Source organism: Embiotoca jacksoni, unplaced genomic scaffold (assembly GCF_022577435.1).
Source record: "Embiotoca jacksoni isolate LCO1_2020_lvr unplaced genomic scaffold, fEmbJac1.0.p SCAF_22, whole genome shotgun sequence".
In the NCBI taxonomy this organism is placed as follows: domain Eukaryota; kingdom Metazoa; phylum Chordata; class Actinopteri; family Embiotocidae; genus Embiotoca; species Embiotoca jacksoni.
The window spans coordinates 6,993,430-7,064,079 of NW_027185363.1; the positions used below are offsets into that span (position 1 = coordinate 6,993,430).

The 70,650-nt window shown below is 37.9% G+C and overlaps 2 protein-coding genes across 4 annotated transcripts; one reads left to right on the plus strand and one right to left on the minus strand.

Annotated features, from left to right (window-relative positions):
* The first annotated feature begins 3,670 nt into the window (after nucleotides 1-3,670).
* On the plus strand, nucleotides 3,671-6,865 carry myl13 (myosin, light chain 13). 3 transcript variants are annotated; one of them, XM_069157614.1, is made up of 7 exons: nucleotides 3,763-3,854; nucleotides 5,112-5,285; nucleotides 5,411-5,438; nucleotides 5,846-5,995; nucleotides 6,186-6,359; nucleotides 6,447-6,557; nucleotides 6,654-6,865. In XM_069157614.1, the coding sequence occupies exons 2-6, from the start codon at nucleotides 5,229-5,231 to the stop codon at nucleotides 6,551-6,553; spliced, it is 516 nt and encodes a 171-aa protein (XP_069013715.1). In that variant the 5' UTR covers nucleotides 3,763-3,854; nucleotides 5,112-5,228; the 3' UTR covers nucleotides 6,554-6,557; nucleotides 6,654-6,865. The 3 variants fall into 3 exon arrangements, with proteins under 3 accessions (XP_069013713.1, XP_069013714.1, XP_069013715.1); XM_069157612.1 differs by lacking the exon at nucleotides 5,112-5,285 and having other exon boundaries at nucleotides 3,671-3,854; XM_069157613.1 differs by lacking the exon at nucleotides 5,112-5,285 and having other exon boundaries at nucleotides 3,671-3,854; nucleotides 6,783-6,865.
* A 3,754-nt stretch (nucleotides 6,866-10,619) lies between these two features.
* Nucleotides 10,620-43,110, minus strand: LOC138203062 (corticotropin-releasing factor receptor 2). Its single transcript, XM_069157615.1, has 12 exons — nucleotides 42,854-43,110; nucleotides 42,618-42,737; nucleotides 24,323-24,408; nucleotides 23,216-23,322; nucleotides 21,962-22,079; nucleotides 21,687-21,840; nucleotides 18,114-18,174; nucleotides 17,940-18,012; nucleotides 17,326-17,411; nucleotides 15,689-15,824; nucleotides 14,485-14,526; nucleotides 10,620-13,386 (listed from the first exon to the last, which is right to left on the minus strand). The coding sequence occupies exons 1-12, from the start codon at nucleotides 42,972-42,974 to the stop codon at nucleotides 13,246-13,248; spliced, it is 1,245 nt and encodes a 414-aa protein (XP_069013716.1). The 5' UTR covers nucleotides 42,975-43,110; the 3' UTR covers nucleotides 10,620-13,245.
* Between the last annotated feature and the right edge of the window lie 27,540 nt (nucleotides 43,111-70,650).

A 70,650-nucleotide genomic window follows, 5' to 3' on the forward strand; every position in this document is an offset into this window, starting at 1 on the left:
TTAATGGTTCGGATTCCACCTTGGTCTGTTGATGGTGATTCAACTTTTAGTGTAGTTGAAACTTTTGGAGAAATTGAAAAAAGTTTTGCATACACTACACATTACAGGAAGATATTTAATATCACTGCAGACCCCTTTGAAAACACGTATATCTACTATCCAAAGAATGTCTGCTGCAATTTTGGTCGCATTTGAATGAATGTTTGTGGACAGTGGAGTTATAGGTTGCAGTGAGCCAAAGATTTGTCACAACGCTGTCTAACTCCTGGGAAGATTGGTGATGCAGTTGCTAGTGCTGCTGCCTCACAGCTAGAAGGTTAGGGGTTCAATTCCCCCTTTGTCATTACTTTTAAAGAAATCATAAGTCGGTTTTGACTTTGAAAATGCTGGTAATTTTTTTAACAACATGCCATAGCATGACTCTGGGTCACTTTTTGGCTGCCACGCAATGGGCACACCGATTGATGAAAACAAATTATTTTGATAACTTTTAATTCCAAACATGTTCAGAGTGCACAGACTAAATTTCAAGTCGGTCCAACAAAATCTGAAGGAGGAGCTTGTTAAAGTACAACATGTGTGAATCGCCAAAAATGGCAACTAAATTAAAAATGGCGGACTTCCTGTTGAGTTGACGTAATGGTGCAATGTAACTTTTTTGTACATCTCGGTGTGATACACATGTCCACCGAATTTCATGCATGTAGGTAAATGGAGCTGCCGGGGCATCTGTTTAGGGGGCGCTAGCGAGCCATTTGGCCACGCCCACTCACGTCTCCACTAAAATAAAAAAAAATTCGCTAGGAGAGATGGGTGTACCAACTTTCAGGAGTTTTTGAATATGATAAAGATTACATTGACAAGGATCTAATTTTACAAACCTGTAGTTATCCTTGCATTAAACATGCTGAAAAATATAAACACCTAATATCGTTTTTGTCTGAACAATGGAAGCATTGGAGTTAAATCAACATTTTCCATATATATGTATATAATAATGATTTTAGGTTGTGTTTTTTGTGTCAGTAGATTCTCTGCTAAAATTAACATTATTATTGTTTAAGTGACACATCTGAATTGCAATCATGCTTTTGGGTGATTATATGACAGCCTTTCTTTTGTCCAGGGTACCATACAGCTGCACTGAAGGTCGTCCGATGGGTCCAAGTAACAATTGGCATTGTGCTTGGATTGGACCCTTTCCAGGGTACATACCAGTGAGACAACAGACGAACTCCAAAATAGCAAACTGCACAGGTCTTGGGTGTTTTTATAGCCTGACTGTATGCGGTTGGTCATGTTGAGAATTGTTGCTGCAGCCTGTCAATGGCAATCAGGGCTCTGATGGGGGGCTGGGAGGTTGGCAATGAGTTCTGCAGGGCTGGATCCAACTACTCGGACTGACATACACTGTTTCCATCTGTGTCCCTATGTAGGTTAGTTTAAGCCAGACACTGACAACTTTAGTCAGTGTAGTCTGAAAATAATGAGGAACAAACTGCAGCCATGGTTTATTATCTCTTGAGCATACACTAAACTGGTGATTATTTTATGATTTCATGCCCCATCTCTTTCAGACAAGGCCACAGTGAGGGAGAACAAGTGAAGCACAACAGGCCTAATTATATTTGTGCGCTTGTCATAATTTTATTTATATTCTCTTGATTGTAGATTAGGGTTTAGTGTCTTCTCTTTGCAATGATATGTCAAAAGGTCTGTCAGTAACAAAATATTTGCTGTCATGCTACATTGACATGAGCTTCCATCTTGATCCATATTGTCTCTGACATCATCCCCCAAAAAGTTATTTTGAGCTTCAGTTAGTTCAAGATTCTTATGTCATCAATACAATGAAATTACGCCATTCCAAAAACTGGTTATTTTTTCCAAACTGTCGTCGTAGACCAAAGGAGATCTCTCCTTTCATTACAATTAAATTGTATTTATATATTGCCAAATAAACACATTATTTCATGACACTTAACATAGTGAAGTCCTTATAACAGAACGTTAAAACATTAAAGAAAGGAAGGCAACAATTCAACAATTCCTGTGTGAGCGACAGCTGGGAGGAAAAATCTCCTCTTTAATAGGAAGAAGAACATCCTTTAAACAGGAATAAACCTCCGACAGAACCGGGCTCGGACGTGGGTGGCCATCTGCCTAGGCTGCCAAATGAAGGACTCAGACTTTATGATTATGATAATAATAATTATTTATAACTCCAGTCTTTTCTGCTGTCATGTAATTTAAATGAGTTCCAGCTGTGAACCAAAGAAATGGGTCTCTTTTTATTTATTTTTTATTAATGTGGAACAAATTTACTGTTATATTTTTTAGACTCTTTTAGAGCCATAATACACAAACAAAATGTTATTTCTGTCATTGCAAAATAAGTTCAATTTTATTTTTTACAATCTCATACAGGAGTAGAGTACTTTACAGAGTGAAGAAATTACAACATAAAGCTGTAGATGCTGTAAATACAAAATGATAACACGTGTAATGACACCAAAAAAGAGGAACAAATCTATGTTAGATCTAAATTAAACAAAAGTGTCTTATCATATGTAGCTATAACCCTCAAAGGACAAATATTCTATGATTTATGAGCATAAAATTAAGACCTGGCCATGGAAGCATGTCAGATACAGAACTTGCTTTTAAACAATATGTTTACAGTGTTATAGCTGGATACACAGGTTACAGGGTGGTTGCAGTGTAGCAAACATTATTAGAAAGAAAAAAAATAGAAGATTTGTTAAATCTTTTAATCATGAACTATACCGTAAATATACAAATCTAAAGAATAACCTTTGGAAGACATGCTGACATTTACAGAATCTGATCTTTATTTCATAGCAATGTGAGCACCAAAAACATCACCCTGGCTGCCACTCCCGCCAAAGAGTCTGTCTCCATTCAAGTGTGAGTGGCAGCTTAACAACGTGGCACTTATTGTCATCCCAGATTACTCTGCAGACTCGTATGTTTTTGCCAGCCACCTTAAAGAGAGGCTTATTCACATGTAACTACACTCAAACATCTGAGATCAGCCAGAATAGCTTCTGTGTGGTGGGGATTTGACTTTAATGTCCTACAAATCCCCCTGATCACAGTAGATAAAACGCACATATTATAAAGGCTTTTATCGGCACGTCATGTGCACGGTGAATAATGGCGTCTCACTGGTTGTGATTTTGAATAATAATCAAGGATAATTGCTGTTCCTCACACAGCATTGTGCCATTACAGTTTAAACAACCTCTCCTCTTGTTCAGCAATCATCATTTCCGCCATCTCCTCCTCCCTAATAACCACCACACTTCACTGATCAAGGTCAACAGTTTACAATTGGTCAGGTTGCATGAGGTCGCACTTGTGTTGATGGAAATAGCCTGATTAAAAGACGGTTACACGGCTGGGATTTCAGCTAATACAGTTCTCCATCTTTCACATCCTGATGGTGTACACACACACACACACACATACACACACACACACACACACACACACACACACACACACACACACACACACACACACACACACTTTGTCTTAAATAGAAGCACAAAGGCATATCCTTTTATAGTCATCCCCTATTGTTGGCAGTGTGGTTGGGCATGCACGGGGGGTGGAGGTGACACCTGTGGACAGTGGATAAAGGGGCTCTAACCTCCGCCCGCAGTGCCCAGGATCCATCTGCTGTGTTAGTCCTTGCCTTTATCTCTTGAGTTCTTCTATCAATGGCCCCTAAGAAGAAGGAAGAGCCAAAACCGGCTGCACCTGTGGCCCCTAAACCCCCAGAGCCAGAGCGCCCCAAGACCCCGGAGTTTGACCCCGCTTCAGTGACAGTAAGACATCAACAGCCACATTTCCCAATATAGACAGACTTCATGTTAACTTTAACTTAAGTAGAGTTAAACTGGTAAATTTTAAACTGTTTGAATCTTTTTTTAACCACTGACTAATGATTAAAATTACTATTAGATTACACTAATATGGAGATTTCATAGAAATTCTTTTTAATTCTTAATAGTTATTTGCCACGCATGTGTTTGAAGAGCATCAGAGACCCCATGTGACCTAAACTTGGCACTGCAAGCCAGACAGGACAGCTCAGCTATTTGAAAGGGTTTTGTTATAGCTTTATTTCACAGCTTTACAGAATGTATGTTAAACTGCAAACATGCAACAACGTTAAAGAAGCTTAAAGAGGCGAGGTACAGGAGCCAACTAATTGATACATCAGACATCATGGAAAGATTATCTTCTGCTGACTTGGCCCCTTCTCAATGGATAAATATTTTCCTGGTTGAGTGAGCTGCCATGTTACAATGGAGCGCGGTTAAAGCCACAAAGTATGATTTTCATTATGTCCGTGAATAGCAGACCACCCGCACCATTCCTCTGAGGGCATAAGGGTGGAAAAACCGTGAGGAAGAAAAATATAAATAATTATAGCCATCTCCATCCATCTTCAAACATGCTTAGATAGGTTTTGGATAATATTTTCACAAAGCTTCTTGGAGGGGCTGGGGTTTGTAGATATCCAGACCTCAAACAGAAACTGAGGGCACGATCTGACAGGAGGCCAAAATATACATGAAGTATGAAAAGTCCAAATTTGTTGTGGGTATTAAGAACACCAATTTATTTTTAGACTTAGAATAACAGATCAAGTGGAAAGCAGATTTTAATAATGAATTGCCCTATTCTTAGTTTAAAATTCACATCTTTAAATTACAAAACTGCTGAGTAATTTGACCCTTTTATTTAAAAAAAAAAAAAAAACAGTTTTCCTACAGCTATATGCCTGATATTTACTTGCAATAATTTGAGTTGTTGACATGAATCGACATTTACGCACATAAAATAAACAGAACAAAATTTAACTAAATGAAATTGTAAAAAATGTAGGGAAGAAACGCCTTTTAAGATTTTGAACCACTTGTTTCACTCTACAAGTGCAAGATGAATTAGGAGTATATGCTCTGATATAATGCTTTTGAAAAATTCTAAATATAAATGGAAATGTGCAGAATTGTGCTGAATATACTAAATTCGTTTTTGTGTTTTGTGTTTTTGTGTTGTCCCTACATGTAACACAGTACCGAAACCTTTTTGCCACATATTGCATCTAAAAATAAACTCTAATGAAGCTGACGGTAGTAGACAGGCTACACCCAGTGATAAGAAGCGGGTAGGCCCAAGGTCACTGAAAAACAATGCACTGTGGAACAGATGATGACTGTAACTCAATCTGTTGGAATGGGGCGATGGAGGTAGAGATCATCGTGTGCAACAGTTTGAACTCTATTGTGTAAAATGAATTTCCTCTGCTGATCTGTACTAACCCCTGAATGATCAGAAGCCTCTAACTGCTTTGTTTGCTTTTGTCTGTTTTCAGCTGGAGTTTACCCCTGAACAAATTGAGGGTAAGGCTCTGTCAGTTGTCATTTGCGTTGCATGCACTGTCAGTTATTTATAGAGGGAATAAATGGTTTGTGTGATCATGCCCTCCATCAGTGAGTGTGAGAAATGTCCAGCAACAGCTGTTCATACACTAGATCGGGCATATGCTATTATTCTAAAACAAACTCACCCAAGTGTTAAGTCGCTAAATCAATCCCTTTAAAAAGACTTGAATGTGCATGTCAGTCAAGGTAAAGAACACCTGGGGGTTTGTTTCTGTCTGACATCATTAGCAGGGGACTCTTTTATGTGAGGGATGCCACCTCCACAGGCAGCATCTTCAAGGCCTCGCCTTAAAGATTCTGCATGTGTTCTTGGATTGCAGTGAAATTAATTAAAATCAGAAAAGCTGTTTTCTTTTTGATCGCAGACTTCAAAGATGCTTTCCAGCTGTTTGACAGAACACCAGCCAACGAGATGAAGATCACTTACGCCCAATGTGGAGACCTGATTCGGGCTTTGGGCCAGAATCCCACCAATGCAGAGATCATGCATGTCCTTGGAAAACCCAAACCTGATGGTTGGTTGCATGTCCAGCTTAGTATCTATGCTGAGTCAGTGTCCTGTATTTGTGCAGTCAGGTTGGTGTTAATAGTCAAAGACAGCGTCTGAGGAAGGTTTGATTAAAGGTCAACATCGGCCATAACAAACCTGTCCAGCTTTTATTTATTTATTTTTGGTAAAATCATAACTTTGATTATTTTCCACAGATATGCAGACCAAGATGCTTGACTTTGATCAGTTTCTGCCCATACACCAACACATCTGCAAGGCTAAAGAGTGTGGAACATTCGAGGACTTTGTGGAGGGTCTGAGGGTGTTTGACAAGGAGGGGAACGGCACAGTCATGGGTGCTGAGCTCAGACACGTCCTGGCAGCACTGGGTGAGTTAAACACTCTTAATGCAAGGAGATTATATGAAACTGCAGTTATTAGGGTATGTACTGACAATTCTTCTTGACGGACCACAGGTGAGAAGATGAGGGAGGATGAGGTGGAGCAGCTAATGCAAAACCAAGAGGATGCCAATGGCTGCATAAATTATGAAGCCTTTGTAAAACACATTATGACATCCTAAAAAGGTATGTTTCAGTGTCACTGTAATTCTGGTGCTACATCACAGTACATTATGAAATCAGTATGAGTGAGTGATTATTTTATCTCTTCTTCACTGAAAGAACAAGATTGTGAATTCTTAACCACAGAAGATCTTTACATTTCTGTCATCTACCAACTTGTATATTTTTCATTACCATTCATCTTTGATTGATCGATAACTCATCAGTGATTCACCTTGTTTTTCATAGGACCCTATGTTGATGCTGTGCACATATTGCACTTTGCCCCTGCTCATTTTGTTGATTATGGTTAATAAATGAATTCATTTTGATGGTGTTTTGTTTTTTGAAACAATGCTCCATAGCTGCACTAAAACTCAGACTACTGCTCTATCATATAATAAATTGAACATGGAATTAAACACAAAAAAAACCTCACCCAACAACACACACACACACACACACACACACACGCAAAATGTTGAGAAAGTCCTGTTTCATTAATTCATCAAATTTGTGTTTCAACAAACTGTATACAAATTCCACAAATCCCACACACTGTTGAACATATTAACTACCAAATCTTAATGAAAATAAGTTAAAGGTCAGATTTTAATCATTTGTCATTCCAACTATAGAAAATGCAGCTATAAACAATGACATATTATTTATCTCAGAATAATAATATTAAAAAGTGTTTAAAAAAAAACATAAAAAACAAAACATTAAAGTCGATGGGGGCATCCAAAAATGAATTAAAGTGCAAGACATCAAACAATACTTGAATTTGTTTGGGTCAATTGATAATTATTGCCATCTGAATGAAATTTGTAGAGTCGTAGTATTTCCTCTCTTTAGCCAAGAGAGGGAGCTGTTGCTCTAATAATATTTTTTCTTTATTCTGGATCTTCTGTAAACAGTGTTGGAGGGGGGGCGGGCAACTTGTCATTCGTTTGATGAAGAGTCCTGAAAGCTTTCTTGTGTTTTTTGACTCCTTCAATGCAAATACAAAGCTCCAGTTCAAATGAGACTATGATAAACCTTGACCCCTTGACCCGTGCATCCATCCTTTGAGTGCCACATAATTGACTGTCAATTAAATTCAAATTTCTATTTCATTCAACCAATGCAAGCTTACTCACCTCCCTTTGGGTAGCTGCTCGCTAAGAGGTTGCCGGGTGGCTTTGCTTGCTGTAGTAAAACAAAAGGAAGTTTGTTTATGTTAACAGAGGTGCCAGTTCTTATAACTCTGTTACGAATATTTAGCTCTCCCATGTTCCTCCTTTGTTTGTCCCAAGTCGATTTAAGCTTGTAGAAATAATCACATTCCACCAACGGTATCATTTGTAGCTTTTATCAACTCTTACCTGAATCTATATAAATAATAAATGGTCTGCATTTATGTAGAGATTTATCACCTTTGTGGTCACAAAGTGCTTTCCACTGTCTCCCATTGGTGCAGAGCTGCCATGCAAGGTGCTCACCTGACATCAGAAGCAGTTCGGGGTTCAGTGTCTTGCCCAAGGACACTTCAGCATGTGGACATCTAAGCCACAGACTCATCTACATTATATGTTGTTTACATTGTCCAAACATAAAATAAGAGGAGAATATTCAAACCAATATTTTTATGGCTGCATTTTTTAATCAAATGAAAGTCTTATTCATATATTTATACCTGCTGGGTCTCTCCAGTCATGAGCGACTGGAAAAGTACTCAGTTGATATGTTTGTTTGTTTACATATTACAAATTATAGCTTCCTTTTACTTTTTTGATATTTGTCTGTATCTACATTTTCAAATAACCATGCTGAAACCTGTTACTTGCTTGTATCTTACAATACAGAATTTATTCATATAATTTTCTGAAGTCTATTTGAGACTCCAGTAAAATGAAAACAGCAGCAAAGATCCCAGAAGGTTTTACACATATTCCTCAAATTAATACATTTTTGGTGTCTTTTGGGTTTGAACAACATTGGCTGCACAGCATGTGTTTGTAGCCCACTGACCTGTTCAGGTAATAACTAATTTGGAGACAAACCCACCCAAACTATTTTAATTCCATTTTAATATTAATATGAGCCGTACCTTCACCACAAATAACGTTTTAAGGGACCTCTCCCTGTCTGTTCTGCTGACCTTCATCACACCAGATCATCTTTCGCAGTTAGTTCTCCTTTCAGTCTCATCAGACAATATATTTAACCACTATTATTTTGTGCACAGCCACTTTTCCACTGAGGCACAGTGCTGTTCTTGTCCAAGTGCACTTTAATTGTATTCAATCTCAGGTTCCAAAAGCAACGGTAGGGAAAATATAATGCTGAATTAAAAGATTCTCATTTGACATTTTTTGGTTTTAATCGATTAAATGAATTAATTAGTCACATATAATCTGCGGTCACTCTGCATATTTGTTTGTCAAAAGTTTGAGAAACAGCATATTTTTCTATTAGTATTCCGCTGACCTAAAGCACCAGAGTCACCGACTTAAAATAAGCCCCAAAGCTCCTATTGGCTCTGGTGAGGTGTCAATAAAACGATCAAAGTGCAGACGCCATTTTGATTCAGGTTTACATGCTAATTCAAGTCATGACTGTAGACTGTAGAGTACCTGGAAACTTATGAACGCCTGCTGGGAAATTTCAAATTATGCAACAGCAGATTGTGTGTATTATGGATGTAATGTGTTTTGGATTAAATACCTTTCTGGAATGGATTTACTGGACTTTACTGACTTAACAGACTGCTTTTGTCAGATATTATAGATCGTTGTTGAATTTATGGAGCTTTATTGATGAGTTTGTTTGTTTGGTGGTTGTCTATCAAGGTGTTTATTGTATGTGTTCTACTGATTGTATCTTGAAATTGTTTATTTCAATCAAATCGCTCATGTCACATCAGCACATGTTTGGTGTAGCACTGCAGACGTTAAAACTGGCGACGTTAAAACTCCAACAGGCCGCGAGCGGGATTACTGAGGTTTCAAAGTCTGTTCTTTACATGCCCTGAAGGTACAATAAGCTTACGTCTTCTCTCGGTCGCGAAGATATGAAGTAGCTTACTGCAAATTGTTGCAGGAGTTTTCGCTTCTTCGCTCACCTTCTTTCTCTTTCAACGGCATAAATCGTTGGTCTCGTGTCCAACAATTAAGAAACCCACGACAAAATGCACTCAACAAATGAGCTGTCTCAGGGGTAAATGCTTTCTGGAAAGCCCAGAGAAGTGTTTGGTTCTTTTAAAGGATCACACTAAAGGTCTGTGTTTTGAATGAGGTCAAACTTTGTGTTTTCCGTAAATGCTCTGAGATAGTTCAGTAAGAAATTTGAGATTAGGAATACTATAGGCTATATTACATATATTTCTTTTTTCAAATTGATATTGTACTTTAGGTGCAGTAGCCCACTTATGTTGTGATGCCAGCCCTTTGTTTTTAGCTGAGGTAATGACTGGTGAAATCCAGTTTAATAAAAATACATGGAAGCACGCAGCAAATAATCCACAACAAAATGCAAATGTGCCTCTGGCATAACTGTCTGCCTTTCATACTGCTGTCAACCATCAAAAGCATTAATTGTCACAACAAGCCTTTATTAGGCTGCATCAGAGTCCCAGCTGATTGTTTGGGGATGTGTATCTCATCAGTCCTGAGGCTTCTGGGCACAGGCAGTAGTTTCTGCTCCATTTCACTGCAGCCCAGCCTGAAATGTATGAAACTGTATCTTTCCCTCTCAGGGCTTCTTCCCTCACATTACTGAAAAAAAAACCTATATTTACAAATCAGATAATTACATGCCACAGTGAGAATGAATCTGCAGCTGTCCACTCTATCATCTGAATGTTTATTCTATTGAGTCATTACAAGACATATGTATGTATTTCACTCAGTGCCCCGAGTGAAAAGAGACAAATGGCAAATTAATCAACTAAATAGATCCTATTTGTGCAATCTGCGGCCAATGTTAGATTGCCCTGCATAGCTGAAGAGACATAATGCATCATGTACTCTGTCAACAATAATCACTGTTGTTAACACCTTCCTCTAAAATTTCCCTTTAGTATGAAGAGCCAAAAAGAAGAAATAAGAGTATAATTTTAATTCAAATTTCCTTCACATATACATGTACAAGTGTATATCAGTAACACAATGATACATAATTTAAACAGACAATAGCTTCCTCTTTACAAAAAAAAAATGCATTTCCTTTTGTTTGTAAGGCAACATGGGTGGTTCAACAAAGAGTTTTCCATAAAATCATTAGGTGTCACATCAAACTGTGTTGAATACACTTCATGTACAGTAAATGATGTACAAAATAAAGTCAACATTTGGTCTACAAAATTCTGTGACAAGAATATAAATAGGTAGACAATAAAAAAATCTGTATGTTGGTAAACATGGTTCGTCTCTTTGGTGAGTTTGAATAAATTATTTCCTTTTAAATTCCGGTATGAAAATATTTCACGACTACAATGTAATGCAGTCCTTTATGTGTTTATGTAACATGACGAGGTCATGGGAAGGGTTTGCGATTTTACAGCTGCTCGAGTGGCAAGGCTGCAGAAATGCAAGTAAAATATTTACACCTAAATTGCTTTGGGTGATTTAATAATTAATTCACTGGCTAACATCAGTCCAGTCAAGATGCACACTGACAAAAAGTATCTGCTGTAATGTAACAAAAGTTTACAAAATACAAATATGAAATATACACTTCACATCAAGAAGTGATGAGATATTTGATGTTCTGTACAACACGTTAAGTTTAAAAGAAATTCTGTATATTTTCTTTAATATTTTTAAATACAAACTCTGATAAAAAAAAATATATAAATAAATAAATGATTCATAAATCAATACAAAAACTAATACAGACCAACATTATTCATTTCAAATAATGTTTTATATTTTGGGAAATGTGCAGATTTAGCACACAAGCAGAGATGGGGGTAAACAGACAGTCGACCTGCTTACTGACACCTCCAGGGCTCACTTAACATGTCAAAGTTACAGAACGTAGTTTATATTTTGTTTACTCCACACAAAACATAAAGTACTGTGGATTTATAATTAACAAACAGAAATGAGAGTGGTGATGATTTTCTCATCCATCTCTCTGCAAGAAAGAGAATTTCCGTATTTCCCAAAATGTCAGACAGTCTTTTTTTTTTTTAACATTCCTAATTATACCACCTGATAGACAATGATACTCCTCGGATGTTATGTAGAAAATATATGGAAACACAAGCTTACAATGTTATTCAGACTTTTTGGTTGTTTGTGATCCTTTTCAAAACAAACATTTCCTCTCCTGTCTTTATCTTTTAGGGTAAAAACAAAAGTACCTTGGTGGGGGGAGGGGGGGGGGGCTTTGCCAAAGCAGATACATGGTTGTTTCCATTATTATTGTGTTAGCTGCCCTAAGTGCTGGCGTTGCAGGCAGGCAGTAATGTTGACCTGACCTGCAAGTGTTTAGAGACATGATTGGTTCTCACTTCATTAAGCCTCTCTTCTTTTGAACCAGAAGCTTAGTTGTGACACCGATTAAGAGAAAGCCACAAGGATTCCATGAAGCCAAACAAATTTAATCTGCCTCCACTGTGCCTCCATGATAAATCCATGCTTGGCATTTAACACATGTATACATAAAATAAATGACTACGAATGACTTTCACTCCATAAAATATTATAGAATTTGAATCTTCAGTCATCTGGAAGAGGGCTTTAACTTGGGACTGCTCATCTATCCACCTCAGGGAATTCAAACACATTACACATTAAATGGCTGTTTATGTCGAGACCCTCCTTCTCAGAGAAGAAAAAAAGAAGTCTAAAAAGGGGAAGTAAAAGAGCAGTGGTGGAAACAAATAGCCGGTACAGACAGGAAACTTGTGAACCATTTTTGTTTAACAATGTTTACAACAGTACAGCACAAGACTAAGACAATTCTGCATTATATAAAAGTACACAGCCTTAAAGAAAAAATGACTCTGAGGACACATTAAAGGCTACTTTATAATGGCTTGTTTGTATGAAATAGCCTCAGCTCACATTGACCAAAATGTGTATAGATCGTGTTTTGGTGAATACCAGTTGTTGAACCTTTTCACCACAGAAGGCAGTGACTGAATATTTCAAATACATTTTTTTGATATTAAATTCAGGTGAATCTTCTTCCTCCTGAAAGCTTTTTTTTACTGTCTGTAAAAATAAGCTCTTGATGCCAAAAAACATTTAACTCAAAGAGCATTTGTTTGGCATTTTGATTATGCTAAATACAAATGGGTGTTTTGGCAACATGAATCGTGGTCAATCAAATTTCAAAGATTTCTCGTTCCCCTCCATTGAAGTCACAATGGGAGCCTACATGCCACTGAGCAGAAAGATGACAGCAATAAGACCACTGTAAGATTATATGGTAAAACTTGCTGTGACGCGATGATGATGCCATTTTTATGTCTTTAAATACTCCAATCTTCGGGAAAAACCCAAACCCTGTACCTCTTGTACATTATAACAAAATTAATCCTCCAAACACCTTTTTTTTTTTTTTACTTCATGTACAGTTAAAATGTACTTTAGTCAACAGGTAAAATAAATTGCTTGACTCTTCAGTCTGTCAGAGGAGTCAGACTGTTTTGGAAATCACTGTTTATGGTCTCTTCTGGACAAAAAGATTAGTGGGTATTATGTGCTTGTTCCTCTGGTCACACAGCTGTTGTCTGTTTGATGCTGTGGAAGCTGATCCTAGTCGGGGACGTGGGGATGGACATGGCTCGTGCCACTCGCACTCGAAGGGCGTGGTTGTCCTGCCAGCGGTGCCACCGTTTCCTTACTGCAGACCGTACCTGAAATGTAGAGGATAAATAGTGGTGGTACTTATTATTGCAAGTGCATGTATTGGAGAACCCTAACCAAGTGGTTTTTGAGCCTAAACCTAACCAGGGGCGTTGATTTATGTATTGCACCTGTGGTTTGTATTGTAACTTTTGGCCAGAAGGCAAATACGTTTTTCCCAACCCGTCAAAATATTCTGTTAGTGTTGAATTCTATATAGAGTACCCAACAGAACAGAAATGCCTAAATAACCATAACTGTTATATTATAGACAAAAGGAAAGAAAGAAGAAGTATTTTATTTTTCAAATGGATAGAAAGGCATTTAGTGGAATACTCCCCCCAAAAGTAGTTAACCACCTTTTTATTTTTACTTTTTAAATTATCATCATTGGAGGAGGAGAGGCAAATTTACTGCATCAATAAAAGTGAGTACTAAAATAAAGATTTTCAAAATGCAAACATATTTCTTAATGCCACACAATCCCTTTTACTAATGGCAGTCTCAAATTGTATTAAATACTTTTTTACAAGAGGGGTGATTTAAATTCTTCTCAGTACCTCAAAAAAATTACCAAACTCTCCAACCTGAGTTTCAATTATTTGATGGTTGGGAAAGAGCACCAAGGGGGTCCTTCATTTTTCACAATTACTGCCAAACGTGTCATTCTTATAATGGCTTTAACGACTTTCAAACAGCTGGAATTCTGGTCCTTTTATTTTATTTTATTTTATTTTATTTTATTTTATTTTATTTTATTTTATTTTATTTTATTTTATTTTATTTTATTTTATTTTATTTTATTTTAATCAGTTAATAATGTTAGAGATGAGTGAAGTTTTTTTTTTTTTTTTTTTTTAATATAATTGAAGACAGTCATCAAAAGACAGAACAGAGAATCTTTTTGAATTGTTTTAAATTAATGCTAACTGATCCTGCCCCTGGTTGAACTTTGTCAAATTGATAACTTGGAGGTAAGTTAGAAAAACACCATTAAGTTAATTAAGGAAATCAATTTAGAGTTTCATCAAGAAAATTGTTTAGAAAAAAACACGTTGACAATTTGATTGAAATCATAAATACCTACAGTCTAAACTCCAGTGACTCACCTCTCCATTTAGAAAGCAGTAAAACACTGACACAAAGAACCCCTGCAAAAAAAGACACATTAGTATTAGAAGCAGAAAATTAAGCTCTATTGTGCTTTGGAACCTTAATTAGAAATCAAATAATTCATAAGAAAAGGCTAGATAAATGTGAGCACAATTTTGAAAGTTTTGCTTCTATAACATCTTTCAGACCAGTAGAAGGAAAACATCCAAAATACACATTTAGATGTTTATCTAAAACTCTTCGTCTATTTACAGCCGTACATTTCTTCTGAATTCACCAAAATATATTGTATACAAATTGATAAATTGTTTCAAAATGAGTTTTTAACACACTCTGAACCACCACTAAAGTGGAAATCTCCACGACAGTACCACTTATATTTACGCCAATCTTTCCAGTTTTAGTCCCATCTAGATTCTGAATGTTTTCACCAAATGTTTTCGTCATATATTATTCATAGCTTGATTTATATCACATTTTATGACAACAAACATGGTGAAGATTTATTCTTGTGTGGCTGTTACCAGTATTTTATGATTTATGGAGTGATAAAAAGAGATATCCAAAATCCCCTCAGTAAAACTTTGACTACCTTTATCCATTGTTCAGATTTCTGCTGTGGAAATTTATACAAATCAGCACATATTTAATTAGCCTATATAATGCCTCATTTGTATTTAAAGAAAACTTGTGATACAATGAAATAATGTCCTACTGTAAGTAATCAAAAGGGGAAGATTTATGGTTACATCCAGTATATTTCGACCCCACTCATCTGTCGTGTCTTGCCTTAAGTTTTAAGAGCAAACCTTGTCATGGCCAATAGAATTTTTGACTGTAAATAATCTCTGTTTGAAATCCCCTTTTTCCTCCCACTCAGTCTTACATTAAAGCACAGAAGATAGAACGATTTTTGAAAACTAGCCACAAAGCCGAAATCATGCCCACATGGCCCCGATGATCTTGACAGCTGAGAGCACTGAACATGAGGCAGGAGGGCCATATTGTGGGTAAGCACAGCCCAGATGCTACTTCAAATCATCTTCCCACTAGAAGCCTACCAACCTGAAAAGTTGTTCTCAAAGAAATGATTCAACTCTGATAAAACGCATTAAGAAATCACTGCTGCACATTGTTGACTTTGTAGATAATGTGTCTGGCTTTTCAAGGGTTGGCCACTGCTATTGTTCTTATTCTCACCTGAAAAGACTGTAAAAAGGAGTTGAAATAGATGAAAACGATTTGTGAAATGTCATCCTCCCCCGGATTCACAAAGAAGAGCATGTAGGTGATGCCCAGCAGAGGTAGCAATACGAGCGTTGCTTTCACAGCTTTTCTGTGAAAACAGGAATGAAACATTTGCAGCCTCATTTATAAAATAACAAAAATAGGAGATTGAATTTCATCCAAGTTGATTCCGAAAAATGCATGATTCAGTGTAAGTGAGAGACTGAAACATAAAAAATAAAAAAACACCCAGCACTTTGTTGTCATAATATATAATATGAAAACCTAATTTATTGCTAAGAAGATTTAGCTAGTGTAATGCAAGCAACACAAACCAAAATGGACATTTTTATAATGTTAGACCCTGGTCCACTGCCAGTTTATCTTTTACCCAAATCAAAAAATAGGTTAAAACAAAAACATAAAGTTTTTAATTTTTAAATGACCAAACACAATGTTCAGCCTCTGCACTGAGAAAAAACACATTGCACATTATACCCTGGTCCACTGCCAGTTTATCTTTTACCCAAATCAAAAAATAGGTTAAAACAAAAACATAAAGTTTAAAATTTTCAAATGACCGAACACAATGTTCAGCCTCTGCACTGCGAAAAAACACATTGAATGAACAATAGCATTGTTTACTTAAGACCTTCATGTGAGTTGCAACAGGCTGGCAATATGAAGATAATAGAAAATACTTCCTTGTCCAGCCTCCTGTTCATGCAAATCTAGTAAAACCAGAAGCATTTTAAATTAATATTTTTACAACTAGGCTTGAACCCACGGTCCTCCACTCACTTTAATCTGCATGGCTCACAACCATAAATCTGACTCCACCCTGAAAAGCCTGAACTGAAATTGTCTGAGCTGTGACACTGCAAACACTGCTTGAAGTAATCCCCACAGGAGAAAAACACTTGTTAGAACACTTGACATATACAGCAGGTGAGAAAACAAGCTCACCATTTTAACAATCAAATGCACAACAAGACAAGATTAAGATGGACTACACAAAACTCCCGCCTCTGAGGCACAAACCAAACCTCATCAAGTCTTGTCACACACGAGGGATTTTCTACTTATAACAAGTAGAACTGAATGAAACAACCTTTTGCATGAAGCGCTGTAGGAAACATTGCAACAAACTGAAAAAAAAACAACACATCTGACTATTAGGACTTGTCAGTAATTTCTTGATTGAAAACATCATTTACTGGCTTAGAGTATCAGACGTTTACTGAGACACATCAAATAAATCTGTTTAGGGGTGTTAATGTGATTTATTGTTTTTAATTTACCTCAATAATTGGAATACTTTGCCTGAAAGTGACGTGGAAAAAGCCATATGAATGATAATTGATCTCCAATCCTACTGTACTTGGCCCTGATTTGATTTCGTTGTCATTACCACTGGATCCTTTGATCGTAAAATATCTTCTCACTGATATTCAAGCTCACAGATTTGTGTGAAATTAAGTGTGACACAAATTCTTAAGGCTGGAATGATGGTTTCATGGTAAAAATGCATTTCCTCGAAGGCTAAAACAAACCTAAAGAAGCAAACAGATGGAGGAAGAGTGCCATACATATGCACATTAGCCACTTACCTGTATTGTATAGTTTCAGATGTGGTTGAAGCTCTTAGTTTGGTCATAAGAATCCTTACAATGTTGAAGAGGAAAACAAAGTTTATCTGGAAAAACGAGACAAGTGATAATTAGTTTTAAACCCTGTGCTAATGACTTACAAAGAGAACAATTATCTGCTTTGAACGGACTGCTCAGTAAATGCGGCGGTAGAGAATAGGATAACACAAGTCCAAGCACAACTCCTCTCTTAACAAGACTTTTACAGGGACACACACATCATAAGTGCTCACCGTCTTACTACAGGTTGGTGAGAGCTTGTACATACCAATTAGCTAATACATTTCTATGAATACAATTTCTCATTTTCAGGAGTCTTGTGTCTGAATTTGCCTTAACACAACATGATTAAAAGATTAATCCCACCTTTCCAAAAGCATGATACTGCATGGAAATGGCTTTCATTAAAAAACAATTTTGCAGCAGATTTTCTTTCATCAGTTTACACCTATAAGCAGGTATTAGTTCTTAGTTAGTTAGCAGCATTTTAGTGTAACATATATGCTATAGTCTTACAAATAATGTGAAGATAGACACAGACGTACAGTGCAATGACTCGCTTTGTTGTTGCTTACCAGAAGCACGAGAATTACTGGTCCCTGATAAATGTAATCCATATATTTTCCAGGTTCTTTACCAAACCAACATCTGTTTACAGAAAAAGGAAAGAAGGTGCTGTTGAATTGAGGGAATCATTAAAAAAAATACATTTAAAGGATATGGCCTTGAATTTTAGGTAGGATACTGACTGTTCATTTTCATAAAATAGCTTTCCAATGGCCCAGGCCACAATAATCGGACATGGGATACCTGAATTAAAAGAAAAGGAGTCATGGAAGTGAGATATAATGTCAAAGCATACAGTATAAGGGCATAGACAACCTGGTATCACGCCAAAGTGTGTAATACATGGTTTGGGTTAAATGTGGCGCAGTTGCGATTCAGTTAGGTTTAGGCCAAAAAAACACTACTTAGTTAGGGTGAGGAAAACTTTGAGTTCTTAATTTGAAAAGGTAATTTTATGTCGCCCGTAGGCGAGGCAAAATGTGACATTGATACGGTCTCCTCTAGTGGACAAACAGGTGTATTACATGCTTTGGCGTAATTCTGGGTTGGTAGAGAATATTCCTTTAAAAAAGACTTTAAATAGAAAAAATAACATAAACATTCGGTAACCTAAACTGAAAGCATTTTGTTTTACAATTGCAAACGCTCAGATTAGTGAATGACTGAATGAATTGTTTTTGTTTTGCAGAGATATATGCACAGTCCACAGGAAAAATGACAACACTACAAGCTCCCACCACCAAGTATAAACTTCAAAAAGTAAGAAACATGTTTCCATCTTTCCTCCTCTGAAAGGGCTCCAGGAACTTAATTTTAAGCCTAAAGAGGCTTCAGAGTCATACGATAGATCACTTAGGAACCACACTCAGAGATCCAGTAGACAAATAATGGATTAATATCGTGGTCAATACTTCCATCACGTCCTAATGAATACTAATTAAAAAGCTCTTAAGACTAATATCAGTGGCACAATGAGGGATCCAATCTCTTTACTAATGGTTTTCAAAATGTACCTCCAGTAAAAAAGAGACTATGACAGTTTCCAAATATTTTTATATTTCTTCTTTACTTTATAAGATATTGTGTCCGCTGAAAATACATTATGCATGGTTTGTGGCGAACAGTGATTTTATATTTAAACAGACACATTTAATCTACACCTGTCGTTGTTCTACTCATATCTGAGCATTCGTGACCTTTTTGATGAAGTTTCTCCATTCGTAGCGGTTTTGAGCTTTGATGTAGCAGCTATAAATTGATATCTTTGTGAGAGTTGTAATTCCATCTATCCAGCTGAGTTTCTGTCTTCCTCTGCTTCTTTTCCCTTCCACTTTAAAAATTCCTATTCTGCGTTTTTCTGAGATGACCCTCTGCTGAACAAAGACCATACTTCATGTGTAATCTTTTCAGTTAGCACGACTTGTCTGCTGTATGCTCAACAAAAATAAAGTGCAAGGCTTGGAAAAGAAAGACAGAGAGGGCTTGAGTTATCTTAAATAAAACCATTTGAGTTTAGCTGTCGTCTCTTGAAAACAGGTAAGATTTTATTGGGAGTTTGTATGCAATAGAAATTAATTCTTCACTCTATTTTACGTTGTAAAACATTTTGTAATTAAACATTTCACACTTGGACAGTTGCATTAACTATCAGTATACAGTCCCTTATTTGTTTTAATGTAAATGTGATCTTCATTCAGAGCATATAATTTATAAAATGTTTTGTCCAGCATCAAAGGATGTTTTGCTTCTTCTTGCTGCATGTTAAAATAAAAGTAAAAAAGTAAATGCCCAAAATCACCCGGGACCACAGTTTGGGCAAAGTCTGCTCCTTTTTAACAAGCAGTTGATTCTTCACTTTTTCACCCTAGCAGTCATCCAACAACCTAATTGAACAAAATATCTTCCAGCTATTTTAGCTATTGCATGAATCAGATGTGTTAAAAACATAGTGACAGATTAGGTTTTGTAACAACCTCAACAAACAGGATCAGATGTTTGTAAATCTGAGATGATCAGAGGATCAACCTTTAATTGACCTGAAAGAATACACGTCTAAACCTATTTTGATCCTGGCTAACATCAGGCCTCTGGTATAGAGGACAGATTTAATATGCCCTACTTCCATCACGTCCTAATGAATACTAATTAAAAAGCTCTTAAGACTAATATCAGTGGCACAATGAGGGATCCAATCTCTTTACTAATAGTTTTCAAAATGTACCTCCAGTAAAAAAGAGACTATGACAGTTTCCAAATATTTTTATATTTCTTCTTCACTTTATAAGATATTGTGTCCGCTGAAAATACATTATGCATGGTTTGTGGCGAACAGTGATTTTATATTTAAACAGACACCATATTTAATCTACACCTGTGGAGCGTGTGGAATGTGACCTACAAAATGAAACTATTCAGATAATCTAAACTTTATAAGAAAAGCTGCCTGTACTTTAAATTGTAATCACATTAGGGCATAAAAAACCAGATTGATAAGTATGATATCTTCTGTCGATAGTTTCTATTTTAAAACGAGTATGAGCTTCTCAATTATGTCATCCATCTGCTGTTATCATGTCATCTACTCTGCTGGAATCTATTTATTTTTTAATCATGTGTTCATAAAGCTCTGTTGGGTCATTTTAAAGTGACCTACATTCAGTAAATTATCTTATTTTTTTTCCTAACTGCGGAGCACACCATGCCCATTATATAAACAGAGAAAGAAAATGTCAGACAGTCTTAGAGAGGTGGACAAGCATGCTCCTGTGTGCATTTTGCTGTATGAAGATGAAATATTCTGACACTCATGCGGCCTTGCTCCATTGTACAAAAGGCCTCTTTTATCGGTCGAGGTGAGCATAAATAATTTATACGGTCACGACAGGGCATTTGCTACTTATTCAAAACTCCTCTATCACTGAAAATCAAGCATAAAAAAAAAGACATTTTCCACATTTGATTGTGCCCTTTTCTCTTATTAAACTGAAGCCTTATCTTGAGTCTGAAGCACTAAAAGGGCTTCCCTCCTCTTCACTTGCTGACCAGACATCAATTCTTGCGGTGCTTATACTCTCAAACAAACGTCCACACAAATGACAATTATAAAATCAATTAATATGACTGAAAGTTTGAGAACAGCCAAGGATTGTCCATCGATTTTAAATACCTTGAGGCAGATTTCCAAACTCCCTGATTTGTATCCTCTAAAAGTCCTTCATCAACTCATCAGTCTGGTTTTTAGAAAACAGTGGAGTACAGTAACTGCAGCTGTAAAGGTGGTGAATGGTTTTATTAATTCGGCGCAGATAATAAAACAATGTTGCTATGCATTTATCCAAGGCTCAAAGTGTACAATCTATTAGTTTGAATGTTTTCTTCCATACTTCCACAGTGTGTGAAAGCAAATGGTGCTCTGAAATTGAAACTTCAAACTTCTCAATTACATTTAAATCTCTAAGAAAACTATTGTACTTTTTTCTTCTATCAAAACAGGCGGAAAAGATTTAACCTGATCTGCGAGTAGAAGATTTTACTTAGTATCTTTACTGGTTTCATGACAATTTAGTTAATGATTTTGTCAAACTAGTTACCCTCTTCTTTCTTATGTTTTAATGTATTATGTAAAACACTTGTGGTTGTCCCTGTGCATGAAATGTGCTATACAAACAGACTTTCTTCATGTTGCCAGCATCGCTGTAGATACAAACCATATGAGTGTGGCATTACTAATGTACTGTCAGCATGAACATACTTACACCAACCGATGAAGAGGAAGACCCATTTTCTCAGTTTATCAGTGGAATAAGTCATTACAATGGCTGTGTGAAGGTAGCATCCTTCAACAAACATCCAGAAAAAGTTTGTCACCACAAAGTAGTTGTATATCGTCGTGATAAATCGACACCACGGCTGAAAAATAAAAAGAGACCCAAATTCATTATACAGACAAAAAAAATGTTTTAGTTACTTTCTATATTCTTACTTTTAGAAATAATACATGATAACACATTAACAATTATATATCTGTTACCTCATTGCTCTCATGGATATTGTGGTCTATCAGCTGAAGCAAAAACCACATAACATTCCTCAGTATGAAAGTAGTGATCAAATTCCAGTGGATGATATTTCGAAGACATCGTATGCTCCTAAACCATAAGCAGAATGGAGATGTGTTATTACAATGCTTTTTAAAATTACAGCAACGTTTACTGATAGTAACATGAGATTCTGGGTTGGAAAATTGCCAGAATTGTGTTTTACATGCGTTTAGACTGCTGTAATAGATTGGTAGCTCCCTCTCTGTTTTACTGTTCATTTATTTTTGGGCAGTCTTTGCAGACAGAAGCTCGAGTAGTTCAAGCAAACACTGTGAAACTTCACATAGAGTCTTTTAAGCCAAATACATTTTTATTTTACCAATATTAAGGGTATGCCAAATTGGCTATTAGCAGTTCCTGTTTGCACACCACCCATGGTGGTGCAGACAGTTATCACCAGATTACTTCAATGCAAATGAAAATGTAATAATGAAAGGATAACAGAAATTGATATCCATGTACCATGTGTAAGTTGCTCTAAAACTAAAAAGTGTGTTTCATGTCCATGTTTTCAGACTCAGTTATCACTCAGAGAATGATCATTTTCATGTAAATTGGGGTTGCACTTCTTAAAACTGTAGATATAGTGGGGCTTTGTGCTTTAAAGATACACTAGAAGTTAAATAATTATCTTTGTAAAGATTTTAACATTTAGTTTACAGTAAAAAATGCTTTCCCCAGACAATACTGTCAATACTACCAAAAATAATCTTCTATTGGGAAAAAGGCTAAGAAGATTTGTTTTTGAAATCCTGACAGATTTAATCTCAGAGCAGAATATCAACTATTTTGGTCTTTAACCTGAAAAAAAATCAATAGTTGTTTTCAGAAGCCCACATTGATCAAACCTTAGTACACAGAACAGCTGAGGCTTTTTGATGCTAGCCTGTTCTGTCACAGCAGATGTAGTTGTGTGCTTGTGTGTGTTTGTGTGTCTCTGTGTGTGTATTTATTTAAACCGGGACATGAAAAAAGGGTATGACTGCTTAGAAGAAAGACATGTTATGAAATACACATTAGAGCCTCTCTTAGCTGAGTGCTCCAGCTGAGCAGAGCTGTATTCATTTGACATAAGCGAGTTAATGATAAGCAGTCTGAGGATACGAGGGGAATTTCACTGATTGTCTTCTATGAGGTCTCAAGCATACAGGACACATTTAGATGGGCACTATTTTTGTACTTGCCTTAAGCACAAGAAGAGAATGAAGGCCACGACTAGAGCTCCCACAGAGATACAGTGGCCTAGGTAGTTGATGATCAGCGCTATTTTATAATGCATTGGATATTTTCTCTGGAAAGACAACATGTGAATTACTCCTTTAACGTTACAGCTGGATAACAGGACAAAGAGAAATGTTAGAAATGCATAAATACATTAAAAAGACCTAGTGAGTGTATGGGCTTTTAGAAATTCAGCTACATTTCAATACATATCTTTTTATGCTAATACATGTTCAATGTACTAATGGACCATTAAAAGTAATTGCATACAACAATCAAGAGGCAGAGCTGAGCTTTTACTTTACCGATGCATATAATCGCACGTCTGCAATGATGCAATCAGTTCGTAACATATTCTATGTTTGTTATTTTTTTTTTTGTATTTGGCTCCATTTTCAAAGATTTCTGGATGACCCAATGACTGACCGAAAGTATATATTTTTTTAGTTGCAGTTACAAAGTTTAAAAGACTTTTGACTTACTTTGAATTATCTGAAAGCTTTTGATGGTTTTGTACCACAGCGATTAAGAGTGTAACTCTATTCGGGACACGGAAATGGTGTGAGCATGATAACAATGTTCGTATGATTGTGCTGCTTCTACATCTGTATGCCCGCTTTCTTATCCCTGTTCTGTGTCTATGTAAGCTTCATTGTTCTGATGTTTGACTAAAATGAGAGAAAGCATATGTCATTGACACACTTCAGATGTCTTGGGCTAAACTTATTTGAGAAAATAGAGCAAGACCTAGAAATACACAGAATCAAGGGACATAATGTGGAGTAATCAGGCCAAAACTCATTACTGTACATCACTCTTACATTTTGCCCTCAGGCTTTCGTTACAGGGATACAGACAAAATTGCATTTATGTATTTGTCGTCAGGAAAACAAAATGCTTAGTGTTTAACTCCACTGCACCATAAAAGAAACTGCAGCTCAATAAGCGTTAAGCAATCAGAACATTTTCTGTGCCGTATCTGTTAGCAATTGTGCTGTGCGCCATTAGTGTGATGATGAGCATTTATCTAAGATGGTGCAGCAGGATTGCTCCTCTGTCACCACACCAACCTTCTCTTCCAAAATGGGTTCACAATTGGAGTAATTGCTCTTCAACGCCCATGTCCCATTATCCATGCATTCCCTATAAGCGCTCCCTGCAAGAAAAGAGTTAGGAACACAATTTAGAAAACAACAAAGCTGCAGCACTGTGCAAAGATTGTTTAAAAATACTTGTTGAGCTTTGAATAAAGGTCATTTTAAAGATTACAGATATTCACCATCAGGCACTGCATTCAGCTGAGTCAGTGCTTGGTATTTGTTGTGGCAAGGGTATCATAAAGTGTCTGCTATGTAGGTAAGCTACAACATCCTTGTAATTTCCTCAGAGCTCAGTTAAAAGTTTAGCGCTACTATCTGTCTGACTCGTGGACAGAATACCAATTTAGCAATACACATTTTTATTCATTGGAGGGAAACGCAAAGCCTCTTACACCGTCAGTTTATTTGCATATCTTTTAAAACCCACTTCTCATAATCAACTTTAAACAGAATTTTTCATTTTGAAGTTTTTCAGTTCATATTCCGCCGGCCTCTTTATCTGAACACCGGAAAATGTATAAAGAGTTGGGCGGACACACTGCAGCAGTAAATGTATAAAGGTTATTTTCCTCTATTTTATCAATGGGCCACTTAAAGTAATCATTTTAACCACTCTACTGTCAAAATGCATGTCATTTATTTAGTTTTTCTTTTTTTCTTTTATATTGTGAGTAAAAACATCTGCCACTGAGAGGCCACTGCTTTTTTACTTTCAGTGTTGTATAACCCCTTTTGTGCAATATAAATCCAGTTATCATTATTGGTTAAATTATATTTACTGTGACAAAATGAGTCCCCAAGCCAAGGTGATACTTCCCCTAAATACAATTGTACATGAATGGATGAATAGATAGATATGTTTATCTCAATGTTGAGAAAGTTGTATAACCCTCAACATATTTTTCCACTTGAGGGATTAACTGCAATGCTCCTGTTTAACCCTCGTGTTGTCCTTGGGTCACAATGACCCACAGCTGTGTTCAACCAAGTTCTATTTTATTTCTATATTTTTATATTTTGGGGGATTTTTTGTTTTGTTTTGTTTAAAGAAACCCTCATAGCATCCTTGTCACCAATGATCCCAAAAAATATGAAAATATAGAAATAAAATAGAACTTGGTTGAACATAGCTGCGGGTCATTTTGACCCAAGGACAACACGAGGGTTAAAGATCTTGACTTGAAGATTTTTGTAAACAATAAAACAATATTGTTGAAAGTGAGAAAACCCTCCACCTCAGAATTGCACACAGGGATTTCTGAAGCAGTGAACGTAGTTGAGTAATAACCTTGACATTCAAATTAATGTTATATAATGTGACATTTTGTTGTTTGTTAGCAGAGAACAGAAAACTGCTGGTGTTAGCTGGAAACAATCTCGCTTTTAATTGGACTCATGGAAACACATACTGTGTTGTGACTAGACAATGTTTCATGCTGTTTATGAAAATCCCAATTCTCAGCTGTTTGAGCTGGAGCTATTTGCACAAGCTTAGTGTTAAATCAAAGCCAGTTAAATCACTCAAGCGCCTGAGTGAGTGGCGTGTCCCCAGACACAGTAAAACAATCAATCGCCATATATTCTAAAACACAATGTGCATCTTCTGAAAACTGCTTCAACATGTTCATTGATCAGGTGCCATGTGGCATTTACAGTCTCTGTGCAATTTACGCAGTCCTGATAGGACAACTAATGTCTCCTGAAAGGTTGAACACCAAAGACAATAGGGGAAAAAAACTGGAGGACCAGACAGATTTTTTTTTTTTTTTTTTTTGATCATTGGTGAGAAGATTAAGTATTTCCAAGAGGGCCATTTCTTACTTTTCATTGAATAATAGTGACAAATTTACTATTTACTATTTAAAGCTATTATGCAATTGATTGAGGCGCACACTGAGCAACAAGAAAATTAAAAAACCCTTGTACATTGTAGTCAATCGGATACAGAGAGGTGTTGCTCTGCTCAATGGTCTATTTTATGAAAACTGAAATGAATAAGTTTTGAAGAAAAAAATGAATTGACCGAAGTTCTTTCTCAAATTAAATGTTAATGCTGCTGCATGAGAATTATTTCAAAATGACAAAATGTTCTCTAAATTTGTGTCCATATGGGAACAATAACCAAGCAACAACATTAAAAAAAAATGCACCAGGATGTGCAACAATAGTATACTATATATTGTAGCATAAAATGTAAGAATTCATCCTGGTATTTAACTTCTGTGTGGCTGAAATAATCCAAACGTCTTTAGAACAAGTTTAGTAATTTTTTTTTTTTTTTTTAAACAGTATCTTCAAAATCAATTGGTTTATCAGTTTGTCAGCGATCATCACGTCATGATTATTACAACAGAATACAAATCACAGACTTTCCTGTTCTTGTTTTAAGGAATAAAACTGAAAGTCAGTATGACGGCATCAACATGATTGTGGCCTACCAACTGCCAAAATTCCTCCTTTCAGGTAACATCTGCAACATCTGAAGTAACAACTCAACAAGTCAGACAGCTGGTGTCATTTGCAAATCCAATGTTTTGATCTGTTTAAAAAAAACAAAAAACATTGCGAAACCAATATTGAAAACAAATATAAAATGACACCTTTTCTAAGCTAATATTGCAGCAGACTAAAAACTTAAGTTCTCAGCCTCTTCGGGCAAATATCCCACTGTGTTTGTGAAACAAGCAGTGATAGTGCAGAAGAACAGAAGAAGAGGAGCAGGTTGTGAGGTTCATCCCTGTGAGCTATTCCATCGAGGCAGGACTAATTCAAAGCACTGATGCAGGGAGAGCACGTTTCTGACTAACCATCTGTGCATTGCGCATGATAAAGCTATTCTTTTCATATTGTTCCTTACAGTGTTATTACATTTGCGCAGGTAAAATAAAATCCCCTAATGACTCATTAAAGTTTTTTTTGTTTTTGTTTCACGGGGGGGGGGGGGGGGGGGGGGGGGGTAAAGCTGCCACGCAAGGTGTTAACAACGCTATAAGCAACCCATCACTGACCGCACTCCACGAGTGTAAAGACGCATATGACAATGGAAGAAATGTACAATTCTTGACTGGTGTCTGTGCCAACATCGCCCACCAGCCACCCTGACAACTTTTCTTGGATGCACAAATATATTCAAAAAAACAGCATATGATTATCTGAGGATTAGAAGCTTCCTTGTTGAGATAAATGAGTAAAGGAGCTTTGAATCGCATTCATTGATGATGAATTGATTGCTCAGGCATAAATGGCAGTTCAAATAGCAGATTTAATTATTCAATTATCAGTTTTGACATAAATCTGTAATATATTGTCAGAGCTAATCATAAGAAGTCTATCTTCACCATTGCTAAACTCGACCTCTTTTTTTTTGTTCGGCTGATTGATGCTGTGCTATACCAACCGTAAGGTCTGCAACAATGCCACAGGAATATTCCAGTACAACATTTTTCACTTAAAGGTTGCGTAAGCCTGCCTTTCTTTTTCTGCTGTTTGATTGCTCTGTGATTTAGTTTGTCATCTTTTCTGTCTCTACGTCGGTGTTACATTTGTGTCAGGAGGTTGGTTTCCTGAGGGAGGGACTCAAACAAGCAGGAACAAATGTGACATGACTGCTATGCCTCTCAAAGGACCAAGTTGCTGCTTGTAGCTTATCACAAATTATTCTCTAGTTTTTTGGTTTTCAGAAAAAGTCAAACTGAAGACTTTTATTTGGATGAGTTTCAAATTGTAGTAAAGATGAAACGCTATAATATTTAAAAAAAAAAAATTAAGTGATCAAAGCAGCTCGTACACCGTACACCTGAGTTAGTTACGGAAATGTTTCCTTCAAGCCATATGAAATTTAATTTCACGAGCTGGAGACAGAGTAAACTAGGCCATACCTTAACATGGGAATCTCACAGCTCATTGCGGTTTGATATTTCATTTAGGCAGCTGGAACTGGAGCAAAATTGCCATACTACATACTTTTCTAGGACAGATGAGGACATAGAGTAAATAAATCAATATCCCATTAAATGCAACAAAATAATTTTTAAAATAAATGTAGGCATTAATTAATAGATGGAATATGTCATTAAGTCATATTTCTGTTTTGATTTGCTTGTGTATTTATTTACCTTTGTACTAATTCTCCTATTTGCTTTCCCACTTACATTTTATTTATTCCTTTTTTTGCTTTAAAAAGCATTAATGCAAATATTAATGCATAATTTTCATGGGGTCAAGTTTTTGCCTTTTGGTTGAGAGCGTGTAAACTGACGATCAATATATGTGCTCCCGTCATACCTATGTTAATTGATGGGAAAGAATTAAATTTTAGGCAATCAGGATTAAAACTGGGAAGGGTTTGGTGGCAATTAGTTGTCAGCACAGTGCATCATTGTGAGTAGCTGTAGGTTTAGGCTGGCAGTCTGTGGGTCAGCTGGGCTACTTTAAAAAAATCCATCTGTGTTGTGTGAATGCAGTCAAGCTTACATTGATTACACAATGTGTTATATATCCCACATTAATTCAGAGTGTGCTTGGAATTTGCTTCAGCGCCTCAGATTACCATGAGAAGTTCCACTTAGTCTTAAAGCTGTTTTGGGAAATGTGTGTAAAAACTTCCAGATCCTGTAACAAAGCACTGTTAACTTCTAAAATCATCTTTATCAAGAAACTTAGCCCAATCCTTTTTTTAATCATTTTATTCAATTATTATGTTTTCATAAATTAATAATACCATAACTTCTGTTTTTGCTTGTTAAAACTTTACTTTAATTACTTTTGCAGTAAAAGACCATAACGAAAAGTATTTCTCCTAGATGAGCTAATTTATGCTCATTTTAGGGCAGATACTTTAATGGGAAGCACCGAATCTTTGATAAGGCTGGAACTGTATAATAATAATACTTATACTTATAATAATAATAATGTGTTTTGTGTACTGTGTAATCTTTTAATGAAGTTATGATATATTGAAATTTGGGGTATTCATTGAGAAATCCTTTATTGAAGCAGCAGCAGAATGTTTGTTACATGATTTTAAAATGTGTTTTGGGGTTTGTTCATCGACAGCTTAACTTTGGGCTTTTATTACAGTCACCTGACGAGTGTAGTGTTGATCAACTCCAACTCCCTGTCGCTACGGTAACCATCACCGACTTCGAAGCGGCAACCTACCCGCTAGAATGAAAGTGGATCATCAGTACTGCTCGGTTCTTCTCTACGTTGCGCAGGTATTTCGATATTTTAATGCCAGAGCTCGTCTCTTTTTGTAAAAATGCTGCGACAAAGAACCGATGGAAACACGACGATACTACGTCCCGCCCACCGATAGCCGTAACCTGACCGCACCACATATGCCTGTCAATCAAACAGACACCAATAAGTCTTTTTGAAGCTTATTTTCTAATTAATGACAGTATTATTGAATGGAAGCCTATGGAGCCAGATGGCTTTGTGGAGCCAACCTCTAGTGGTACTCGGTGGTATTGCAGCTCAAGGCACTTCTGAATCTGCCTCATTTTTCAGACCCCGAAGCTACGTGCACTTTTTAATTACAGATTCCGCACAGAACAGAATGTTTTACATTGTCAGGATAGTTTCATTTCTGGGCCAGCATCTCATCTGTCTCAGTCTGTTCTTTTTGCTGTTTTGTGAGTCAGAGACTCACCCTGTCCTTTTTCTCTTATTTGCAAGTGTCCTTTTCAAAGGGCACTTTTTATTTATTTATTTTTTTTTATTATTTTTGTCCTCCAAAAAAAGAATGTCTGAAATGTTGGCCCAAAACACATAACAGACACTTTTGACAGACTTTAGTAGAAATACATCACTTATGAAAGCAGGAAGGAGACACTCACACAGTTTTATGAAAAATGAAACCTGTGAAATGATCTCACTGCCTTCAGTTTCCAAAAATCATGTATTTATGACCCGAATGACCTGTGGTTCAGATCAGAAAATGTTAGTCTACAGTGAGCCTAACCTGTCAACATTAACATGCCAACATCACTGTATTAAAGTACAACTGTTCCCAAGCCCTTGATTGACCCAAGTTTGATCTAACACAACATGGCAGCTCAACAATTCAAAAAAAAGAAATACTGTCGCCTCCTTGTCACATTCATTCTGGCATATATTTTGTCAGAGGTGCTGATCCTTTTCAAAGCAAACGAAGTCGCTGGCTCTCTGGCATTATCAGCATGCACTGTGACTGAATTACCTAAAGTAAATCTCTGGGAGGTTTATTCTGAAACTACTGAAAGCCCAGACGTTGATAGATCACAACTCATATAAACATGACTAAGTATTTATATTCATACCACAGGTAAGCGCTTTATGGAGCTATTGCTACAATATTCCTATGGAGCTCTGAGTTTTTATGTTTTCAGATACATTTAACTACACATGTCAACCAGTAGTCACAACGTTAGTGCAGAAACTGGGAAAGATCCAGACATCCCCTTCATTAAAAAAAAAAAAATCCTTTCATTTTTAAGTATTATTTCTGCATCTTCCAGGCATCTTTAGTTGTTGCTGCATATTAAATAAATGTTAGAAAGTAAGTGAAAAGTTTAGACTTTTATAAATCAAATTCACATTTAATGAACTGTAGTGAATATTCTGTTTATAATTGGACAACTCTTGGCTGCTATAAAGGGAGCAGCCCGAGGGAAAGAATAATTCAAGACACACTTCTTTTTCTGTGTCGTGCACGGTTGTGCTTCACAGAAGCTTGTGCAGAAAAAGCACTGACATATTTCTGCAGCCAAAATTAGTCACAAACTTCTACTGTAGATGCTAATAGTAGTTTAAAATAGACTGTATCTTGGGACCTTAACTAATGTGGGTGTAGATTTTAGTTGGATGACAAAAAAATATATAATTTTTTACAGAAGTCAACAACACAGAAGGTGAAATTTAGTGCAGGGAATCTGCTGGAGTAGAAAATCCCGCTTTAGCTTTAGTGTTTTCTCTGTAAGCCTGAATGACATGCTCTTCCTTCTACAGCTGACAATTGAGATGACAGTTGGAGATGTGGCTGTAGATACACAGCACCAGTGACTGGGTCCTCCTGGAGGAGCCCTATGGACCATCTAAGCACTCCTCCACCGAGCCAATCAACTGAGCCAATCAAACACTTGGGGTTAGTCAGAAAGCTTTTGCAGCAAGACGTAATCACCCATGCAGCAGCTGGCACAGTTGGATATCTTTATGCTAGATCCATGCTGCCTACACAGCAATGGGAAATCTGCCATTGACAATTGACAACAACAATAATACATTACTCTATAATTTGTATTCTTTAAAAATTGAACCACAATATCAGAGGTTCCCCCCTTAATGAGGTTTGGACCCCCTGTTGTGAAGTAAATGTAAGGAATTGTGAGATGATTCCTGCAGTAAACAAGAACATCTAAATTCTGCTACAAACAATGATGTCTGCTTTGCAGGCTTTTCTCTCATGTTTGCATTGGTCTTGTGAAATTCTGCAAGTTCCAGTGACTAAAAAATAATAGGATAGGAAATAAATAGATATGAGATCACTTTATAATCACCAAACCTAAATTAAAAAAAAAAAAAAAAAAAAACAGTCTTCAAGGTATAGAATGATAACTGATGGCTTCATTACAGTCTTTGGATTCAATTAACTGGTTTAATGAGAGCTTAATCTTAAATGCAAGCTGCATCCCAGTGCCTGTTGATTGTAGTACTGAAGCAACATTCTCATGAGGTAACTATGTAATCAATTGTGAATTTACAGTATCTTAGTACACTGACCATGAATGAAATGTGCATTTCATCTCAACTTATTTAACGGTCCGGTGTGTAAGATTTAGGAGAATCTATTGGAAGAAATGGAAGATAATATTCATTATAATATAATGATAATATAATTTTTTCAGTCTATAATCACCTAAATCTAAGAATCATTGTGCTTTCATCACCTTCGAATGAGCCCTTCATATCTCAATAGGGAGTGCTACAGGGTTATTTGGTTTCAATCAGCAACCTACTAGATGCCACTAAATCCATCACAATGCCCCTTTAATTCTGAGACCTGAGAGAAAAGTGCAGGCAGAAAGTTCAGATTCATTAATTTTATCATGTTATTTTCAAATTTGCTCAGTATTACTTAGATGTCTGGTTGGTTGACTTTTAAAAGATAAGAATTGAAAATGAAAAGAAAGCTGCTTTTGTTAGTTGAGCTTGAAGAAAGGGGGTTTTCTTTGGGTTTCGGAGTCGGTCATCTGGAACTGCTGGACACATGCAAGGGGGGAGGAAGAGAGAGAGAGAGAGAGAGAGAGGTCTGGATTCAGCTGTTATTATTCCTCCAAGTGAAGATTTTGTTTGTTTTTCTTCATGACATATGCAGATTTGAAAGATCGTAGAGGCTATTGCATTAAATTAACTTCATGACCGCAGCAGAGGAGCATGTCAGCGGCATGATGAGTTCAAGGTGGGGTTCTTTATATTCAAATGATAATTATTTGTGCCTTTTCATGGCTGAAAAATTGCAAAAGTAGTTAGTTTGACATCAGTGCACTGAGGATTTTAAGCAACTAGGGCCAGAGAAGTTTTGCAAGGCTGCAAATAGTGCTTAGAGATAAATACTGTGTCAGCAAGTGCTCGTTATGACAATGTGGCTGTGCTGATTAGAGGTTCTAATTATTGTTTAGGATGCTTTGTGCCAATCCATGTTGAAGAAATTTCAGTTGATGGTGCTATAAAGGAATAGTGAGAGATCAGCACCATGAACATGTACACATTTCAAGGCAATGACAAGCTGATTGTCAAATATTAGACTCCATATTAACAAAACTAACGCAACAAGTTGTGAGTTGAGATATCAGGACTAAAGTGGTGGATTGACCTACTGCCTTTGTCATCTGTAGGCAAGTGCAAGAATTTTCTGTTGATTGACTAATTAATGAGCTCATTTAAAATCCAGTTTGGTTCATTTGGTTGAACAAACCGATATCTGGATAAGAGTTTGACTCCTAGGTTCACTGCACAAGTAACACACCATGAAAAACTGCAATGAAAGGGAGATTAGATAGTTGTCAGTCTATATCCTCTTGTTTAGCAGGGACCACTGAATCTCTCTTAAAAGCCCTGAGTAATGACCACTGAAGCAAACAGACCAATAGAGCCTCAGGGAGAGATACTGGGTAATCTTTTACTCACAGCTGCACATCTCAAGTTTTCTTGTTTCTCTCCATGCCCTCATGGCACATTAGGTAAAACTGCAAAGGCAAACATTTGCCTGCCTGTTTGCTGTCAAACTCTCAACCCTCACAGCTGCACTGAAATCAGTTGGTGAGAGAAAATGAGCAAAAGACTGCGTGCTAAACCTTCAGGGAAACCAACAAGCCAAACTCCCGAGCATAGCATGTGTGCATATTGAGACTGTATCAGTCCACATTACACGACTGAAAAACGTGCAAATGCTGCCACATTTCATTAGCACTTTAGTCAAGGCAAGGTTGTAGTTGGGCACTGCAAGATAGCAAAAAGCACTTTTTAGTCTGACCATTATCATTAAAATCAAAGAACTTGTTTTTATTGGTTTTGTAGCTTTGGATCTCGTACTCGTACTGATAGGGAACACCTGAGTCTCATTTTTCACAGCCAAAAATGTAAAATCTCATTAAAAAGGAAACATTATTTTTCCAATTTAGGAACTGACACCCTGATACTGCAAAGAGTCCTCATGTAGGAAGCTGGGGTGGCTGGTTGAGATTTATGTCCATGTATGGTTCCTGTATATTTAAATTTCCTAGTTAAGGTTAGTGAGGGTCAAGGTTTTGTTTAAATATTGCAAAAGCCAAAACTCCTTATTACGCATTTCAATTAAAGTAACTTAACAATCTTTGTCTAAATTTAACAAAACGTTTTGAGTTGCTGAAGACAACCATGCAACTAGTCACTGAGAAGAAGACCATAAAATTGTCAAACTACTCTTTCCAAATCAAGACTGAACTTGTACACAAGTATGAAAATATGTAGCTATCAGGCACAAACAGAAAGCAAATTAACAGAAACTGGAGGTCTAATTGGATTAACATGCTGCAGATAAATTTGTTCGTGCATAATCGTTTTATGTGAATCAAATAAATGTAATAAATAAATAAATGGCATACAGCCATCTCTGGGCTGGGGGATTTGCTATATACACACAGCCATACACACTCCCAGTAATGCATATGTATGAGTATCCATATTGCAAATAAATCCTTCAACCAATCAGCAACCTTTTTTGTAACCAGTAGTGTTAGAGATTTAAGACTTCTGATTTTAGACGTACAGTAAGGGAAGTGTTTCATCTTTGACAGCAGAGGTAAAGAATAAAAAGGACATTTAGCTTCATGGAGGAAAATGAAAAGGATAAATATACTGATTACTTTAGCAGCTAGTTATTCTTGCACACATTTATGCATAACTACAAATATGAAGTGACACAAAAAAGCACATTCTTAAACTTGCTGTCTGATAATAAAAAACATTGTAGACAGTCATGTATTAGAGGGAAAAGCTTCTCCAGAGGGAGGCAGTGAGAAACATCTAAGGTTAACTGACAACATTACATGGGCCGCCACGACACCGCAGCTTTCTTGGTGGTAGCATTGAGAAAACTGTTACCTCTGTTAACAAGTACTGAGATTTTGAGGCTTCAAGCAAGCTGGTCCATCCTCTCAGTTTTGGATGTGTGAAAATGCCAATTTGGGATGGACTGGGGAGGTGAGAGTAGAACAGGGATATGAGACACAGGATTCTAGTCTACAGAGACATGAATACTCCACTGATATGAATGTAGGAGATTGGGATGGCAACTGAGTGTCATTTGGAGAAATGTCAGAAATACAATATCATCATGAGATGAGATAAAAATGTTCTCTGGAAATAAGGGGATTTGTGTAAATATTTGGATAATGATAATACATTTTCATAAAATGCCACAGAATAATGGATTGATTGTTGATTGACAATGAGGCGAGACAGCACGACTGGGACATGACCAACATCTTTCTCAGCTGCTATTATTCACATAACACAAGACAATACCCACAATTAAAAGCGCAGAGCTTCTGTTTGAACAATAGTGATTGACTAGATGTGTGTGTTGTGCGGTGGCTTCAAATGCCAGTCCAGCTCTCACACTTTGGTAGGTCTGGATTCTCAGCCAGTTATGAGTGAAGCCAGAGGAGGCTGGTGCTGATTGGACCCCCACCGGGATTTGGTGTGGAACGGCAAGTGAAATGTTTGTTACACATTCTGACCTGAATTTGCTGACTGACTAACCTCTTACCCAGGCTCACCGTGGAGAAGTGGATCAAAGGTTTTAGGGGGTAGATTGACTGCAGGAGAAACATTTTACAGAGACCTGCACTGCACTCACTGGATTCAGCGAGGGAAAATAGCACTTGAGTCACGGCAACCAGAAGTGCATGATTATCTGCATGAGAAACCACACATGGGAAGTCAATTGCATCAGCAGCATCAGGGTCTAAAACAGGATGGTTTGGAAAATATACAAACCAATAAATATAATTGTTCACCGTCTACATATGAGTATTCACATGGCATTTTCACTGATTTTTAAGGTAGAGCTTCATATTAGTCTTTTTCCTTTCAACTCTGGGGACATGACAGCTCACTGACGAGAAGACATAAAGCAGTGCAAAACTCATTAAGACTCTCATTAAACTTTAGTGGTAGGCATTATTGAGTCATTAGATTATGCTGTAAACTAATGACAAGCAGATGGATTTCTTTTAAACTGCTTATTTTGAGATTTCTGCCCACAGGTCTGTCCTCCACCAGTGGCTTTTGAACACTTTTAATCAGAGACTACTAAAAAATATAATACTGCGACTAGTTTTCTTCGGGGAGAGATGGCTATTTTGTGCAGGTGTTTGGTGCTTTCCCAAACATTATGGAAGGCAAAAAAACAAAAAAAAAACCAACACACAAATTGCATCTAAAAAGCATCCCTGTGAACCAAAAACTACCATTTTTCCGTTTGATGATGATGCCTCATGTTTATTTACCGCTCTACCTCAGTGTCGCGTTTGCCTCTGAAAGATAGCTGCTCAGGCGACAAGCAACAAGCTCTATTCCCATCATGCAACACTGCATGAGCTTCACTCTCCGCTCTGAACCTGATACACACTGTGGAACTGATACGTCTCAGACTTTAATAATCCTGATAAGAGAATCAATAAAGCTCTATTGTAGGAACAGCGATCCTGACTTTGAGTAGTGTTGACTAGAAAGGTGCATTGTGTGCTGACAGGACGTCTCCTCTGTGACAAAGACACACAACGATGAGGTAAATTTACCAAAAGAAGAAATGTGACTCACTGAACAATTATAGTTATGCTGTGGGTTCCACTGAGCAGAGAAGGCACACAAGTCGCAGAGATATGGCCTGAATTTGCCAAACTGACACTTTGGTATTGATATCATTCATCTTTACTGCTGTGAACATCTTGTCTTGCCTGAGGCTTGATGGAAATCACATGACATGACAGTGACAAAGCAGAGACAATGAGTGACTTTAAACCACATCCAAATACTCTGCCCCAACAATGATGTTCATGCTATGTTAACAAAAAACAGGGACACAGGAAGATTTAAAAATGCATAAAGCTCTTAAGCCACTCTGCAAAGACATTAATATTTATATGTGCTTGAAGAAGTGGAAAATAATTTATTGCCACTTACCTCCGCGGGCCTGTTAAGTCTGTGAAACATCAGATTTTTGTCAGAGAATTGCAACGTTTTTCTGACATTAGACTTACTCGGCCGTTCACTCGAAAGTACTGAGGTTTCACACAAGATACTGCATTTACCGTACATCTTCCAGTGTCCAACAACAGGGAGTACAAAGCCCTAGGGACTGTCCTTAAAATAAAACAGTAGCCCATCCTGGGTCATGCATTTCTAATATGCAGGCCTGTAGCATGAAATGCTGGGCTCTGAGACGTACCACGACAAATGGAAGAGAAGCTATTGTTAGTCCCAGAGGTCAGATACTGTATAAATGGCCAAAGTGAGTGACTTAAAAACACATATTTAGCTTTAGTTTGCAAAACAGTGCTGAAGCATCAAATCAAATCCATTTTTTTGGGAGACTCTGTGTTACTGCATTGTGTTAATTAACACCTGCTCGTGGGATGTTAGGGCCTACTTCTATTCTTAGTCTGACCCATTTGGGGAATTTTTCCATTTTCATTTATTGCTAACTGCAAATTAGTGCTGCTAATGTGACCCTGCAGGATCAAAATATGTACCTCCATTGTCTCTGGAGTTGTGTCAGTTTGTTGAAAAAACATCCAGTGGTTTATGTATCAATTAAGAGTTTTATTGTACATAATGTATATGTTTTATATGAGTTTTAGATATATAGTTGTAATATAATGCTCCACTTGCAGTAATAGAGTGAACTTGACACAGCGCGTTTATCAGAGTTAGGGTCCTTGAAATTTAACATTCAGTCTTCAATCAAATCTGTTTCATCTTCTGAAAGAAAAGTTTATTCACCAAAACCAGAGATAGTTAGAAAGGAAGAGTTACAGCATAAGATGACAATACCTGGAGAGTTACACGAGAAGTTTGATCTGACACTATAGCCCATGGATGTGACAAGAGAACTGGATATGGCACCACCACACAGCCTTACTGTTTTTTTCTTTTCTTTTCTTTTCCAGTGGCCACTCAAAGTAGTGCAACAACAACTCCAACCAAACAAATCTTCAGCACAGTCCCAGTACACCACCACTCTAAAACAATCGCAGGACTTCAAACTCCAAAAAAAAGAAAATATGTACTTATTCATTGTCAATCCATCTATATATTTGTAAAACCTCTCATAGCCTAGGAACAAGGTTTTTATGATATCACCGCAATGTAAAGTTATTTGGTCGAGCACTAACTGGCGAGCAGGGCTAACAGGGGAAACACTACTGCATATGTGCGGTGGAATACACAACCTGAAAGCCAGAAAACCTTTTTGGCTCTTGTTCCAGTCAGGCAATTTTCATTAAAATGAGTGGCCACCACTTTTCAGTGCAACAGTCTGTGATCCTTAACCCTCTATGAGACAGTGTTGCCCTCAGGCAGCAAACCCCTGTTTTTGACCTCATACCTGATCTTAAATGATTTTATTTTTTAATTATTGCTTCTTTACTCCTGATTCCACTGATCATACGTACAGAAAACCTTGATGTTTCCCTTGTGGCACATTGTTGGCCTGAGGCAACAAACCATTATCTGGTGGTTTCCCGAAAAATAAGAATAGATGCCATAGATGGTTCTATGCTACAGTCAGGACATAGTTAGCATGTTTCACAAGCTTAGCAGGAGCATCGACTACCTGAAGTCTTTTCCAGGTAAGGTTGCCAGGCAAAGAATTCACTGCCTCCAGCCAAGAAAGGCTCCATTAACCGCTTCTCGTAAAACTGCAACTATCTCTGTATTGTGTAACCTTTGAACAGAGGGTAGCTGTTTCCCTCATATTCCAGCCTTTGTGGAAAATGAATTAAGCTAAACTACAATGTTTTAGTATCTTCTTGTCTGACTCTGGGCAAGAAACTAGTTAAATGTATTTCAAACTGGTTCTTTAACTTCAACTCCTTCACCTTTCTGAACCTACCTCATTGACTATTGTAATACAACTTTTATCCACATGGTTAAAATATTTAAATGTGATACATGATTTAAAAAATACCAAATACCAAAAAGTGCCAAATAATTTAAATAATTAAATCTGGATATCCTGCCAGGAATTCTGTGCCATCAAACTGGCTTTCTTCCTTGAAATGTACATATCAAAGTTAAACATGCAGTGTTTAAGCGTTCATATTCCGCCCCATCAACCTCCCCCAAAGACTCCGTGCTCATATGCATCTCTACCATAATTTTCAAAGACTCTAATCCTCTTTCACATGATCAAAAGCACATTAAAGAGGTACATACAGCGAATTCTCAGCCTGTTAAAATTCTTCTGTGATTCCTGTGTTTTTGTATCAGAACTGAGCTTAACAGATAAATTCTACCATGTTGGTTCTGATACAAAATGTATAGTACAGAAATCTATCATCATCAGCTGGATTTGGGATGGGGGACATGTTAAGACACTGGACTACGAAAGCTGAAATACTTACTGTATATGTATCATGACTGTAGGTAGATAAATGGAAAATTCCTTAACATTCTCTAATTTCTGAAACCTTTTCCATGACGTTCCATGGAGTACTTTATGGACTGTGATGAACCAATAGAAATAGGAAGATTTGTTTCCATACAGTTGACATAATCTAAGAATTTTTAAGCTTTTTACATGCACATTACATAGCACATAATACATGACAAATCAAAACTAATCTAGTCAAATCTGTGCTAAAAGTAAACTTACACTTTTAATAGTAAATGATGTTGAGAGTGCAAAAATAAAACCTAATGAGTCTGCCATCAGAAAAAAAAAAACATTTCCTGTACTTTAGTGGACTCTTTCATTTCAACACTGAACTACAGTGAGTTCAATATCACAACCTAATCTTCCTTGAATGTTCCCATTTATTTCTGTTTTAAAAATCTCACAAATATAGCCACAATACCTGATCCTTATCCTGTCAAAAATGTGACTTTGATTGACAAAAGTGCTATGATGGTGTACAGCAGTGAAAGTGTGGCTCGTGACTGTGCTTTTCACACTGGGTGAATCAAACCACCAGACATGTCCAACTAACACTGAGCACCAGCAAAGCAAAAGGGGAATCAATACAGTTGAAGGTGACAAGGCAGTCAACAGGGTGTATGTAAGTGTGGTGTGTGTGTGTGCGTGTGCGTGTGTGTGTGTGTGTGTGTGTGTGTGTGTGCGTGCGTGTGCGTGTGCGTGTGTGTGTGTGTGGGAGGGGTGAGGGGGTCGGGGGGGGTAGTGACTAATGGTGCTGCACCTGAGCCTATTACAGAGATAACAGCTGCGCTCAATAAAAAAAAAAAGCTGGACAACCTGAACGCTTATGCTTGGCGCATCACAGGAATCTTTTTGTGGTGTAATTTTATGAAATTAATGCTGTTTATTTTCTGAGGGTGGCAACAACTTCATCTATCTTATGATGAATACTTCAGTTTCATAATGTGACCGTGTTAGTGTGGTATGCTGCTCTCAGCTATTAGCAAAAACTGTTAGCTGCTCCACTTTTGAAACAGCTCAGCCTGTCAGGCCAGCAGATTAAAAAAAAAAAAAACCTTTTCGTGGTGCCGTTCAACAACAGCAAGGGAAATCTGTTGTTATTGCTGGGAATTACTAAAAGAAAAGGCTTTGACTTCAATTTTATTGTGACTTGGTGACATTATAAAACTGATTTAAACAGAAACGAATGCACATTGATCTCAAAACCACAAAGTTTTGATTGCAGTTGAAACTTTATCAGGTAACAACGTTTAAATATTGCATTCATTTCTACATTATACCAATGGTCTATAAATACATTTGCATATCTGAGTGATTGTATTGAGCAATGTGCAAAGCTAAATAAAAACTGATTTCAACTAGTCTTTCAACCTGAAACCCTCTACATGGTCTTATGAGAGCTTATGATATAGCACAGGTATTTTCCCACTCTGTTTGGTTCCATTTAGGCTCACAAACAGTTTGGTTAGGTTCAGGGAAAGATCAGAATAATAACAGAGGACTTTTGTCATCACAATTATAAGCATGCAGTTAAGGTTAAGATTAACGTTTAGTTTTTGTTTGAAATGGGAGATGAGCAGTCACCCTTAGTTGTCACCATAATTAACGCACTGTTGAATTTAAAAGTAACGTTGACTATCGGTTTCAAACCATGAAACCCACAGTAGCCTGCCATGTAAAGGTTTAAAGTTTTGTCCACCTCTACCTCCTCCCACTTTGTGACTCTGTCGGGGCGCACTGCCTGCGTGGTTGTGTGTGGCCGTCACGGAATGTCTTCATTTTCATTTTGGCAACCACGCTACCAGGTTAGAGCAGCTACACAGCCTACGTGAGACGTGTGTGTCACGCTAATGTCATGCATCGCTTTTGCAGCGCGTCTCGCTTATTTTTCACGTGACATGCGATTCGAGGCAAAAATAGACAGGGAAAAGATCTGCGCTCGCCTGTGTACAATTGCAGAAATCCAACGTAGGCTCCAAATATATTATGTGAATATATGTAGGTGAAAGGCAGTATATTTCCAATGCGCTTCTCCTCTCTCTCTTCGCCTGTGCGTGTGTGGGCCTATGTGTCTTGTGCTGAACGAGGGTAAACAAAAATGATGTGACTACTTTTTAGATACATCTCTTCACTTACTGGACCTCAAACATTCGACTAATAACAACCGTTATCCCAGGGAAACTCACTGTGGAAAGATGGGGCTGGCAGTAGCAGTGCAGCAGCAGACACACAGGCAGGGTGGAAACACATACACACGTGCGAGCTAGCGGCAGCAGTACAGCGAAGTAGACCATGTCATGTCTAAGGGCTAATTTTTGCTTTGCTCTTGTCATAATTACTATGGCCAGTAGAGGGTGCTGTCACAATAACTACGTAAACCTACTATCACTGTGACACATAATAAGTTGCTTGCTCAAATGATCTCCTAAGGTTTGTGTATTTTTTTTTTTTTTTTTTTTTTTTGGAGGAGGACAGTCAGTTTTGCTGCCAAATTTGTTTTCTTTTCGCTACTGTAGATGCACTCCAATCTCAGTGTGATGTCACATTGGTCAAGTTTTGCCAGTTATTTGTCTGAACAATCTAAATTCACCTTCAAGCAATAAATCAAGCCGAGAACAGTCATAACACCCTGAGACTTTAGTGGTTTAAGAAGCAACTGTCCTTTAACATTGCCTGAACAGTACACATGCTCATTCTCGTGCATCTGTGCAGTGACAGAGGGTGTGAAGATCACTGAGATTCACTGCCATTGCTGCTGTACATCAGAACAGAAGGGGGGGGGGGGGGGGGTCAACAGACCACAATAGGCCTCTGATATATCAACCCATTACTAATTAAAATTCATAATGGGAGCTCTTTAAGCTGCTGGATTTGTTTACTGCTTGTCGTTGGATATGAAAGTAGCGGTTCTTAAATTTGAATTGAAAAACTAATTTAATATCAGGTTGCCTAAAATGCGCATTTGCTAAAAGGAATCTCTTTTTTAATAAAAAAAAAAAAAAAAAAAAATGTTGTCAAAAAATCTTCACAATTTTCCGAACAAGTAGTTGTTACAGAACTTTTGCCATGACGGAAATATCTTACTCGTTGTGTTGTACTTCACCCCATTGATGTACTCCGGGCAGGGTCTCTCCACAATCCTGCCGGTGCTGCTCCGCGGCCAGCAGGTCCCAATCTCATCCGTGGTGGCGTTACAATATAAACCTTAGGGGATAAAATGAAATGATAAAAAGGCAGACGATTATAGCTTCCCTTTTCGATGACACAACAAAAACACCTCTCAATATAGGACAAAGGGAAGGGAAGCAATTCCATCTTACCATCAGTGCTCAGCATTGACAGGGTAGCGTTTTCCAAAAAAGTGTCATGGAAAGCCTCTATTAAACTACAATTCAGGTCCCCGAGCTCTTCGAATATGATCTCATAAATAGTAGCATCCATGGTGCGAGTCGCCGCTTTTGAATAACGTGCGATTAATTTGAAGTCCTAGCGGAAATGACCACAGTGAGCCCAGCGGTGTTCATGGGCATGTGAATCAGAGCAACAGTAATGACAAATACATAGCCCGGCGCTCCTTCTGGGAGCGCGTGCCCGGCCAATCAGAGCCGCGGATCTGCTCACTCATCCACATGAAAGACAAGCGACACACTGGACTGACCAGATCACGGGCTTTGTTCCTCTGACATTTCACACCTGCCATCCACCTGTCAGCCTTATTTATAGAGGAAAAAGTCGGATGAATTCAAAGTAGTCGAAGCGTGTGATTGCTGATAACTTTAATGTACAGCCTTCTGAAAAATATATTTAAAAAAAAAATGCAGATCAGATTACAAGCAAACTACAGGAATAAAAAGAACGGCATATAAGGCGCAATGAAAGCAAAGTTCTTCTTGAATTTTAAAATAGAATTTATACATTTATATAATGTTTCTATCTTGTGTCTGGTGGGGTTTATAGGCTTTCAAACAAGTTGTGATGTCAGAAATGACGTGTCCTGCTCACATGTATACACCTTTGATTTCAGTTGAGCACAGAGAAATTTTACTCTTTCAGCAGAGGAAATCAGTGCACCAGTTTCGAACTCAACTCACGTCATTCTCTACAGCAAAAGTCAGACAGTCATGAGATGGAACACTGATCAAACACATCTTTGAGCAGTGGATTTTAACCTTACCCTAACTAAGTCTTACTGTCATCATAGCTGTGATGCACAGATATAGATCAATAATTTAGATTTTTGCGTCATTGAGTACAGACAGACCTTAATTTCTAGTTGAAACTTAAAGTACATGTTGAAGGTCAGACTGTAGCCATGGTTTAAAGAACTAATAGTGACTGTTAATAGGACGCATCAAAGTCAAACACTTTGTGGTCACAAAACCACATGCCGTTTCAGTGTCACAAAGCCACATGTGGTTTTGTGACACTGAATCATTATCTTGTGATTTGTGTCTGACAAACGACTAACACTCCTATCCAGCCATCCAGCCATCATCTATACCCGCTTTATCCTGAACAGGGTCACGGGGGAGCTGGAGCCTATCCCAGCTGACTTTGGACGAAGGTGGGGTACAGCTTGGAAGAGGTCGCCAGTCCATCACAGGGCCAGCACAGAAAGACAAACCATGACAGACATGCACGCTCAAATTTAGAATCAGCAATTAACCTGACATGACCTGAAGCCGGAGTACCCGGAGAGAACGCACACAGCCATGGGGAGACCATGCAAACTCCACACAGACATTCCCACATCCACAAAATCATGCTAAGCATTTGAAGAAATGCTGTAGTTTTTCATGTGGGGGCAGTTTCTTTGACGACTAATAATGTATTTCTGCACAAGTTCTGGTTTGTACGTGTCAGCGATGGTGGAACACAAACAACATCATTTTGTGTGACCGCCATAAAGTGGGACTCCACACACTCAGGCTTCCTCTTTTTTTATGGAACAGAACCAGTTTTTAAACCTTAGTGAGTAAAGTTTTAGAAAGAATGAGAGCTCCTAAAATAGCTGGCTTTCCCCTTCAACCGTCCTAATTGTAAATGTGAAAATAATTATGACCACAACAACAATTAGCATGGAGATCAACACTTAACATTTTCCCGCTAGAAAACTGCAATAAGGTTGAGTGGCTCTCCACTCCAACAACGAACTATGTTTACTTCTGTGCAGATTTGGCCAGGATACAGTTTGAGTATGAAAATTACAACTCTTCGCACTGCAGTAGAATGCATTGGATTAGTCAGTGGATCAAATAGATAAATGCTTGCCTTGTATTTTATATGATGTAGACATTTGCTGTTTGAACTCAGACAGAAGTTCAGTCAGGGGATTTTGCAACATAAACAGAGTGACCTTTACTCAGCTCCTCTGAACTGGCTTCCCCCAGTTATTTCTGCAAAGAAGCCCCCTGCCTGCAGGGTAAAATAAAAAATAAACCAAACAAATGAAATCAAAAGAGGAATCCTAATAGTAAAATCTCAACGTGGACTGTTTTTTTTAACAAGCTGACATGCTATAGTTTGCTTTTAGTTCAAATGTCACAGTTACTGATAAATACAGTGCAATTAAAAACAGACAAAATATTCACATGTTTTGAATCCAAACCCATTCAAAGATTATGCCTAGACTGGAAATGTGCCTCATGACAGTCTAATATCTTTTCTGTTTACCTGTTCAATTTGAGACATGACCTTTTCACCAGCAAGAGGCTTTCTCTCTAAGCTCCTTCTAAGCTTCCATCTCATTTTATCGCCTGTGCTTTCAGATCATGTACTCATAGATCTCTCCGGCATCTGAATGTTGACATGACAGTGTGATGAATACTGTTGTCATTGGCCAGCTATTAATAGTACATCAAAAAGCTAATTAATTAGCTTACATCACACACTCCGACATGTTCACTGCTTTCAGCAATGGAAAGAGAAAAAAAAGTTGTAAAAAAACCTTTCTTTTATTGAGTTCTTGCAGAACAAAACTTCTCTCTTTAATCACCTGAGGACAAAATATGAATTATCAAGAAATTAGTGTCTGTAGTGTAACTTCATAAATCAAATATTATCGTTGGACAAACAAAAAGATCCTGCCCCAAGTAAGTAGAAAAAAAAAATAAAGCTTACCCTGCTCTCACAAAAGACTGACTCTAACTCTTCAGCAGAAATAAAATCTATACATAACCCAGGGAGGGTTGTGTTCTGATTCACCCAAATCAAAATGTTATTTTCATTATTTAAACTACGGATCCAAGTTTTCAACTACAAACACAGCAAATATAAATTCCTGTGCTCTTAACATAAATTGGGGAAAAAAAAGTTTAATACCAATTAATACAGATGTTTTGTAAAATTACTAAATATAATTGTTTTTGGCTCAAAACTGCACTCTTATTATTGCACCACGGGGAATCAGGATAATGAGGATCTGCTTCGAGAACGCATTAGTTAAACAATGTGTACCCTGCCTAAACTTCAACTCAGCAAAGATTTGAATCTTTCAGAGAAAGAGAGCTTTTCCCTTTATGTCATTGTATTATATGAAGTATGTTTTCAGGCTTTCAGTGCTCTTTGTTTGAACAACAGAGTGTTCACTTGGAGCTCAGATAGGAGGACATTTCATCAGGGTTGCGCAGGCCCATCTTGCATCTGTTAGCCTCAGATCTCTAGAGACCCACAGGCATTTAAATCTAATCCCACATAACTCAACTCAGCCATGGACTGATTTCCAAATGGCTGTTGATTTTATGTGGGATTTCTCTTAGCCTCAGGGCTTTTGATGACTCAGGGTTTTATTTGTTAATATAAGTACAGACTACCGATAAGATGCTAGTTGTATCTGGCTGAGGAGGACTAATCAGACCATGATATAGTGATTAATCTTGTGTAGTATTCACCTATGCTTTTGGAGGCTTTCAATATGGTAACAAACCAGATTAATAACTTGAAATTGTCTTTGTTTTCTGTAAGTTACTCTTTAAGTCTAATTACCTAATTGTAAAGGATGTAATTTCTGCAAGTGAGCCATTTTGCAAATCAAAAAAGCTATTTCTTCTTTGTGTGACAAAGGCAGGTCCAAACTCCAAAGAATGACTGAATGTGCAGGCTGAATATATGTGCAAGTGTAGCTCAGAGCAAGGACGTGGCACGGAGAAACCGACTGCAGAGACAACAGTAGGGGGGAACACAAAGTGCACCTTGGAGTATTCCCACATGATCTTTTGGCTACAGAACAATTGGACATTAGACACAACAAAACATTACACTTGGCTAAGTAAAGCAAAAAGATCACAGTGATAACATTGTGTAAAATATATAAAGCCAATACCAGATATACATTATACAGCGCACTGGCAGGGTTCGATTGAGCTTTACATGAGTCCGTATGGAAGGGCAAAATTATATCATGAGTCAGGCAGAGAAGCTTTGCATGACTCTAGGGTTTAGTGTGAGCTACTTACTGCACTCACTTAAGTGACAGCTGCTGAATAAATATCCTCATGTACTGTGGTGCTGGCCTCAAGGTGACTTAACCAAAGCTTAAAGTCATTTGACAGCTCAGCCCGGCAGTCACATAGTGAGCCCTGCTCAGGTGGTGTAAGTGATAAGCTCTGTTCATTGTAGCCATTTGACTCTCAGTTCATTTGACTGAGGATGTGAGCAGTTGAGACCAGTTTTAAGTGCCGCTGCTGCCAGCCATGATACACTCCTCTGAGTTAATGTGCCACAAAACACTAGAACAGCAGCTTGGTCATGTGCTCGACATAGGAAAATCTTTGACCACTGTGTTCTTTTTCTGAACTGAGTGTCATTGCCCACATAAAGGAGTGGTTTCCAGGTGTTAGAATACCATGCATTTCTTCTCCGTGGGCTGAAGCAGGCAACTGTACTACAATTAATATGCTGAACTAAATGAGCTGTTGTCACTTGAATCTTTGTAAATATCTGCCTCCACTCCAAGCACAGCCATGACGAATGTAGGCTGTTATCACAAGCAGAGAACTGCCTGTGCATGTAAAGGGTGAATGCAAAGCCCCCATCTTTTCAACATTGTTTTGCAAAAGCAAATCATTATAATTGGTCGCGTTTCAAGTGAGATGCTGCAAATTCTGCTGTTGCATTGTAGATAGACGTATAACTCTGTGCTATTGAGGCTGGCTTTGTGCGTCACACCACTTTGTTGTACAGTGCATTTGCACTACCCTGCTGTTGTTAAGAACACAGCTTTGAATGTAGATGTTTTGTCTTTGTTTAGGGTATATTAATTGTAAAAAAACAAAAAACGAAAAGGGAAACTTTATGCTAAATAATTAGCTTATACTGTGAGCTATATAGTCTGGATGAGTGACAGTGATTTTTACATGGGGAAGTAATGAAATAAGAAATCACCCAATTGTGACGTTGTGTAATATTCAAAAAGATTAATTCCTTTTGAAGTTAGAAAAGTCAAATAATTACAACATATATGCAGTGGAATAATGATTACTAGTAGTTTGACAGCACTGGAGGGTTTTTTGGTGCAATTAGAAGACTAGACGTCTTGAACGCAAACAAAGTGAAAATGAGGAATGTGGAAAAACCGAGATGCATTTGGCATGTTATAAAAACTCTGGTGGTAACTATGCATGCTTCAATATATGTGTGAGTGTATGTATTTGCAGTTGTGTGCAGGTGTGAGAAGGTTTCAGGGTAAATTGCAAATTAAAATTGCAGCCCATTCATGATAAGACTGAAACATTGTCACAGTTCCTAAAAACTGAAATTGCTTTAAAGCCAAACTAGCCTTAGGTTGTTATGTTTATTAAACAGACTAGAAAAAAAATGGATACATTACAGTCGCATAAGAGGTGCTATAATTAGACCAGTCCAGCTGAATATCCCTCCAGCTTCAGCTCAAGCTTTGACTTTTTATCCCAGTTGATATGTTGGTATTGTTGGTTCATGTCTATTTGTTTGCCAGCACAAGTTAATGTGTATGCATTTGCATGTGTTTTGTTTCTTTGTCACTGTAAGAAGAATCTAGGGGGTCGTTTTTGCAACATTTACCAAATTGAAGGATCTGAACTGACTTCTTGTAGTTTGTTTTACGACCAGGACTCTTGAGGTGTCAGTTATTAAGGTGTAGATGAGAAAAGACTTGTCAGTTGCAGTCTTTTTTCAAAGCATGTATTTTTTACTCTTTGAGTATATAGCACACCTTACAAAAACAGTGCCTCCTGAATAAATTCTGTCTGTCGTTGTTGTATTCTTCTTGGAATAAATATTCTTACACCATTACTTTCAGACCTGTCAGGGCAGGCAACACAGATTTATGCTCTGGTCTCATACAGCAGTAGTGATATGCAGGTACATGCTCTAAATACTTAAGTCTTTGCATCTATTCTAAAAACACAAATTTGTATTCATCTAAATATTTTAAACAGACATTTTATTCTGTGTTGTTTATGATATTAGAGCTGAATCAAATGGAGCCAGAAAGGATGGTAATGGTTTTGACTTTCCTAACCACTCAATCTCTATGACTGAAAACCCCACATAGAACAGCGTAGGCAGCACAGGAGCTCACGCAAGCTGAATGAACTCACTAACTGCTCTGTTAGTCAGTGGTTAGTAAAGAAAGTTTTGCATTTAACGAGGCAAGGTCAACCCAAATACATCTAATCCTGGAACGACTTCATGGACTGAAAGAGTGATTAAAAGCACGTATTTGATACTGAAAACACAGCAGGAGATTTGTAATGAGTATTTCGCAATTAGTGCCTATGGGGACATCATTTTACAGGGTTAGTGAAGCCATAAGCAGCGCAGGAATCCCCCTAGAGTCTGAGGGCAGTGAAAGAGTGAAGAATATACTGTAGCTAAGGATGAAAATTAAACGTGGAGCAGGATTCTTGATGAACACTGAAAGGACCCACAGGACAACTGTTTCAGTGAAAACAAAAAAGATATTTAACGGGTTTTTCCCTTTCAGCGAAGAAAAGCTATAACTTACTTTAATTAATTTGTAATGATAATAATAATGATAATAATAATGTAAAACACTTGTTTAACTGCTTCTTTGCTTACCATCCTGTTTCACTACATTCATGTGAAGGTTTTTTTGTAATTCTTCTCTCCATGCAAAGGTAATTCAAATCGGAATATATTTGTTTGTAAACGGATACTTGGAGGCTAAATGCTCCACTGTATGCCTTGATTTTAAGAGCACTTATCCGACTTTACTTGCTCAAAAACCTTTGCCCACACTTTCTTTGAAAAAGGAACAAAGCATCTATAGTTTCAGTTAGCCACTGTGAGAGGTTGCCCCATCAACTGTAGACTGGACATACAAAGATAACAAGATTTTTATTTTCTTCTAGATCCATCCATCCATCCATCTTCCTCTGCTTATCCGGGATCGGGTCGCGGTAGCAGCAGGCCAAGCAAGTTGGCCCAGACTTCCCTCTCCCCTGCATCATTTTCCAGCTCCCCAGATGGGATATATAATCCCTCCAGCATGTTCTGGGTCTTCCCCGGGGTCTCCTGCCAGTTGGGCGTGCCCGGAAAACCTCCAATGGGAGGCGCCCAGGAGGCATCCTGATCAGATGCCCGAACCACCTCAGCTGACTCCTTTCGACGCAAAAGAGTAGCGGCTCTACTCCAAGCTCCCTCCTAATGTCCAAGCTCCTGATGTCCAAGCTCCTTACACTATCTCCAAGGCTGAGCTCGGTCACCCTACGGAGGAAACTCAGTTCAGCCGCTTGCAGCCGCGATCTCGTTCTTTCGGTCATGACCCAGAGCTTGTGACCATAGGTGAGGGTTGGAACGTAGATCGACTGATAAATAGAAAGCTTCACCTTCCGGCTCAGCTCCCTTTTCACCAACATGGTTTGGTGCAGCGCCTGTTTTACTGCTGCAGCCGCACCGATCCGCCTGTCGATCTCCCGCTCCATCCTTCCCTCACTCATGAACAAGACCCCGAAATATTTAAACTCCTTCGCTTGGGGCAGGCACTCCGTCCCCACCAAGAGGGAGCAATCCACTGATTTCCGGCAGAGCACCATGGCCTCAGATTTGGAGGGGCTAACCCTCATCCCCGCCACTTCACACTCGACTGCAAACCGCCCCAGTGAATGCTGGAGGTCATGGTCTAAAGAGGCCAACAGGACCACATCATCTGCAAACAGCAGAGAGGCAATCCCTAGACTCCTGAACCTGACGTTCTCTTCCCCCCAAGTCCTGTTCCATGGCCTCCCCGAACTCCTCCCATGCCTGAGTTTTAGCATCCGCGACCACTGCAGCCGCAGCCCTTCTGGCCTGCCGGTACCTCTCAGCTGCTTCAGGAGACCCGAAAGGCCTCCTTCTTTAGCTTGACAGCTTGACCAGGCGCTCGCCGGCAAGCTCCCCTCCCAGGTCCGGCTCCGGGAGGGTGTGCTGGTTTCCCTGATCCAGGCAAGATGGCTGAATTCTGTGTGCTGCTGTTCATAGGGGGACTTTTGAACCACTTTTAGTCTGGGCTCTCCTCTGAGACCAGTTTGCCTTGGGAGACCCTACCAGGGGCTGATGCCCTGGACAACATAGCTCCCAGGATCACTGAGCCACTCAAACCCCTCCACCACGTTAAGGTGGCGAGTCTTAGAAGGTTTTTTTTGGCAATTCTCAGAGTTTTTTTTTCTTGTAGATAAGCTGTTGAATTTGTTTTAATAGTGAAGTTTCAAGTGAAAGCATTTACTTTCAGGGTTAGTTTTATATTGGTGGTTATGGTTTAAAGGAGTCAGACTCGCCACTGTTTTGTTGATGCTTTCTGTAAATTCAAGGGAACACGCAATACAGCAAAATACCGAAATAAAAAACACAGTTTCAGAGATTGCCTTTCCTTGAAGGAAAAACAAAGTGAATTTTTTTGCATGAAGACTTCACTCAAGCACAGTTTAACCCTCGTGTTGTCCTTGGGTCAAAATGACCCGCAGCTGTGTTCAACCAAGTTCTATTTTATTTCTATATTTTTATATTTTTTTAGGATCATTGGTCATCATTCTTTAAAGAAACCCTCACAGTCTCCTTGTCACCAATGATCCCAAAAAATATGAAAATAAAATAGAACTTGGTTGAACACAGCTGCGGGTCATTTTGACCCAAGGACAACACAAAGGTTAAAAGCATAGCTGGTGGCACAAATGAGTTCTACTCAATGCTTTCTAATTTCACAGCAATCAGCAATTTATTTTATAGAGACCTCTAGTTAGCATGAAAATATGTTTCTTCATTTATTTAAAGGCATGTAACTCAATAAACAAGTTCTCTTGGGTTGAATATGGTGTAATATTGTGGAGAAACTCTCAAAAGAGTCACTCTGGAAGAAGAGAGGTTTCTGGTGCGAGCTGTCATGTCAGACACTACATCTACTCACAGAGTTGATTACAGCCACTTTATTTCCCAGAGGCTGATTCCATCCATCAACCTCATCATAATATTGTATGATAGACTGGCATACCCTGGGTACCTTTGTGAAGTCACTTGACAAAGTGGGGTGCGTTACAGAATATCACTCCCACTGCCTCAAATTACCCTTGTGTGAAATAGTTCTGCTTCTAGACCCTTTTTTTTGACGATAGTTTGCACTACACATGACAGTGTTCTTCATTTTCCTGAGGTGTTGTGTGAAATGTCTGTTTTAGACACTTTCAAGCATCTCTCAGTGCTGTGTAATTACCTGACTTCAAGATCCAGTTCACCTAAAAATGTCATGTGGTGCATCTTGGTCCAAGAAACAAGAAAATGAAGCTGCAGTGAGATTCTCAAGCTTTAACCCTAAAAGACTCCCCATGAACCAAATTTCTGTCTTTTAGCAGGGGCAGAGGATTTTTAGGTGATGTAATAGGCCAACAATATATTCCATATGGAAGTGGTAAACAACATCTGAAAGCTACAGAGATGCATTTCAGCTCTGTGTGTCAATTTATTTATCCCCTTTCTTGATTAAATGTCCTTTCATGCCTTAAAGAAACGTACTTTTTCTTGTTAGCGATATCTTCCTCTTTTCCACGCTTTTTGGTGCTGTTAGTTGCTAGCTTCCTCCTCTCCTCTAGCTTGATAAACAGTTGCTCCCAGCTCTCCTATTGTTGAAAGAAAAAACAGAAGAAAGGAGAAATTATAAATAATAGCGGCAGTTTACACTGTAGCCAAATTATTTATGTATCTATTAATTAAACATAAACAGCATACAGACATGTCAGAGACAGAGTGGAGAGTTTAATTGCTTTTCTTAGGGGTTAGATAAGACCAAAACAGAGCTAAGATGGGAGTAAGTAGTGCAGTATGTCTGCTGGATCATTAATGAAAATGCTTACAGTTGGCATGATTACAAAACTGTCACCTCAAACTACACAGTGAAGAGCAGTGGATGTCGCAATCCAGGTTTGAATGAGAGTATCCATAAAAGTACAATAGATAAAATAAAAAGAATTGGAAAAAAGAAAGTAAAGAAAGGATGCCACCGTACAGTAGGCTTATATGCACATTAGCCTAACTGTTAGTTTGATGTTCTGATGTCCTTGTTTTGCCTGTGAATACTAACTGTGTTAGTGGTTGATGCTTTTATCATTGAGATATTTTGTTAATCTGCCTTTAATAACAGCCAGTACATAGCTGCTGCTGCACAATATTCTGTATACTTTGTGTGTGCTTGCTATCAGATATTTGGCTGCTATGCTAGTAAATAAGGTGTTTGTGGTAGTTGTTTTATCATTAACATGTATTGTGTAAATCTGGCTTTAATAAAAGCCAGCGCATATCGGCTGTTGTTTAATATTTGTACGTTTACTTTGTGTGGGCTTGCTATCAGATCGTATGGCCTGCTTTGCGAGTAAATACAGTCGGTGGTGTTTTATCTTTAGATTTTATTGTGTAAATCTGGCTTTCCTTTGAGCCAGTGCCCAGACACTGTTGTAAGTGTATGGACAGCCCTTATCATCTGTATGTTTTCTTATAGGATTATTTTTCCTTTCATAGACAAATATTGTATGTTCATCAAAGGATACGACTGTTTTTCTAAGGGCCACAATAATGGATGTGAGAAAACATACACACTCATGTACATTTTACATTATCAATCATTTATACTGGTCAGATTCATACCCCACATTATCCCTACAGCAACCACCACTTAAATGTTTTCCCATGGCTATGCCCATGATGCAACTACGCTCCAAAATGTAATGGGCTATTCTTTGGCCCACACTACACCCTTCCACAAAGCAAAATATCGGGACGATAGTTTTTCCATAATCCCGCTCAGAGACAAACAAATAAACAATCGAACCAAAAACATAATCTCCTTGGCAGAGGTCATTACATAACTGTTGATATGCAATCACACTGACTGCCACAAATAGCACTCACATTCTGCATCATTAACTGGATTTACTGCTGCACCTTAATTAAGAATTGACTGACAGAGGCTGAGGTCTTCACCATCTGAATCTGGGATAATAGAGGTGATACTTTTGGCACGAGCTGTCACCTGATGGGTGAAGCAATTCTGTATTCCCTGTACCTTTGACCAGAAGTCATTATTCAGGAGGTTTCTCATTGCACTTGTCTCAAAATTGAAAGCATGCACATCATGGTGCTGAGAGGATTTCTGATAGAAGTCATTCTGAGTGTTTTAGAGACCGAACAAGGGGGAAATAGAATTTCCACCTTATCTGAGTTTAAGATGCCACATCATCTCAGTTTCCTTTATCTTTAGACCTAAGAAATCACAGTTTTTGTGCGTGTAAGTGATCTGCATTGTGGTCTGTAAAATTCCTCCCTGCTTAGTTCTGTTGTTCTTAATTTCTTTGTGTTGGTGCTGTTGGACCTTCAATTAACCAGGGTGTCTTTTGTAAGTGTTCAATTTATAGAGCATTCTCAGAATTTCTGTGCATTACACTATGCTGAAAGAGGTGTCAGTCAATTTTTACTCTTGCATCCTTAGGGTGAATTAGACTACGTTTCAGTACAATATCCTGTCTTGACCATCTTTGATGCTCTGCGTTACTCTTTAATTAATTTAAAAGCCACATGACAGCACAGAATTCTTGATGACGCTTTTGATCTCCTACCTTCAAAAAATTTCATTTGGTAGTGTTTTTCTGAGTAAAACATAGACCCCACTTTCTGAATGTATCATCTTGATTATATAATCATATTATGTTAAATTGTGTGCAGCGTATCACTACACAAGTTTGGCCATCTTAAGATTGCTGGTTTTGACAGAACCCCTTAAGAAATTGCAACAGCCCTCATGTTAACAAAGCTGATTACACATCTCAGCTTTAATCTGTATTATGGGTCTGCGTGGGACGTGGATGGTATTTGATTGAAACCCTTCTGCCCACAAAGACTAATGACAGCAGCGGTTTGTGTTATTTATTTCCACCTTGCATCCAGGGATGCAACGATTTATGAACACAAAGCTTGAAGAAACGCAAATGTGTCTTCAGGGGAGATAGTGAAACAAATCTTAGTTGGCTCTATCTTTTGGCTGTAAAATTGTTCATGACTTATCAGTTCAGATATTTTAATACATCATGAAAGGAAGCCCAGACCCTGATATGCAGTATGTTGGATTGTGATCCCTTGCCATCTGCCCTGTGCTGTTGAATGTACTGTAGGTACCACAACAACAAAAATGTGCTGCCTTGAGGCCCCAGTTTCCCCAGAGATGTCAAGCTCATGTCGCAGAGAGAAGCTATGTGAGTAGAATGCAGCAAAGGACATATAGTACTGAACCGCTTCCCTCAGGGTGGGTGACAACCTTAACACAGACATTTTTTTCTGCAGATAATCATAAGTCTCTGTTGTAGTTTTCAACGTTGTTTGTGATTTCTTAGCATAAACATATTTATGAAAGAAATTAGGGCTAAGAAGAAATGGCTTTTTGGGGGAACAAAAAACACAGTGCACCCTATGCTTACCTAACAGTAGCCACACACACATTAGTGCTGGGCTGGAATACAATAAACAAAAAACAGCATACCAAGCAAAAATGTAATTTGTTTGAAATGAGCAATTTGTGACCAAAGAAAAAAGACATGTTCAAAGCAATGATTATAACACTTGATTTGAGTAATGTCTTGTGCAATTAGCATAATTGTCACTGTGCTTCAGTTTTCTGCACTCAGAAATGTGAAAACAAGAGTTTTTACCTACTGATGCCACAGGAAGGAGTTTCTCCTAAAAATATGACTGCAGTTAATTTGTTTTGTGTTTCATGTAATATGTGGTACTCACAGAGACTTCTACTGGTAGGAACCTGTCAGGCGTTCCCCCATTTACAGTCTTAATCTAATATAACCATCCTGGCTACAGCTTCATACTCACAGATAAGTGAGAGGTGTCAATCCTCTCATTGAACTTTCAACATTGAAGCGACATACTAGATTTCCAGAAATGTCAAATCGTTTAATGTCTTTTCAGCAGGATTGCCAACTGTCACACTTTTGGTGTGAGTCATCTGCTCTCATGCTGCTTGAACTAATCTCATGCTTAATCAGAGGAAGCTATAGCCGCTCCTTCATGAAAAATATACAGAAAAGGTCAAACAGGCCTCCTGTGCATACAAAAATATCAGATTTAACCACCAGTATCAGACCATAAGCAATTACAGCTACAGAGAAGACACAATTTGCACAGCTTCAGTGGTCAGAAGGGTGTGCGCACAGACTCTGCAAAAATCCCAAAACACCTTTCATGTAAATTGATTTTAGCAATTCATATTGCTATATGTTGTATTGTGTAGGCTCAATGTCCCCCTGCCAGTTCATGTTCATGTCACAAAGAGATTACTGTTAAATGCTTGTCAGACATAAACTACTTACAAATAATTTGAAATCTGTTCCTTTGTTGTGAGTGTATACAGCTTTATTTTACAATCCCAAAAGGATCACAGGAGTAGATAAACCTTATAATCAGTTATTTTATAAATCATCCATTAACTTGACAACTGGAAAACTGCCAAAAAGGAGGAGGATGGATGGATGGATGGATGGATGGATGGATGGATGGATGGATGGATGGATGGATGGATGGATGGATGGATGGATGGATGGATGGATGGATGGATGGATTGACAAGCCATCAAGAGCATCTCAATGTCTTGTTGATAAGATATTTAGCAACCAGCTTTAGAATAAAGTGGAGCTTGTAGAGGTTAAAGAGCCACATATTTCCCTCAGGAACTGTCAGAGAATGAAAATACCTAAATGGGGACAAATTATTGGATTGCAATGATTGTAAATCCATAACTGAAGATGTGTAATTAGAAAAATGTTTGGTATAATTTAAATCATAACAACTTTATACGATTATGTCAGCATTACTGCCAGTGATGCAGCTATCCTTCAGTACTTCCAATCTCAGTAGGGTGGAAAACCATGTAAAAAATCTTGAGACATTAAAATACAGTAAATTACAATTATGATAGTCTCTTACACCAAGAGCATATGAGGAGCTAAGGCATACATTTACTGCAAGACTGCATGAATAAATATAATTTTGAAAACAATAATTTTAGCTTTTACAAACTGTTCTTAATTGACTCTTACACTTTTTAACCAACATTTATATCACAATGTAAACTGCACATTCTCATGGTTCACCTCACAGCTGTGACATACTGCAATCCATAATTAAGTATCTTTTATTTACCTCCACCACCCTGTCTACAAGTATTTGATGCTACGATGCTCCATGTATAAATGAGGCAGCACACTCAGTGTTTCCTGCCTCGGTTTGCAACTCCTCAGCTTGTCTTTGACATTTTTTCCCTTTGCTCTCGACATCAATTGTATGTCACTCTCATACTTAAAACTTGTCTATCTTCCCACACTTCTCCCCCTCCCTGGTTGATCTAAGACAGAGCCCTGGTCCATTAACACCCAGCAGTCATCCCATCTCTGTGTCTCAGCACCTGTTCCAGAAGACACTTTTCCTTGAGTGAAGCTTGAGGGAGAAATTTAAAAGGGTCAGTAATTGAAAGTCTCTTTGCCAGTTGAAGAGTCCAGCAGCAGTGTGATAGTTCATAAATACACTTCGGAGGAATCTTGTACATCAGCAGTCTTATTCTGGAGTGATTCTAATAACAACTTCCACAGCTTTCCAATGAGACAAAAGTCAAATTCTCTGGGGCGAGTGTGAAAAAGGATGATGCTCCATTTACACCCACAGCTTCACTTCAGCAAGTTTTAATTCATTTAGGATCTTTTTATAAAGGCTACAAAGACCATATTCAAAAGAAAAAGGAAGTTAGGTATAATTTTAATTTTATCTTGCAGGACAATCCTTTTTTGTTCCCAGTCCACTGATAGATTTCTTAATCGGCTTCATTGCAAATTCCCTAATTTATGATATTGATGGCCTGCACTGCCACCTCCTCTAATTTTTAAAGGCTCTCAACATTACTGTTTCAACAGTCCACCTCCTCCAATATCAGATGCCCCAGAGGTGCTGATATTAATCTGGATATTACATACATGTCACTTGCATTCCTGCCCCTGCAATTCAAACATGCTTGCATGCACATGTACAAATGCTCACAATTATACATACATAAAATTCTAGTAATTCTAAGTCATGCTTATGCTTTCTTGTAATTAGTTCCCGCCTCCATGTAGTTATTTGTGTCTAATACATTTGTATTTGTTTGTCTTAGGAGTCAGAATAGTGGAAGTCCTGCTAATGGGTGTACAATCACTACAGCAACAGATGACAGAAAATAGTCCTTAAATATGTACATGCAAATCTTGGATTAATGATGAGAAGAGTCAATGTATTTTTAATGTTCCCCGTGGGGATATTGAATTGATGGAGCCTTAACTCAAAGGTAGAACACTGCAAATATCATTTAAACAATAGTTTAGAAAATAAAGAGTACTGAAGGTGATAAATACAATGTGCAGGAACATATGCATTAAATCTATGAATTAAATATGAAGGACAGGGAAATGCAGAAATTACCTTTTTTAGGTGTCGATAATATTATTGCAGAAAAAAACTGAAGAGGAAAACAAATAAGCGACACAAAACGTATTAACGATGCAAATATCTGTAAAGTACAAAACACAATATTAACAACTTCTAAATATAAACAAACAAGTTTGTTATGTAATGTACCTGCAGTGCCAATCATGGAAACCACTGAGATGAATTGATAGACTGAACCAGATGCAAAGTGTTACAAACAGCTACACGGTACTGTGTGGTGAAAAATTTAACTAGAGCACTGACAGGTCAGAAAGGTCTCCACATAAACTGTTTGAAATGTTAAAGTTAAATTTGCAACTTTGATGTCTGAAGGGTGGCAAAGTTGTGTTTTGTTGTTGAATGAGGACAAATATGTGCATTTGAAAATAAATGAGAGAACACTATTTCTTAGCCAGTAAATCATGTTGAGCAAAGTATCAGGTTTGGTGCAAGCAGTACTGACGTAGCCTACACTAGACCCAAGTTCACTTCATGAATAGATAGCGTGAATTTATGGATCTGGCTGCACTACATTGGGGATTGTTTACAGCCATTGCATCCTAATTAGTGTAGACCTTGGGTCTATGGTAAAACCATTGGAGTAGCCTTCAACCAATCAGTATTGACCACCATATGATGTGTGTTGTGCGTTGAAACTTACCAGATATAAATAACAGAGATCATCCCCCAATGTGAGCAGAGTGCAACACCATAATGGTAAATAACCATTGCAGGCTCTTTTTTTAATTCTAAGAATTGTTTTTGGTCCAATTTCAATTCCTCAATATTTGCTGTACCTCTGCTACAACAATCTGTTTCATTTCATCTAGCCTTTCCTCTACCACCACCATTGTTTGAACTACATTTTGAAACAAACGCTTGACTTCAATATCATCTTATTTAGACACCCCTCACTGGTTGCTGATTGTGCCACCATTCAGAGTGGCTTCGCAAACCTTCATGCAAACAGGGTTTCCAGACTATAATCACGGCAAAAATAAATTCTGTAAGCAGTAGGCGGGCGGAGCCAGGATGGCACTGATGTTGTCTGCTTTACAAATACAATGAAATGCAAGCAACACTTGATTCATTGGGTTTTCAATTGAACTTCTCTCCTTATACATAATTTATTGCTCACTGAAGCAATCACAGCAACAAATATATTACATTAAAAAACCATTGAACCAAAGGCAACACCCAAGCTTTTAATGAAAAACTTTAGACTGCCCAGTTGCTCTTTTAATATATCAGTGCTGTTAGGGTTCTGAACAACAAAGAAAATACCCCAGATTTACTTTCAGTATTATTTCTCCATGCAGCTGGTATACCATTTTTCACAATATCTTTTACTGAACTGTTTTGTGTCAAAACTGATTTACTGGTCAGGATTCACTCAAGACTTTTTAAACACCTTGGTTATAAAGGCCCAGGCCTGCTCTACCCAACTGGTACTCTTTAAAACTAAACATTCACACTAATTAGCAACCATAAGAAATTAGAGTTTAAAAAGCTGCAAAAGCAAATGTCTGGTTTGGATCCACTTTCACTTTGGCCTCAATGTCTTTACTGTCTAAATTTGTACTTTTTTGCAGCTTCGCATACTATTTCAAAGAATATTTGCAGAGTTTGTGTCACAGATATCTGTGATAGACTTGGACCTTAATAATGACGTAGGCAAACAACTGTCCCAGTTTTTTTTTTCACTTGTCTCCTCTCATTCACTTAGCTGTGCAGTATTTCCCGATAGGAAAAAGAGACAAACAGAAAGAAAGACAAACATGCTCACACTGCAGGAAATGTGTTGTCAGGACAACGTTTCCTGTGGGCCACTATACATCTTTCTAATCATTATCAAAAATAGATCCCATAAAATCAGCTCACTGGGAAACTTGCTTGCAGAAACCATTTAAAGCCTTTAATCACACTAAACCATAAATCTGATTCTTTTCAGTCATCCGGCTTCATTGTGCATGTAAATGAACTGTGCATAACAGGCTTTCATTTCTAAGTATAGATTCACCTTAATTAATTTGGTTTAATTTTTTCCTGGAATGGACAACCTTCTTTGATATTGTTGGTGAATGGAGAGAGCTTTACATGCCTGTTTGCCTCGATCAATAAATATGCAGCTTGATTTGCATATACTATTTAAACTTATCTTTCAGCTTGGCTTGCAGCCCTTTTGTGAAGATACTTTTGCAATACGTACATGTATCCTGTTGAGCAGGAGGCGAGGCACTCCCTGCTGCCTGTTTCTTACAAACAAGCCACTCTGATATTCTAATGATTGCTTTCATCACGTCCATGACGGGGTAACTGACATGTTACCAGTCTGGAGAATCTTCCATGCTCGTGTTATTTCAAATGCAGAGATATCTTCGGCGACACTCTGCAAAGTGCAGCTTTAACAGAACTGCTGTTTTGCCCCAAATGATTCATTTTACCTTTTAAAACCACATTTAATCTTGCCATCTTTTTCGTCACATGTGATAATGTCGATATTGAAATGCCCTTGAAATCTTCAGAACGTATTTTGCATGCAAAGATGCACCTTGCATCACCAATTCAATTAAGAGCGTAGACTTACATATGCTAAATCTATGATTGCAGTATACAGCAGTCACAAGTGGCTTGCTAATCAGCTTTTGTGCCTTGAAGAGACAACATGTCAATCAGATTCTTTTTCTGAATTAAATTAAGCAGAGATGAGGGTGAACCTGAGGAACATGCAGGAGATCACTTTAAACCAGTAATTTTGTGTACTACTTTGAGTGTTTGCCTGAAGGTTGTTCAGCGTTTTCTGCACATATTAAATGAACTTGGAGCCAAAACTTCAGAAGCTTATTGTTGGTTTTTTTGTCCATTTGAAATATGATACATTTTGTGAAAAAGGACTCCATAGTAGCCTAGTGTTACCAGATCCAAATTCACTGTGTGAATATATGGTTCTGGTCATGCTATTGGGAATCTGCAGCACAGGCCTGTCAATCAAACAAAAACACCCCCAAACATGCCACATTTTGAGGTTTCTATCTAATTAATGACAGGTTTATTTTCAGAATTACGGCCAGAAAACAAATAAGAAGGAGTAACATTAACAGACCACACAATAATAACTTATGGAAAAAAACACATTGTATTTCTTTAAAGAAGTTGAATGGGATTTCTTAAGTGTTTTTCAGACCCAGAAGCTACATCCACTTTTATACAGTCTATGGTTATTAAACTAGTTCAGTTTAAATAATAAAATAAATATTGCAGAAATCAGCACGGTGATTAAAAAAATCCTCAAATCAAAAATTGGAACATTGAATTAAAAAACTAAATTGATGTTGTTGTCTCAACCATAGTACATATTCTCACAAATAGTTGGACTAGAGTTTGGGAAGGCATCGGCAGCAAAATATTCTCATTGCAGTCTCCCTGGACCACATCTCAGAGCTGCCCAACACCTTTTTAGACGTCTTAATGGGGTTCTTTGGACCACAATCAACTTTTATTGGCATTGATCTCCGCTGCTAAACAAAGGGGGAAATAAATTGAAAAAGATCAACTCGAATAAATCTCTCTAAACACACTTATACCCTGTATATGCCATCCAGTAAACCTTCCAGTGCCTTTTATTTTGGTGCTTGGTGATGGAACAATGGACCAAGACAGAAGAACTATCATAAAGGTTAGCATTTTAATCTCTTGCGGAAATGTTGTTGTGTTTTTAAGGTGTTTACAATCCAATTCTCTAGCGTTTGCGGGTTTGGCCAGCGTGCCAGTCAGCCGTATACCTGAATATTTACCGAAGCAGTTCTGATATGAAACAAAGGCCACAGTAAAGTGTGTGCGAATGAGGTATAAATAACACGGGGTAAATGAGATGTTTGGCTGTGAGCAATTGGTAGCTGTTTTAATCTGTGTATCTGATTTTATTATACAGCTCATTACCACCCGTCTTATTCCATTGCAATAGCTAAAGACCAAATAAAAACATGAGGGTATTTGCATAAAGAAGTTCTCTCTAATAATTGACTCACTGTGTGATAACACTGGTCCTACAGTTTCACAACTATATGAAGGCCTGTACAGAGATTATATCAAGAGAGATTGTTACAGATATTTTAGCTCAAGAGAATGTGTGCATGCATTCAAACCCCAGAGGGAAATGCTCAGAAACGCTCACTTCCCAACCAGCTTAATCTCTAATTAATATGCTAACAGGCTTTGATAAGGCTCATGTTATTGGTTGCAGTGATGGTGAAAATGATCCAGAATCTGAGCGTTTCAGGTCATTTATGCTCCTTCTACAAAGTATACCACAGGGGCAGTGATACTAAGATGATAAGTGGCCTTTTTGTAACTCCCCCCAAAAAATATCATGCTTACCTACCTATGTGCTGAGGAATATTGTGAGATGCAGCTTAAAGCTCCAGACAGTAAGAATACAGTGAGTGAATATATAGGTGCCATGATTCTTCTGAGTACAGATATAATCTTGTTTTGATCATTTTTTTTAAATGTAGATGCTTTCCATTCTCCGCTAAAACCTGAGAACAGAAGGAGCGATTTTGATCATGTTTCACATCTGTTCAGATAATTGGTGGCACTAATCCTGGATGTCCATCTTTAAACTGTGCTGATTTCATAGATCTTCTGTGCTGTCAGGTTTCAAATGTCTGTGAAGCAACCACGCTTTAGACGTTGTAGGTTATTTGCAGCAACATCCATTTTTGAAACCTTGTCTTCTTTCATGGCTACAACTTTGTGTTCTATCAGAATCAGATTTATTGGCTAACATGTGAACACATAAGTATTTCCTTCAAAGTCTCCACAACATACATTATGAGTTAAGACCAACATTGATGTAAACTGCGTGAGGCAGTAATTCTAGTCCTAAACCTATTTTCAGCCATTCAGCTTTTTTCAGCCTTGTCATATCAGCTTAAGTTGAAATTGATGAGTCTCAGATTCTGTTTAAAACTTCCAATAGTTCGAAGGGAAATGCTGGATTCATGAACAAAAGATTGGCTGGTGTCAAGCAATTACAAATCTACTGTCATCACAATCCTTGGAGAGAATGCACCTTTTATTAGATACTGGTTATGATCTATTTAATTTTCTCCCTTTTCAACAGATGACACGGGTGCAATTACCCCTGAACACGTATAATCATGTTCCATGTTTCCATTCTGTAATAATCATAAATCATGTTAAGCAATCAGCATCAAGACAAATGATCTGTCAGTTGAAGACTATCTTCTTTAATTCCCGGTAGGCCCATCAATCTGGTTGAGCCGATCAGGAACTTCACCGTTATGTGCTCGTGTAGTGCTACTTTGTTTGCCGCAGAGATGCTCAGTATCGATATGCAAAACAGAAGTTCGTCCACTTTTATCAAGTATCTCTTTTCTATATTCTGGTTGCACCTTTATATCACTCCAAAGACAGGGCTTTGTTTGATTAGAGTGGAAATCACTGGCTCAGCCACGAGATGATAGTGCAGCACACTTTAGCTGATGAGCTCTGCCTTTCGGCCTTATGCATTCCACTTCAGATTCAATACGAACACAGGATGTGAGTGAGTAAGTAGATTAAATAATTTACCTATTTACATTGTTGTCTTTGGAATTATGCATAAGACTTCTGTTTGGGAATACGTTCTCAGCTTCCTGGGGTCACAATTCATATTCATCACAATCATGCTGCTGTTATTGTTCTTTTTTTTTAATGCAGTATGTCTGTGCTGTTGAAGTTGTCTGTTGTTTATATTTTTATACTAGTTTGATATTTCAGATGGCAATATTGGTCAGTCAGTTGGTTTTAGTGAGGGAAGCTTTAAAGATTTCACTCATTTTAACATCTACTTGTTGGATCGACAAAATTTGGAATATTCTCGGTTCCCAGATCTCTCTAGTGATCTTCTGAAGTTTCCTGCAGTGCCATCACGAGGGTGAAACTTGTTTTAAAGAAATGTCTCAAAACGTATCTGCTTGGGGAAACGGTCTGCCGGATATTCCTTGTCACTGGATGTTAGCTTGCTTTGATAGCTGAAAGCACGCAGTACCGCTGCCAGAGTGGCTGTAGTCTCACAATCATGTCAGACACTCACGGCATGTTTTAAACCTGCATCCTGCTTTGTAACTGTACTTTGATGCTTTTATGAGCTGATGGGCCTCTAAGACGCTCTTCTGGTCAACTGAATACTATGAAAGCAGCATGTTACATTGATGTCTGTTGATACATCAGCTGCCAGTTTATTGGGTACACGTGTTTCACTGGCTCATGTTTTCATTCTTTACTTCCCACCTTGACAATGTATGGGTCAGCATAATTACGGAAACACCTCTCAGTTTAACGCAGAACAGTTTGACAGCATCTTCCAAAATGAACATAAACTTGAATTAAAACCTCTCTAAATCCCTTTTAGTGTGGACAGTATAACACTGGCTGACTGTTGTATCAGACTGCGTTAGTTTTAGCTTGGAAAGATCTGAGTATACATGATGTTGCTGACACTGTAAAATGAGCAGTTATTCTATGCTGCAACAAAATGAATCGCCGCCCTGGGTGTGTGATAGTAATAGTAAAATGTATTTAAGTTATTTAGATAGTAAAGAATATGAAATTCCTCCATTGAGGCCCCTTTGGCATTCAAACAATCTGCTGAAAAGAATCTGACCAGCTATCTTATTACCTGCCTCTAAACCTCTTGTGAGTAGCTGCTGTTCACAGATTTATCTGTGCTCATCAACACTAAATCTCTCCGTACAGCAGTTAATTAAGCAATATTACATGAGTGCTTTAACATGATTATTGGAACGACAGTGATGTGGAAACTAATTGTAAGATTGGTAGTTCAATCCTCGGTTCCTTTTGTCCATATGTCAAAGTGTCTTTGGGCAAGACACAAAGTTGCTACAGACGGCAGGCGAGCACCTTGCACAGCAGCTCTGTGGCATTTAATGTATGAGTGAAAGGATGAATGGGAGACAAAAATGTAAAGCACTTTGCAGACCAGTATGATAAAAAGGCGATATATAAGTGCCGCATATTCACCGTTTGCTTGCTGTGTGGTCCTTTCTGACTGTCATGTCGAATAGATGTAATTTCCCATTATGTATGCGTCATCCGGTCTTTGTAGGTGTAAAATTAATAATAAACTTCCGGGTAGTTATTTTGTCACTGCACAATTCTGTATCAGTGTTTGACCCTTTTTCCAGCACTATGAAAGCCCAATTACCAAAACAAGGACGTGACATGAAATCACAACAGTTGGGGTATTACATAATAATAACAGTATCTTTCATGCCACATTGTGAACTGACATTGGATGATTAATAAATGTGTGATATTTCCATTAAGCGTGATTTCCACTTGTGTTTTCTGACACCAAAGTGGTAAGTGAAGAACCTCTCATGCATCTCTTCAGCGCCTCTGGATCCATCCTCAGTGCCTTTGAAATGCCTTGTAAATGCATTAGAAATAATACCCAAAGATAAATAGCAGTCATAAAGCCCTGTACTACAACTTTGAATAAAACAAGAAGGACACTTTTTGTTCAGAATAAACAGAAAACCTTCAAATGCTGCTGATAGTCAGTTTTACAAACAGCATTTTTTAAATTAATTTAGATAGCGCACAGTCAGTTTTACAGACAGCATTTATTTTTTAATTTAGACAGTCCAGTGGTGAAATTCAGCTATATAGAACTGCATCTATTTGATGTGTCTTTCATATATTTTGACCCCATCTTTAATCTACCTGAGCCTCTAAAGTTAACATCAACCATTTTTATCTGACATAATAAAGTAATTAAAGTATAAAAGAATAAATAAATAAATCCTCTCCAATTAAAGAGTGAGTTGTACCTACATATTATATTGATACTGAGAGTCCACAGGCATGCTAGCAGCACTATGACGCTGTATTTATACACAGTGGTGCTTTTGAAAAATAGAAATCTCATTAGTTTTGTAGGGGCATTTGGACTCATCCATGATCTCCATGGATATCTGTACCAAATTTCATTCATCCGTCCAATAGATATCAAGGCATTTTACTAAAGAACAAAAAGGTCAATCTCATTAATAAAAAAAAAAAACGTCAAAGCATCGCCAAAATCAATGGGTTTCATTCTCTGAGCAACATAAAATAGCTTGAGATATTTCAGTCAGGACCAAAGTGGTAAACCAAACAGCCATCCGTACAGACATTGACTTCTGTAATCATTATGAAAGAAACTAAGAACAGGGATGTTACAAAATGTTTCAATTATCAATGGGAATGTTTGCATCTTATATATGTGCCAATTTTCCTTTTTATTTTTGCTCATTATGAACAAACAGATTAGTCTAATTTGGCCCTTTCACATGAACTGTACAAAGATCATGTTTTTTTTACATCTGAGCCTCCTCTGCCAACCAATCTCTGATGTCTTTGTCAGTACAGATCTGTGGTTTTGTCATCATGGCAACTTGCTGGATGGTAAATCAGGTCCCCAGTGAGAGCAGAATTGAAATAAATGTGAAGGATCCCCTGTAGTTTAATCAAGAAAATTGCTGTTTACGTATTTCTCCTCCACATCCTCCAGACACTGTGGAGAACAGCCCTGCTGCACATCAGACCAATTGTGACTTTTATGTTTGACTGTGCATGCATAGTGAATGTGTCTGTGTCTAATTGCCGCAATAGGCCAAGTGTGGAGGGAAATTATGTTTGGCTGTGCTCTACAATACTTCAGGTACGGCAAAAAACTGGATTAGCATTTGATGCAAATTATCCAGTCATCACTAAAAGCAGATAGGCGTGAAAATCCTTGACACTCAGACAGAAGCTAACAGAGGGTTTGATGGAGTCAGACATATTTCAAACTGATTAGAAGTGCAATAGACCAGAGCTGAATTGAAATAAATTGCTGCCTCAGTGTGGGATTAAATTTGGAAGTTTAGCTAAACCCTAAAACACTTGCACAGTGGCAGAGATGAAGCTAGATTAACATGTGTTGCGGATTATCCCTGCCATCACAATAAAAAAAATGTTCCCTACAGTGTTGAACACAGTTAAGACTCAGATCACTGATACTATACTCCAGCCTGTGTGCCACGTGACACACACACCAAACATCTCGTACTTCACGTGATGCCCATTTGGCATATGGAAGGATTCCAAGTCTATTCCAAAACAATGGCAATCTGCAACAAAACCACAGCACAGCAAATCAGAGAGACACTCAGAGACATGTTAACATCCATCTGTTCTCATGCAGTGACCACATGTTACAAGGTCTTAATTTTCACAATAGTAGTATAATTTCCTTTGAAGATCAGGCACACGCTGCTTCGCTGTGAGTTAGTGTGAGCTCACCCAGCATGTCGCAATAACACCTGTGATCTCAGATAGACTGTTGAATAAACATTATTTTCATATTGAAATAGTTGAGGCCCACATTTAATGCTGAAGCATCACAAGAGTTTTGAAAGCCAGACTGAATAGCAGTTTGAGAAGTGAGCGAGGCAAGCTGTCTATCTATTTCTTCCTGCTTTTGGATATTCATGTTTTTTTCATGGATCTTTATGGTGAAATTTTTCACTTTCACGTTTTTGGCAGGGTCATGGTGGGGTTATACAAGTGCTGGAGCGAGGATATGATAAAGCAGGTCTGTATAGCAAAAAGGCATATATCATTTGCCTGGAGGGCAAGAAACAGTGCTTTAATTTGAAAGGAAATGAGAGACACAGATATGTGAACCTACACTTAAGACTTCAGTACATCTTTCACCGAAGGCTAATGATTTGTAGATGGAGTTTGAATTAATAGTTGTACCTGTGTTTTTACTTTTTTATGAAATTCCATTCTCATGCAGGTGTTCATAGCTTTTAGCTCAGTTTCTGAGTCCTACATCCACAACAGGGGAGTAAAATTGTACCTGAAACCTCAAGCAAAAGCTGAATGTCGCTCCTGCTGAAGCTCCTGGGAGAGTAGCGATGGGATGAGGAGGAAAATTATAAAAAGCAGTACAGGAATGCCTATAGCTGCCAGATGCAATAGACATAAACAGAGACAGTAAAGTATCAGACACAGAGGTATGCAACAATATTCAAATAAGAAGACTCATTAAAACAATTAAACATGTAACACAGTCATCTAAAGATCATGCAAATTTTATCAGGACAATTTTTTTTATTTTGTCAGGAATAGCAAAAAAGGAAATGTTGATCCATTATTGCCCTCTGCTGGACATTGGTTTCATCCTCCATGAAATGTGACAAGACAGTCCCTCAGTCATTTTACTCACATTCAGCAACAGCAGCTGAATATTTAATCCTGTTTTCCAAGTAGACTCTTCTCCCTGATTACTCTATACTTGATTGAGAGATAATTTGGATTTTCAATATTGTACTTATTTGTTACAAAAAGAACATTAAATGTAGGTTTAATGGTGTTGCAGGACACTAATTGTATGGTCAAATAAGCATTTAGAAAGTGGGCAACATCTCAAACTCTAAACTACATAAAAGCAGGGTTAGACATGGTAAACTTGATGTACTTGTGTTCTTTTATTTTCTGTCTTATCCCTCATAATCTCTGATATAAATTGAGCTGGTTTGCATGTGAAAATGCTTATTAAGGAAAAAAAAAGAAATATTGTGAATTTCCTTTATCAATAAAATTGTTCCAAAACAAAGCAAACTATTTTATAACAGACAAGTTTTGCATGGTTTATGTAATTTAAAAAAGGCTTATGTAAAAACTACATCATTTTAAACAATGAAACTCAGAGGTATCCAATTCTGTTCCTCATTTTCAGTCAGTGGTTGTGTTAATTGTAATCAGAGAGCTATGACGCCTCAGTACATCATTCATTCTCTGACAAATATTTTGGACAGGGCTGGGGTTGAGTGAGTAGTCAGTGAACTGCTACGCGTGTAAAAAATGTTTTCAGTAATCATAGCATCAGCAGGGGTATTCATATTTTTTCTCCATCATTGATCTCGCTTCACTTGTTTGTTTCATGTTCCTCCGTCACCAGCTGCCACACCGCCTTTTGTCTCATTCAGCAACATTAACATTATGCAGACGGGCTTAAGTCAAGTGAAATCAATTGTCACAGCGAGCCAGGAGAAAACAATACGTGTTGAATTATTCAACTCAACTTGTGGCAGTGACAAAAACCCTAATTGAGAGCTGTGCAGAGCTCGACCATTGAATAATCCATATTCTCCCATCTGTTTTAAAAAAAAATTATTTCAGAACAATATGGAGGAATTTGAAAGTTTCATGATAAAAAATAAATTACAGCTGGTATATGATTTATGGTGTATTCAGGGGTAAATAAGTTGATATGTCAGGAAAAGTGTAGGATCTTTGATAAATACATATGACCATCGTTAATGTCACAATCACTGTAAAGGGCAGTAGGGTGCCTCCATCTAAATCAACCCATGCTGCAGAAGAAAAACAAAGGCACCCATGAGTCAAAGTGTTGTCTTCTGCATAGATGGTTGGAGTTTATTAGATTTAGATGCTGCAACCAAACTGTGCTGTAGAAGAATTTGTTTCAGTATTCTGTGGAGCTGAAATAATGACTCCAAGTCAGTGTTCACTAGAGGGCAATGGCGAGGTTAGGAAAGTCAGAGCAGTGACCCAGAGAAGTTCAATTGCGATCCTTTAACTCATGTTGCAGGAACATATTGCATATTTTGTATCTCAGCGCACATCTGGAATGAGTGGAATTCAGATGGAAATCAAGGAGTGTTGTGATCGCTACACATGTCGTCAACATTGAAGAAAAAGCCTGTTGGTAAATATCCACCAGCATGTTTTGAAGTCGGATGCAATCACAAAGCATAATGCAGAGGAAGTTCAAGAAGTCTGCTATTTAAAGTTTTTGCACCACAGTAAACAATGAGATCTCTTTAGGAGAACTTGTTTGGGGCATTATGTTGATTTCAGTGGTGATGGGAGTCAATCTGACCTGTGTCTCATGGAGTGAGTGTGTGACTTCAGCAGTATTGTATCCCAACCATTTACGCTGTGCAGTAGACCCCACCTTGTTATAAATGCCTCCGTGGACTCCAATGGCTACACCATCTGGTGGGGGCACAAATCCGTCCCGCTTATTCCCCAGTGCCCCGTTTCAGAAGGTCAA

Bases quoted from the DNA above. Each gene is read 5' to 3' on its own strand.
- myl13 (XM_069157612.1), top strand. From the start codon at position 3,747: ATGGCCCCTAAGAAGAAGGAAGAGCCAAAACCGGCTGCACCTGTGGCC. The intron at 5,439-5,845 runs GTAAGGCTCTGT...TTTTGATCGCAG, and splicing joins TACCCCTGAACAAATTGAGG to ACTTCAAAGATGCTTTCCAG. The intron at 5,996-6,185 runs GTTGGTTGCATG...TATTTTCCACAG, and splicing joins TGGAAAACCCAAACCTGATG to ATATGCAGACCAAGATGCTT.
- LOC138203062 (XM_069157615.1), bottom strand. From the start codon at position 42,974: ATGGATGCTACTATTTATGAGATCATATTCGAAGAGCTCGGGGACCTG. The intron at 23,323-24,322 runs GTTGGTGTGGTG...TTGTCTTTCCAG, and splicing joins AACCCATTTTGGAAGAGAAG to AGAAAATATCCAATGCATTA. The intron at 18,013-18,113 runs GTCAGTATCCTA...TTCTGTAAACAG, and splicing joins CTATTTTATGAAAATGAACA to ATGTTGGTTTGGTAAAGAAC.